The 60,948-nt window shown below is 44.1% G+C and overlaps 2 protein-coding genes across 3 annotated transcripts; one reads left to right on the top strand and one right to left on the bottom strand.

Annotated features, from left to right (window-relative positions):
• Window positions 1-2,871: 2,871 nt before the first annotated feature.
• Window positions 2,872-23,467, bottom strand: TMPRSS3 (transmembrane serine protease 3). Its single transcript, XM_066571686.1, has 13 exons — window positions 23,450-23,467; window positions 21,994-22,138; window positions 20,333-20,443; window positions 18,703-18,819; window positions 17,167-17,290; window positions 15,583-15,708; window positions 14,867-14,910; window positions 12,735-12,900; window positions 10,296-10,465; window positions 8,837-8,932; window positions 7,567-7,709; window positions 6,288-6,440; window positions 2,872-2,892 (listed from the first exon to the last, which is right to left on the bottom strand). The coding sequence occupies exons 1-13, from the start codon at window positions 23,465-23,467 to the stop codon at window positions 2,872-2,874; spliced, it is 1,434 nt and encodes a 477-aa protein (XP_066427783.1).
• Window positions 23,468-26,831: 3,364 nt separating this feature from the next.
• On the top strand, window positions 26,832-48,231 carry UBASH3A (ubiquitin associated and SH3 domain containing A). Of its 2 annotated transcripts, none has more exons than XM_066571685.1 (14): window positions 26,832-26,944; window positions 31,578-31,631; window positions 33,414-33,600; window positions 35,087-35,285; window positions 36,065-36,234; window positions 37,685-37,893; window positions 38,647-38,773; window positions 40,842-40,941; window positions 41,954-42,076; window positions 42,800-42,892; window positions 44,559-44,703; window positions 46,653-46,765; window positions 47,276-47,382; window positions 48,094-48,231. In XM_066571685.1, exons 1-14 carry the CDS (start codon window positions 26,832-26,834, stop codon window positions 48,229-48,231), a joined length of 1,878 nt encoding a protein of 625 aa, XP_066427782.1. The 2 variants fall into 2 exon arrangements, with proteins under 2 accessions (XP_066427782.1, XP_066427781.1); XM_066571684.1 differs by having other exon boundaries at window positions 38,647-38,775; window positions 40,835-40,941; window positions 46,653-46,759.
• Window positions 48,232-60,948: the final 12,717 nt, after the last annotated feature.

Genomic DNA, 60,948 nt, shown 5'->3' with positions numbered 1-60,948 from the left:
CCAAACTTAGGCTCTCATTTTTATGCTTATCTCTGACTCTTTACAGAAATTTTCTGTTCATTTGTACATCACAAGTGGAAGAGAAAATATTTTGGATTGGCCAAAGGAGAGTTCATCCATGTGATATTTCTCAGAATGTCTGGGGAAAGTTCATATTGAATAAAAATCACATGTGGTTCATCCAAACCTCCCATCTTTGTCTCAGTTTCCTGGCTAAACTGTCACAGTGACAGGAACAGATGATGAATGGCAAAGGAATTTTTCCTCATGTGCTGGACAGGTCTCACAAAGTCCAGGATGTGGAGAACATTGGATTCATCCTGACAGTCTGTGGCACATTGCTGCAAGGCTGTGCCCACAGGCAGCTATTTCTAAGGGATACTGTGGTTGTAATTTAACCCAGTGTCACACCAGGGTTCCCAAAGCAGAGGCTGTTTCATCAGCCTCTTTAATAACGTGGCAAATAGACACTCCCCTAATAGAAAGGTCTTAAACACTCCCAAGGTGTTTACCATGAAACCCCTAATCGGGATTGCTTAAACCAGAGCTGCCTCCAGCCCCACCTGCTTTGGCAGCCCTCTGTACCTGCACATGTGGTGTTGAAAATGGTTTTTGTTGAACGAAGAGAAGAAGTGCCAAGGAAAAGGAAAAGTTCGTTAACCTGCCTTAAAAACTCTTAAAAAAACTTACTCTGTGTGCACCAGTTCATTCCAGCTGTAATGCTGATAACCAGTTCATCAGTCCCACACCTCTGAATAAAACACAATGCCCATGTCCATACAAAACACCTCCCACAGCAAACGTCTTAAACCCCCAGGTATATTCCCCTGGCTTAATGTTAAGAAATATGTTAATATTGTGATTATATTTATTTTAAAGCCTCTGGCATGAATGTTAATGGCATATGGAGGGGGAGGAAAATCCAACTGTAGGGAGACACTCTTTTTTGTGGCAAGGGGGTTGGAGTTGGATGATGTAAGGTCCCTTAGAAACCAAACCATTCCATGATTCTGTGATTCTACATCCTGCCAGTGCATTATTAAGACAGCACTGCAAGGGGTCTAGCAGAAATCAGAAGGAAGAATGAGGGAAGATTTGCAGGCTCACTGGGCTGGGTCTACCCATAAGTGACTGTCATTGATCTGGGGGTCAGTGTGGCTTCTGGTTGGGAAGATTTCAGTAGCTTTCCACAGTTTACACTGGATTTCTCTTTAATACAAAAGCAGACCACAATGGATACATATCATACAGCCTTTTTATAGAAACAGAAGAGTTCAAAAGGAATTTTCAGGGGTCCTTTCAGAAATATGAAATAACAACACTGTCAGCTCCAAGAGCAGCACCCTCATCTCCAGACTGCTGATACTACTAAAATATCAGCCATGTTAGGCTGTGAAAATGTCATTATAACAAGCAATAAACATGAAAACTCTTCTGAAAATGTCTCAGCTACACAAGGGTTCAACATACTTTGTTGTAGCTCTGTCATGCTTCTGTCAGTTGAAATTAATTCCAGTTTTGGTGTCAGCTTTGCAATAATCATTCCCTTTCTTTTTAACAACATGCAGGCTTGGGAAGTGCTGTTTCCATTGCACTGCAGTTTCTTCAGTCAGGGTGAAAGGGTTTGGAGCAGTGTCCTGTGATATCAAGGTTTGTATCCACAGAACAGAGTGGAGGCTGGCAGTCCATGTGGGTTTGCTGTTTTCTCCTGGATTCGACATTGCAGCAAAAATTCAGTTCTGATTCTGCTGGCGCTTTCTTGCAGCAATGGTGATCAAATACTGATTGAGAAGCACACAGGCTGCATCCAAAACCACATCTCAAGCAGATCACCAGCACCTGATCAGATGATAAGATTAATTTTGGCTGATATTGGAAAGCTCTGACAATATTATCCATTATTCAGCCCATGCCATCCCCGGCGATCAATTCAGAAATTGACAACTTTCACCCTGGGAGTTTTACAAAGGGCAAGTGTCAAACAATCAGGCATTTTCCAGCCTAAAAATAGCTGAGACTGTTGCATTAAAATGGAAATCAGGAAACCACAGCAGCATTTCTGATATTTTGTCCTTTGTCTGGTTGGCATCAGTCCATCCACACACTGATGTCACTAAGAGGGACAGAGGGTGTGGGATCTGTATTGCCCCATTAACAGAGAAAAGGAGGGAAAGCAGGGCATAAAGAAGCTTCTCTTCCATTTAAATTCTGTAATCTCAGAACTTTCCAGTCAAGTTACAACCTGTTGCTCATTTCAGAGCTATTTACTGCAGGAAAAACCAGAAGTATTTGATTTTTATGAACTTTGTTCGCAGCGACATGATAATATATTTGAATTCAGAGATTATTTTTTTTAAGAGTTGAACATACTTGTCAAAAGTGCCAACCTTCTGCTTCCTGCTTTCTTTTGGATCCAAAGGAAGCTGCTGCTGCCTGTGCAACAGAGCACAGAACTCTTTGTGGACCTATATGAATGCTTTCAGGGAAAATGGTATTTTTGCAGTCTGGTACTTGGAAGGTAAATACTAAAACAACAGCGAGCAACCTGATCTATAGTTATTCTAGTCTTTGTCTGCAAAACTTTATTGTGACAGCATTCAGGGTTATCAATCTTAGCCTTTTCTCTCTGTGTAAAATCTGTAGCTGACAGCAAACACACATGCTGATCATCCATCTGCTTCTTGCACCCAAACCAGGCGGAATGTGCAACAGTTTGCGTCACGTGCAGTTGCCAGTCACAAAAAGAAACGATGAAAGGTGCTCTGTGAAGGTCCAGAGCTCAGAGCAGGTGACCAGAAGAATGGGCTGGGTCCTTCTGCAGGGCTGGAGTGTGGTGTGGGTTTTCAGGAGCCCAGAGCAGGGCCACTCCCCTCAGGTCTGCAGTTCTTCTCTCTGGGGGAAAGAAAAACACATTTATGCATCTCTTGCAAAGGCTGGTGTTGGCACCCATTGAGCTCTGGAAGGCTTTTCCCACTGCACTCAGGTCTCCAAGGGGACTGAGGGGCTGCTGGAGCTGGTCCTGCCAGCAGGATCATAGAAACATGGAATGGCTTGGGTGGGAAGAGACCTTAAAGATCATCTCATTCCAACCCCCCTGCCATGGGCTGGGACACCTTCCACTATCCCAGGTTGCTCCAAGCCCCAATGTCCAACCTGGCCTTGGACACTTCCAGGGATCCAGGGGCAGCCAGAGCTGCTCTGGGCACCCTGTGCCAGGGCCTGCCCACTCTCACAGGGAAGAATTTATATCCTAACATCTAATTTAAACCTACTATCTGTTGGTTTGAAGCCATTGTCCCTTGTCCTGTCACTCCAGGCCCTTGTCAAAGTCTCTCTCCATCTTTCAGGCTCCCTCAGGCACTGGAAGGCTGCAATTATGTCACCCCAAAGCTGCTCTGCTCCAGTTTGATCTGGGCTGTGCCCCAGTACAGCTCTGCCAGGTACAACCCATTTCCTTGGCCCCACTTCTAAAGGTACACTAGTTCTAATTTCTTTAGGTTTGCTTCAAAGTCCATTAAAAAGTGTCCAAGTTTCCATGCTGCACCTGAAAATCCTTTCTAAGGGGATAAACTTACATCTGAAGGATGTCCCTCTGAAAAATTCCAGGATTTTAGCACTTGGCTCAACAAAGATTTTGCTGCACTTTTTTTCTCCTTTGATTGCTTTATAACGGAGATCTGTAATTTCATGTGATATGAGCTATTAATCTGAAGTGTTTGTATATGCAAATAAATCACAGTGATATATTCGGGGGAATAAAATCAAGTAATATTACAGGTCTTGAAGACTCAGAAATATTCTGTTTTCCTCTTTCCTTTGAGTGACAGATAGGCTTGTGATAGCACAAATCATCATGTGCAATACGAGTTGTGAAAACAGCGTGTGTCATCCAGCATTCAGAGGTGGGCTGAGCTGAAATTGCACACATCACCTTATTTTGGGCATTTGCTTGTCTGTGAATGTTTGATATTGGCAGTTTGGTTTGAGGAGGGAGTCTCACATATTTCACAAGCGAGGTGGCCACAGGGGTGGTTTCAGCAGGTGCCTGCATTGCTGGGTTGCTGCTGCTGGAATGGCACCATTGCTATGCCTGCATAATCCCCATGTACTCCCCCCAGGCTGGGTGTGGGAGCAGCAGCTCTGCCTGCCAGGGCAAAGCTGCAGCAGGAAGGGATGCACACTCTGTGGCTTTGCCACAAAGACAGGAAAATCACAATGAAAAGCCTGTGCACAGAACTCTACCTGTGCAGAACCCTCCCAGGGAGCTGGAGGAGGGTTCTCCTGCCTTGCACTTGCCCTGTCTGTCACTGTCATATTTTCTGGAAAAATCCCCTTGCCCAGGATTTCTCTCCTGGGAAGCTGAGAAGCCTCAGAGAAAAAGGAAAACAATAATTATCTGATTTGCTTCTCCTGTGTTTTTCTGCTTTGGAATGTGGTTTGAGATTGTTTATCCAACATGTGAATTGTTTTTACTTATTGGCCAATTGTCACAGACACCTTTTATGAAAAATCTTTTCTTTAGGATTTTTCCTCCTGAGAAGCTGAGAGGCCTCAGGAACAAAATGTAAACAATGGTCATCTGCTGCTGTGGAATGCAACAGGTGCATCTGGGATTGGTCTCATGGGGTTGTTTCTAATTAATGGCCAATCACAGTGAGGGGACTCGGACAGAGGGTCTGAGACAGAAGCCTTTGTAATCATTCCTTCCTACTCTATTCTTAGCTAGCCTTCTGATGAAATCCTTTCTTCTATTCTTTTAGTATGGTTTTAATATAATATATATCATAAAATAATAAATCAGCCTTCTGAAACATGGAGTCAACATTCTTGTCTCTTCCCTCATCCTAAGACCCCCGTGAACACGGTCACAGCCAATCACAGCCAAGCTGTGTCAGACTCTGGAGGAGAGAGACACGAGTTTTTCATTAGTATCTTTTATCCTTCTGTCTGTATCCTTTCTGTATTCTTTAGTATAGTTTAGTATAGTATTCTTTAATATAATATAGTAACATAAAATAATAAATTAGCCTTCTAAGAGCATGGAGTCGGATTCATCATTTCCTCCTTTCATTGGGGGTCTCAGAAAATACCACACCCTGTCTAGTGTAGGGTATCTGAGCCATCCCTATGGGGATGCAACCCAGGGTGAGCTGCAGGTCCTTGCCTTCTTCAGGAGCACCTGTGAGCCTGGCAGGACAGCCTGGGATCTTTGGAATGGCTCTGGATGGCCCTGCCCGGGCAATGGAGCCCCAGCAGGAGCACAGTGCCTGTCTGTGCTCAGCTGCCTGAACCCAGCTCCTCTCTGCAGCTCTGGGGAGGTGCTGACACTGGGCCACCCTTGGGTCAGCTGAAGGTGGCTGCAGTGTCCCCTCACTTCCCTGGCTCTGCTCTCCTTCCAGCCAACACCGTGTTCCCTCTTCGGCCCACTCAGCTTCCACTCCCCAGGCTCCTCTGGAGAAGCCCCAGGGCTTCAAACCAAATTACAGAATCACAGAATGGTGAGGATTGGAAGGGACCTCTAAGATCAGCTCATCCCAACCTCCCCTACCTCGGGCAGGGACATCTCCTGCTATTTCAGGCTGCTCCAGGCCTTATCCAGCCTGGCCTGGGACACTGCCAGGGATGGGGCATCCATTACCTCAGGGCCTCCCCACCCTCACAGTAAAGAATTTCTTCCTGTCTAACCTCAATTTCCCCTCTTTCTGTTCATACCCATCACTCCTTGTCCTGTCACTGCAGTTCCTGACAAGGTGTCCTTCTCCAGCTTCCCTGCAGCCCCTTCAGACTCTGGAAGGTGCTCTGAGGTCTCCATGCAACCTCCTCTTCCTCAGGCTGAACAGTCACAGCTTTCCCAGCCTGTCTTCTTTGTGGAGGTGCTCCAGTCCTCTTATCAATGTTGTGTCCCTTCTCTGGACTTGCTCCAACATTCCCATGCCTTTCCTATTTTGAGGCCACCAGAACTGTACATGATATATTCCCCAATGATCTCTTTCCTGGTCCCCATCTCCTGACCCAGCCTTTCCACACCTCCCTGCTCCCAGTTCTGCTCCAGCCCCCCTTCCCTATGATTCCCACCCCTTGGATGTGCTGGCCTCTCCTCTCTACCCCTGTGGGGTGCCCCCAGCCCCTCACCAAACCCCAGCACCCTGCTCTGCCCCAGCCCCAGTCCCCAAACACCCCCTCCAATCTCAATGTCCATACAACACAGCTCAGCTCTGACAAATATGGGCCAAACCCCGTGTGGCACAAAGTGACAAGCAGGGGTGACAAGCAGGGCAAGCCCAGACCTCCATCTGCTCGTGGATCCAGTCCAGGAAGGAGGTGGTTCTGCTGTAGACCCCTGGCTTGTTCTTCTCTGCACAGCCCACTCCAAAGCTGGTGGTGCCCACCAGCTTCCAGACACTCATATCTTCACATGCTAAAGGACCCCCACTGTCTCCCTGAGGGAAAAAGAATTAAAACAAATGTCAGTGTCCTAGAAAAGGAGGGAATTGTGTGTTTGGGGAGGCAGGGGGAGAGACATAGTCCAGTAATTCAAAATCTCTTGTTCCTGCTTTGTTCTGGATCCTGGGAAAAGCACCTTACGGGAGGGCTTGGAGACATTTGAGACATGAATGAGATCATATTTTTCTTTCCCTGGCTCCTGGCTATTGAGCTGAGCTTAGCCCAAGGTTGCAACACCAAGCTCCCATTTGACCTCCTCCCCTGCCTGCTCCTGCTTGCTTCTCCAGCCCTTCCCAGGCACTTTGCTAGGCAGATTCAGCTCAATGAACTCACATCTAAGTACTGAAAACTTCCCATTTCTTCTTTGCTGCCCTACAATAATCAGAGCCAGCACAACAACTGGAAAAAAGGGAATTTGGAACAAGCATTCCCACTGGTGAGCAGGGCTCCTCCTGTCACGTGGAGCTGTGCGTTGAACACGCTGCCTTTGGGCAGCTCTCCTGGTTCCAAGTGCCTTTTTGGGGGGGTTATGTGCAAAAAAGAGATGAAATGCAGATTTAGGCACACACTGCCTTTGCTTTTTTTTGTCCCAAGTGTGATTGGTATGGAGCAAATCTGGAAACATGAAGTTCACAGAATCATTGACAGGTTTGGGTTGGAAGGGACATTGAAGTATGTGTAGATCCAAGCCTCCTGCTTGGAACAGGGACATCTTCCACGAGGAATTCCTGCCCAGCCCGATCTGGCTGCTTTTCACCATGGGCTTTCTGCACCTTGCAGGTCTCTGGAGCTGCTCACAGTGCAGGGAAGTGCAATTCAGTGCAGAGCAGAGGTCACAGCCAAGGCAGAGAAAGGATGGCACCGTGCTGCAGCACATGCAGCAAAATATGTCTTAAGCAAATTTGGCTTCAGAAGTATCAGATAAAGTCCAGAGAAGAAGTATAAAAAGGAAATTGTAGCGTGTGAATGCACACGGTCAGTGATTGATAATTGTGGTGAGCAGAATAAATGGCACAAACCCAAATGTTTGCCCAAGAAAAGCCTGGGAGCGCCTTCTGATAACTTATCACTCATGTTTTTCCATTTCCAATGAGCACAGTTGCAGTTTGGAAACTTCCATACCTGGCAGGTGTCCACCCCTCCCTTTAGGAAACCAGCACAAAGCATTGAAGAAGTTATGATCCCACCGTAGACATCCCTGTGATTGCAAATTGCATTGGAAATCAGAGGAACACCTGCATAATTCATGGTGTCAGATGTGTCACCTGTTAAAAAAAACAGAAAAAAACAGTAAAAACCTTCCTGCCCTTGAAAATAATCTCCATTTATAAACAGAGAATGTTTTATATACAAAGAATTGGCAAGGAAGGATGAAAGAAACGTGGTTAAATGGAAAGACAAAAGTAAGGCAACTTGGTGTCTCATCATTTACAGAACACAGCAATTATCCATTCTGCAGAGATGGGGATTATCACAGTGTATAAAATAACAATAAAATCTGGACATTGTGTGTTGCCACTTCAAACTAGACAATTAATGACACTAATAAACCAAAAAGCTTGTTGAACATTGTGTTCAATACTAGTGCCAAAACATGTTCCGAATTTATCGCCTGTTCTGTTAGTCAACAAATCATCTGCAAACATCTGATTTACTTTATAAATATTTATTTTATTTCATTCACAGCCTGAACAGATCCTTTCTACAAAGGGGAGTATTTGCACACTGCCTATTGTCAATTTAGGGCTGGTTTTTTTTTTAATGTGGCAAACCTTGCTTTCATTTTCTCCCCACCTTTGGCTGTTATCTGTGGGTCAGGTAATGTTCTGTTCCTGTTCTCTGAACAACAGGAACACGTTCAGTGACACGAATGAAGAGTGATAAAAAACAATTAATGGGTGACAATTCACCCATTTTCACGTGAAGGTGGTTCAGTTTATATTATTGATTAACATGACCCATGAGTCATGGTAAAAAAAAAATTCCCTTTTCTTTTTGATTTTGTTTTATCCAATTTCTACCCAGCCTGCTTTAAAATACACATATCCTTTCTCTAAAAAAAAAAAAAAAAGGATGGTTAATTCTTGCATTCATGCTGTGCTTCCTATGCTTGGAGTTCTAAAGGGCACAGCCCTGTTTGACTGAGGCTGGGTACAACACTTGGGACATTTTATGTGTGTCATTTTCAACTGTTTCAGAGGATGCCCATCCATTCCTCGTGATAAGAGTTTGCACAGCACTTTTGCAGTACAGTTTGTGCATAAAATTTAGTAATATGTCTTCTTTCCCCCTCCAGATATTCCAGAAAATTTAGTGCCCCAACCAAATCCTGTATTTACTGCATGTAAGATGTGTGCATGTAGTGAAATCATCAGCAGGCGATTTAAAATACCTCCTTCCACAGTTGCTCCCCATCCTGATACCCAGCACATTTTCCCTGCTGGGAAATGTTCACCAAAATTGGGCAGACAGATTGGTTCAATGTGACCTATTTATGAAAAAAAAAAAGGAAAAAAAAAAAGAGAGAGAGAGAAGATAATCAAAATTTAGCAAAAAAAAAAAGTTTATATGTCTCAGAAAAACTTGAAGATTTGGCTTGCAATGAACTTGTGATGAACACCACCCACTCCCCACATAAATAGCCTGGCAGTTTTCTGAGGTTTTTTGTCTTGTGGGCAACACTGAGGGTTTGAGACAACACCCACGGTAGCCCCAGTGAGTTTTGGGTATGAAGCAACACAAGGAGGTCTCAGCAGGTCAATAAATTGAAGAATGAGCAAAAAGAAGGGCAGATCAGAGGCCCTGGGGTGAGACAAGGAGCTGGGTGTGCACATCCCTGAGAGGGCAGAAAAATTCTTGGATTCTTTGCTTCCCACCCATCAGCTCACAGAGTTTTGGTGCCTCTGTGCTCTGGGACGTGGAATTTCATGGGGTAAAATCAGAGCTTGATGCTTGCAGGGACAAATGGGTGCTCAGGAAAGGGAGGGAAAATACAAAATACAACTGGGCAGCCCCCAGGGGTTCTGTTCTGCACAGTGCAGTGATCCCAGCTCAAGGCATCAAGCCCCCAGCATGGGATACAGTGGGATTGTGCTCAGGTGCAGAGACACTACTATTCCTTACTATTCCTTCCTACTATTCCTTAAATATCCCTTAATATTTCTTATTCCCAAGTAATGAGCAAAAGAAATCAACAGAAATATGAGACAAAACAGAACAAAACCTAGATTAATTTTCATTAAAAGTGAAATTTTAAACCATTACAAGAGAATTGATTTAGAAAACGACTGCCAAGATGTGTCAAAGAGCACCAGTTTCCCTTTACAGCCAGCTCACAGTGATTAGGAGGTATTGGCAGGTATTTCAATTCATACATTATTATTACATATTATTTCAACTCATTGTATCAACTGCAGGTAGCATCCTATCAAGAAAATAAAAGTAGTTTTCATTTAAATAATCATTATATTCAAATTGCCTTCTCTTCTCTTTGAAATTCAAGCTTGATTTTCAGCTTTGGACACTTCTGGATCCCCCGGCACTCATGGAAAGGACATGATAAAAATCTCTGTGACCTCCAAGCAGAATGAGGCAGGGTGTTTATTTTAGATAGGAAGAATATTTAGAAAGAATAAAGTTAATGTTTGCCTATTAATAAATGCCTGCAGTAAATCAATACCAGAGTGCACTGGGAACATTTTGCAGCACGTTGTTGCTGTCCATGCCTGGATATGGAGCACAGAGGAGATGCTCACACTGAGGCTGGGGGGTTTCTGCTGGTCCTGTGTGGACAGGGATGTTTTAGCTGGGGAGGTGGGAAAGTCAAGTGAAAGCTCACAGAGATAAATTACCATTGAGAGCAAGAGGTGCTGCCAGTTTCATCAGGGCTATGTCATTCCCCATGGTCTTGGGTTTATAATTCCGGTGGTAAATGATTTTTTCCACTGAGTGTGGGTGAGCCTTGGTGTCCTGCTGAGTCACAAAACCAACCTGGACACTCCATGAGCTCGGCAGGTACAGGCTGGAACAAAGAGGTAGAAGAGAGGGTCAGACCTCCAGAAAAACCCTCAGGTTTTTCTAATTGTCCCCTGAGCTTACACGTACAACAGGCAAATAACTCCAGTCTGCTGTGCTGGCTTACCTCTCTATTAATAATGGCCATGTTTCGCATCTAATTTTTAAAAATGTAAAACTAATTTTAGTAAGACACTGGGTCACTGGCACATTATCAGGGCAATTATATGGATCTTCCTAGAAATATCTGAGAGTTTTCCATCAGCCCAGCTGTGTGTGCTCCCGTGAGACCCCACAGCTGCTGCCTGGCACACCTGCACTCAGCCAGGCCTCAGCAGCTTGTGGCAAGGTGTTTTCAAGGAGAAGCTTTCCCTCTGGAAGGTGTTTCTGCCCCAGTCCACGAGCTGGCACATCCTTCAGCCTCCAGCACATGAACAGCTCCTCTCTTTTTGGCCTCACTCCCCTGGGAAAAGGCTCCAGGGATAGGGGTTGTGTTGCCAGCTCCCATCCCCATCACCCTTCAAACACTCCACAACCAACTGGGTTGGGGTGACAAAGTCAAGGACAAAGGTTCTAAAATGCTGAATTCCTAAGTAATTATTTTTATGGCAACACAGGGCTCTAAATAGGAGCTAGGAGTGGGGTTTGTCTATCCTATCTCTTCTCTCTCCTGGGTATAAAAGCATCCTACAAGAACTTACTCAGAAGAAGGCATCCATGTTGTAGGTGCTTAAAAGTGGGCAGACAAATCCCATTTTAGCTGTCTAAATGTCTTTGGTGAAAGTGGCCAGGAGTTTGTGAGAGCAAGAGGTGCCCCTGCACTATTAGCATCAAACAGGACTGCAAAACCAGACAGCTCATTATAAATATGTTTGTAATTACACAGGGTTTAAATAACTATTTAGCATCTATTTCCCACCTGAAGACCTCTTCAGCTGCATAGAAAGGAGCAGTGAGTAAGTGGCAAAGGGCACAAAACACAGCACAAAAGACTAATAATCACTGATTGATCCTGTCAACTTGAAAAGAATCCTGTAATTTATTTTGGAGCTCCACTGGATCAGAGAAGCCAAATACAAATTCTGTACATGCAATTTACAGAAATTGTAGGTTGGGATACCTAAAATCTAGCACTTAAATCTTGTTTTAAGATGTTTTCCCAGGGAGCTGGGAATGGCCAGGACATCTGGAAACTGGGGTCCTGAGTTTAGATCACTTCTTGGGGAAGTTTTTTTCAATACTCATGCAAAAAGAGAGGAACAGCTTAAATGTTATGATGCCTTTTGGGGACTACCTTAAAACAGATAGCAGAAAAAATTAAGGGAATAAAAAATAGTTATATTTATTGAAGGGGCATTAGGTACACTTAGGGCAGACAAAGTCCCTCCAGGGGCTATACCCAAAATGGATGATGGGTCATGGGTTTTCACACTTTTATATGTTTGGTCCATTTGCATATTGGGGGTGTGATAGATGAGTAATGCAATGGTTGACTCTCACAATTAAAAGGTAAATATCATGTATATATGTTCAGAGAAGTTTTATAGATTTATAGTTATGTTTTATCCCCCCTTGTGTTGTTGTCAGGGGACAGCCTGGGTTTGGGACATTTGGGGGGGGGGGCAGTTTGTTACTATGGCAGCACCTGACCTCCAATCAAGATTTAAGGAACCAAACTCCAGCACTGGACAGCAAAGAAGGAGTTGATGGACAGAACTTTGGGAGGGGCTAAAGGGTTAAAAGGAAAAACCTCCCTTGTGTGGGTGAGCACATGGTGGGAAAGATCCTCTGCTCCCTGCCCCATATTATTTTTCTCTATTCAGTCTTCTGTTGTATTTTTGATAAAGTTTTAATAAACCTTTAAAAATTTTGGAAGCGAGTGTCGTTTCTCACAGGGGTTAATCTTCCAATTACAGCTTCAGGTAATGAAGCCATTTACCCCAAGTTTGCTCTCCCCCACCTCACTTTTGTTTACATTTCTTGGTACTCAAGACAGTGAGGAGTCCTTGATTCCCAGGCCTAGAGAGGAATTCTGTTGTCTGACCAAAATGGGAAAGCAGCAGCTAACACATAATACTAAATACTTAATACTCTACTAATGGAGCTTAGAGTTACACACTGAAGAATTACAGGATTACAAACTCATGAAAACCATAAAAGCCAAAACCGCACGGCATCGGCCCCGGATGAGGCCGCGCGTCCTGCAGGTTATTTTGAAAATCAAGCCGAGTGTCCCCCAAGCAGGGGGGTTTGGGCAGGGGGGTTTGGGCACTCACTCATAGACGCAGTGGGCGGCTGTGAGGATCCAGAGGGGGGTGATGACCGAGCCCCCGCACAGGTGGTGGCCCTGGAACTGCAGGCTGACCTGCCACGGCCACTGCCGCGGTGACGACGCGTTGCCCCCCACGATGCGCGGCCCGTAGCTGGCCCGAGTGCCACACGCTGCCAGGGAGCAAAGGTTACAGTGCACAGAGGAAACACAGCCCTGGTTTGGGTCACATTCAGCCCCTCTCACAACCACAGAAGCACAGAATAATGAGGTTGGAAGAGACCTCTAAGATGAGTCCAACCCATGCCCTAACACCTCAACCAGTGCCATGTCCAGTCTTTTCTTAAACACATCCAGAGATGGTGATTCTACCACCTCCCTGGGAAGAGCATTCCAGTACTTTATTATTCTTTTGGTGAAAAATTTTTTCCTGATATCCAACCTCTACCTTCCCTGACGTTGCTGGAGGCTGTGTCCTCTGGTTCTGTCAGTGCTGCCTGGTGGAAGAGACCAACCCCACCTGTCTGCAGCCTCTCTTCAGGAAGGTGTAGAGAGCAGTAAGGTCACCTCTAAGCCTTCTCTTCTCCAGGCTAAACAACCCCAGCTCCTTCAAACGTTCCTCACAGGGCTTGTGTTCAAGCCCCTCACCAGCCTTGTTGCCTCCTCTGGATGTGCTCAAGCATCTCCACATCCTTCCTGAAGTGAGGGACCAGAACAGGGCACAGCACTCAAGGCACAGCCTCACCAGTGCCCAGTGCAGGGCAAGGATGACCTCCCTGCTCCTGCTGGCCACACAATTCCCAATGCAGGCCAGGATGCCATTGGCCTTCTTGGCCACCAAGGCTCACTGCCAGCTCATATTCAGCCGGCTGTCGACCAGCACCCCCAGGTCCCTTCTCGCCTGAACACTGTCCAGCCACACCGCCCCCAGCTTGTAACATTGTAGGGGATTTTTGTGGCCAAAATGTAGAACTCGGCACTTAGACTTATTAAACTTCATCCCAGCCTTGCTGAGGGTGGGAGGTCTCTGCAGCTGGAGCATCCCCACTCCATCCCCATGGCCACATCCCAAGGGTTTCTCCTCCTCCCTCCCATCCCTGCAGGTCACTCATGGTCTGGGGTTTGTGGGGTCCATGTCTCTCCCTTCCCTGCAGGTGCAGTGCTCAGCTATGTCACTGTCATATTTTCTGAAAAATCCCTTTGCCAGTATTACTTCTCCTGGGAAGATGAGAAACCTCAGAGAAAAAACAATATTATCTCATTTGCTACTCCTGTGTTTTGCTGCTTTGGAATGTGGTCTGGAGATTGTTTACCAACTGGTCATTGTTTGATTGGTTTCATGTGAATTGTTTTTTACTTAATGACCAATCACCATCAGCTGTGTCAGACTCTGAGGAGTCAGTCACGAGTTTTTCATAATCATTCTTGTTAAGCCTTCTGTCTGCATTCTTTCTCTACTCTTTAGCATAGTTTTAGTATAATAATATAATATAATTAATATAATATAATATAATATAATATAATATAATATAATATAATATAATATAATATAATATAATATAATATAATATAATAGCCTTCTAAGAACATGGAGTCAGATTCTCAATTCCTTCTTTGTCCTGGACACCCAGCAAACACCACACAGCTGAGCTGTAAAACCCCCCTGCTCTGCCCTCCTTCATCCTCAGGGTCCCACACAGGCAGGCTCAAGCATCTCCTCTTCCCTCATGGTGATTTTGCTGTTGTATTTTGATTTTTTGTATCCCAATTTGAGAACTAGGTGGCATGGAGAGGTGTGGGATGGGAATTCCATTAAGGCAGAATTTTCCTTTTCCTGCCAAGATGCCAAAGACTTGGAATTATGGTGTGAGTCCATGGACTCAACACACAGTCCTTAAATATACACTTCCTACTGGATTCTCACTGAAATGCTCCTGCTGTCTGATGCTCCCAATCTGCCCTCCCAGCCTATTTTCACTTTCTGAAATTCTTTCAAATTTTACATAAAAATACAATTTTTTTTTTGGTGTGATAAGCTGATAGTATAATATGCCCTGAGTACACAGCTGCTCTCAACTCTTGCCATGCAGTGGATAAAGGAGAGTTTCTGCTTTTATTTTCACTTTTTCTCATTCTTACCCAAACACTTTAAGATGATCACATTGCCAGAAGTGCATTCCTCCCTGAGATGAGAAGACAATGCAGCATTAGTCCCAATTCACAAATCCCTTGGGTTTTTCAATATTATATCATTTTCCCGTGCACACAAATTTAAGTAACTCATATATTGAAAGAGGTACAAAGGCATGAACTCATCCAATCTAATCAGGGCCTTTAACTGGAATTCTGAAGTTGGGAGCTTGGCCACCATCAGGACCACGTGCTGCCCTGCTGAGGAGGGGTTCACTCTTCCACCAGGGAAGATCTGAAGTCTCCTTGGATTCATTGCTCCCTTCTCACTGGAAGGTAACTAAAAAAACCCAGCATTTGTCAGGAGGAGTAAATGGACCATAAAGGGTGCATAAACCCACTGAGAAATGTATAAGGATCTGCAAACTGAAACAAACTGCTTCATAATGGAAAAACAGAAGTGCCTGGTGCCTATCCATTTGTGAAAATGGCATCATGGGACAAACAGTCATCTCAAACAGCTAATTTGAAAGCCTTTGTTGATTTTAAATGAGTCCTGGATCAGACTCTTAGTTTATATTCCAGCAAGATGCTGCTGAACCTCAGTCCAGCATGTGTAACACCACCAAACACTTACAAAGTACCTGAAAAAACAGCAACAATCCCAAACTATCAGTAATTCCTCTTCTATTGATTAGTGCCTTCCTGAAGCAGCTGAGGCATACCTGAGGTTGGTGGCATTGTGCAGGGATGTCACTTGATCAGCTGAGAACCAGTGGCTGAGGGACACAAAATGTCTTTGGAACTGTTTTTCAACTGCATCCACGGGCAGATCACCTGAACTCACATAACTGCAAATAAACCATAAACACAGCTTCCCCAGACAGCATTGCAGCAACCTGCTTAAATAATTCACCAGTTCTGCTAATGAAAACCACAATAATCAGATCCTGGCATTTGACAAAAGTAATTATTTCCTCCCCCTATGCTCCTTACCACGTGCATGTATTTTTGACATAATCATGTGTGGAAGCCACATGTGCTGAGATGTATTTAACTGGCAGAGAAAACAGATTTTAATTGTAATATTACAACAAAGCTTTTCATTGTGAGTGGCTGGCACATTTCCTAAGCCACTTATAAGCTCATTGTCTCCTTTTTCTAGAGTTATGTTTCGCAGCAGGGAGGATGAATAATTTTTAATTTTTCTTCTCTTCTTTGTTGAAAAATTTAGATGTATTTTATCCTAAAGGCAACAAGAATTTATTCAAAGAAACTTTATACTGCTAACTATGAAAGAAATCGTAAGAAATAACAGAGCATCATGCCAAATCACAACTTCAAATCTTTCTCAGTTTTATGAAAGTTGGTGAAAGAAATGGTGCTTTTTCAGGAATGGGATCAAGCCAGCAAGAACTGCCTTGCCATGTTCTTCTCTAATTATGAGGTGGACCTTAAAGCCTACCAGATGTCATGACATGAATTGTGTACACAATTTACCTATAAGGGAAGCAAAAGAAGTGGAAAATGCTCATATATTCTTAGTGAGACAAAGTAGAAATTCTCCAGAGTAGAAATCCATTTTGATGTAGGTGAAATGTACATCTTTGGGTTAAGTCTGTGGTTAGAAAACATGGCTATTTAGCCTGACTGCAAAAAGCCTAGGCTCAGAGAAACTGCTTCAGTGAAAGACAGAGATAAGGGGGGGGACGGGACAGAGGGTGATAAAGAGAGACAGAGACAGCTGTGAGAGCAGGTCAACCTGACCTAAGAATTCTTTCTGATAAAGAAGAACTAGCAGCGAATGTCATGTGAAATTAGTAAAAATGAATATGTATGAGCCTATTGTGAAATTGTATGCATATGGATTTGAGAAGAGGATAAAAAGAGACCTGAAGTCCCCAGAAGTACACATGTCATTTTAGGGGAATGATTCCCACATGCGTCCAGCGCTGTAATAAACATATCAGCTTTCATAAAGTTGTAGAGCTTTGTTTATCTCCACAAAACATTATTGCCTCTCTGACAGGCCACTAGAGTGACAAATAGGATTTGGGCACCTGCATCGCACAGGAAAGACTTAGCCAAGCCATTCTATTTAGCCATCCTGCAGGATTTATAGCAGTAATAAAAGGTATTTGCCATCTACAAGTACATCACCTCAAATCTCCTCAGCCGTGTGACTCACAAAGGTGGATTGTTAAGTCATTTTTAAGGCACAAACTAGCACAAGGCTTCATTAGGAAGGCTGAAAGACTCAGAGCTTGTTCAAAATGCCAGATGAAGCTGCTGGCACGTGGTGTCCCTACCTTGAGAAGCCCAGGTGCTTGCAGGTGCTGTTGCCATACTCTGCCCGCCAGTCGTCGGAGCAGACGGTGCGCCAGGAGCCCAGGGTGAACACCTGCAGCACTGCCCTCTTCCCACTCAGCCTGACTTTGGGATTCAGGACAAGAAAAGCCTCAGTGAGCTGTGGAGATGAACATCAGGCACACAACAGGCACACCACACCGCTGTGGTGTCTGTGTTTTCTGGCTCACTGAGCCACTACTTATCTTTTTCATCATTTGGATTCTTTGACAGAATTTTTCTGTGCTTTGTTTTCTTTTGGGTTTTTTGGTTTTTTTGGTTTTTTTTTGCTTTTTAAAAATAAGGTACTCTGAGCTAGGACAGCTGGGGGAAGAAAATCTTTGCTGATAGGAATGCCAGCTCAAATCCAGGAGGTGGGGCTGCCTGGCCCTGCAGTGAACTTTAAGGAAGTCTTGGTGATTGCACTGAGCTGGAGCTGCAGGTGCTTTGCCCTGAGGAAACCCATGGTCAGGGTAAGGGATGAAGGTGGTGAGCACCTCCTGTGTCAGAGAGGTGACACTTGTGCCCAGCTGTCCTGCACCTGGCAAAGGGCACATTTGTGAGGGAGAAGGGGGGCCATGCATGTGGTCACTGCTGAACAGGGCTTTCTCCCATGTGCCCATGATTCCAGTGGTATGGAATTGCAAAGGAAGACAGGAAAAGCAGAGGCTTTTCCTGGCTCCACTGATACCTCAAGCCTCCCTGGGGAAAACGCTCCAAATGCTGAACACATTGTTCAGGGTTAGCTGGGGCCAAAACCTTGTGGTTCTTGTCATTCCTACAGAGGGAAAGCTGTGCTGCCTCCTTGGCTGTAGGTACAGGAGCCAGGATTACAAGTGCACTGAGCTAAAACCCACTTATTCTGTTTATTAAAATTAGAGTCCTTTCCCTCCAGAGGGTGTGAACACCACAGTCACCTTCCATAGCAGAGGGAAGTCACTTCCATAGGACAGGGAAGTACCCTTTAAATATCCCTGTGATTCCCAAAACCACTACAGAGAGAAACTCAGAAATAAGTTATACACTTCACAGATGAAGCAACAAATTCTGCAGCACCAAATGCACAAAAGGCTGGTTTCTCCCATTCCCACATCCTTTAAGATAACACCAGGATTTTGCAGCCTTCAAAACTGACACAGCACAATGGTGTGCCAGTGAATTCAGTGTATTCTGTATTTACACACCATAAGGCAGTGGGGTTACACCTTGCAGGCAGAGGAAATGTGAGCAGTCAAAAAGCATCTGGGCTTCTGATGGAGAAAATTATCAAAAATGGCAGTAACAATACTCAGCAATCATCACGTTTATCTAAAAAGCAGTTTGGTTTTTCATAAACTGCAAATCAGTACCTCAGTACCTTCCTCTGAAGTGGTGATTTAGATATTCCATTGGTCTCTGTCTTTCTTGTCTCACCCAAACTCTTTACAACAAGCATTCCTTGATAACTTGCCAGTTCTACAGGGGGAGGTAGGAGGGAATTATAATCAAAATTAAATTACCACATCTGTACTCATCCTCCCCTTCTTTACAGTTGAAGACACCATTGCACCTGGCTGATTTCTGGATACACTTAAAGGACGAGCGACAGCGAAACTTCCCAATGCAGTTGTACTGGACTAAAAGGAATAAAGAACACAGAGCAATGAAAACACACTTGGATTTTAATTTAACACTTCTGCATTCCATTATCTGTCCAGATTTCAGTCTTGCTAAGGAAAAGCCAGCTCCTGTATCTCAGGTTCTCTAGCTGGTCACAGTGACCCCGAGATACATTAGAAAGTCTCTTTTCCCAGCCTGGCAGTCGAAGGAGTCAGAGCTCTTCAGTTCTCAGTCTCAAGGTTGTTTATTGTTCCTTATCTATAAAATTCTTTCTCCTGTCCTGCCAAGGTCCGCTCAGCAGGACAGTCACAGGCACTCTGCCTGCCCCCAGGGCAGTGTTATCTTTTTATACTAAAAACTACATTTATAATATTTACAATTGCTTTCCAATACCTATCACCTATGTTAGACAGTGAGCTTCTACTCTAAACCAATCTAAAAGTGCCAACATCACAGCAGAAGATGGAGGCCAAGAAGAAGAAGGAGAAAGGCTGGACACACCCAGATTCTTCCATCTTGCCCCCTGAACCCCCATTCTAAAAACCTCAAAAAATCTACTTTTCACTGCATGATACATTCACTATCATTCTACTTAAACTCTCTTGACTTGTAATTCTTCATACAAGGTTGGTAATTGTTTGTTCCAAGGGCTAAATCAAAGGCACAGGGGTCTTGGGCTCTGTGCCAAGGTCTCTGAGCCCCCTGGGCAGGGGCTCAGGTCCTGCAGGGCAGCCAGAGGAATTTCCTGGGTTCCGGTGCCTGTACTCCAGGAACTTTTGAAATACAGCCTGGAGGCTGCTACCTGGCGCTGCTAAAACTCATTTATTAGTAATGACTTGTAGGAGGAGTCAGCCTTGATGTGTGTGCTGCCTCCTTCCCAGCTCCCTCTGCACAGTTTAAGTTTCATTTGAGGGTGAGTTCCTGCCTGGTGCCTCAGACCCTGAGCAGGAAATTAGGGAGACCCTTGGAAAACACATCCAGTGCTCACTCGCCCAGGGGAATGCCTCAACCTCCCACAAGCTGCTCCCTGCTCCAGGTGTGGAGACACAACAAGCCCTGCACCTGGGCAGATTACACTTCCCAGCCACAACTAAACTCATTCTGCATTTTCTTTTCCTTTGTAGAAGTTGTTTTCGATAGAGGAAAGTTCTTTAATTCTTTGGAAGCAAACTTAGAGGAGTGAATTACAGAACAAAAATATGGTGTGGGCTACCCACAGGAGCCTTTTTGCCCCCAGTTTCTAAACTCAGCACATTGCCTGAGGGGAGCTGATAAAATTTTACTGGAGAAAGGTTTCCTGAAGCTGCAGGTTCCCCAGTGTTGTAAATATTACACCAATCTTCCCAGGAATGCCAGACCTATTTTACCCCTACATGTAAATAAAATTTAAAGCCATCACCTCAACAAGATTTTTTACTTCCACAAACAAGCCACAGTAGCAGTTTAATTCCATTCTCAGTAAAATGCTCATGAAAAATTAAGCATTTGAATGGCTAAGTGAGAACTTAATAAATAACTAATGGTACTCACCACCCAGGCCAATGGCAACTGCTAGGATTACTGCAAGGAATAAACCACAGATATATGGGAAGTATTTTAGGGAGACAAGAGCATGGCACATTGAAGGTGGTTCAATATCTCCTGGAAAAAAAAAACCAAAAAACAGCGAGAAAGTTTCTGAGAGGTTAAACCAGCTGAGCTGGCAATCAAAAAGGTTTATCCAACATTAAACTAGATGTCATCCCTAACTCCTGGATATGCTTCATGAGCTGACCTCACCTGAAGGGATTTAGATTTGCTCTTTCAGGGAATGAGAGGTTTCCAAGTGCTTTGGGGCTGCTGCTGCTCTCAGACATCCCTTGAGCATTTGCCTTGGGAGGGTCTGAGTTGTGCCCCTGCAGAGCACCTGGCCTGTCCTCAATGCAATCAGCAATGTGAGCTCCAAACTCTCATTTTCATGGACTACATCACACTGGGAGCTTTTCAAGCATATGAGCACCTCTGCTGAAAACTTGAGTCCTGGGGTAAAAATGAAAATCAGACCTGTTCTGTCCCTGCAATCAAACCTGTGTGTAGCTCATAAATAGAAGTTCAAGACAAGAAGGAGGAAATTCACTGGCCCTTTGGACTTGGAAGCAAGGTTAACTGAAAATTATTGAAAGCTAAAGTGATTTGTTCAAAGTTTTGCTATAAATGCAAGAAGAGAATTGAGTGATGGCTCAAGGCTGAGTCTTGAATTTTCAAGTACAAAAAGCTGCATCTAAAGTTGAAATATACATTAGTAGTTATTGCAGAATACATTTCATGAGCTGGATCTGTTTACCAACCACTGACCTCCAGAGCTGACCTCTGCTTAGGGACATTGCCAGTCTGGAAGATAACAAGAGATTCTGCTGAAAATAATGAGTGATTCACTTGTCTCAAATGTATTCTGATGTACAAAGGGCAAACTGTGGGGAAATAGCAAACACCGCTGGGTCATGAGTGCATACAGGAACTGACAGAACCTTGTCTTTAATTTTCGTTCATACAGCTCTTCACTTCCCCATTCCTCAGGCTTTATAATTGAGATTGGCAGGTACAATAAGTCAAAGATAAGGAGTGTCTCCAAGGGCTTAGAGACTCTCTAGGTAAAGCCCAGCTTCCTCAGACCCTCAGGAGCAGCTGAGTAACTGGTTTTGGCAATGGAGCTGGTGTATGCCAAAAATCTTAGACAGCTGTAGCAGCTAATGGACTAGAAAATTAAATAGCTCTATTTTCATTCTGGAAGCTCAGCCTGTCTCTGTTGGAACCCATGGTTATTTTGAAACAAATGGGAAGCAGCAAACAGACATTCTAATCCTCCAGGGCTGCTGCATTCTATATTCAGGTTTTTTAATGGACCAATTTCCAGGCTGGCAAAATTTCAAACAAACCATTCAAAAATGTGTCTGGAAAGAGAGGGGAAATTATTGCTTCTGTGTGAACAATCTGGCTGTGAAAAATGCTTGTGTGTGCAAGTGGACACAAGATGTCATCACATCACTGAGCTGGCAAACCTCACACCTGGGGGAGGGAGGTTGTGTTTCCTCCTCCTCGGTGCGATTGCTCGCTCTGGGTGGGCAAGCACAGCTTGGCACACAGTGGTCCACACTGGGATTGCAAAGGCCTGGATTGTCCCACAGTCCCAAAGGGCTCTGGATTGTCCCTACCAGATCCATCTGCACTTGGGTCCACTCTTGCTTGTGGTATGAAGAAGAATCTTTTGAAGGTAAACTGAATTTGTGGTACTGGCGGTTCATCTTCTGTAACGGAGATGATTTCAAGACTTCCAGTAGTGGGATTTGTCTCTTGAACCTGGCTCAACAGGAAAGGAAAAAAAAAGAAAGAAGAAAGAAAATAATCATTATAACATTGTCACAGAGTCACAGAATGGTTTGGGTTGTAAGGAGCTTAAAGTTCATCCATCCTCTGCCATGGACAGGGACACCTTCCATTATCTCAGGCTGCTCCAAGCCCTGTCCAACCTGCCCTTGGACACTTCCAGGGATGGGGCACCCAGAAATTCTCTGGGCACTCTGTTGCCAGGGCCTCACCACAGTCACAGTCATGAATTTCTTCTCATCTAAACCCTCTTGCAGCCCTCTTTGGGTACTGGAAGGGCACAACAAGGGCTGTCTGGAGCCTTCTGTTCTCCAGGATGAACAACACCAACTCTCTCAGCCTTTCCACATAGCAAAGGTGCTCCAGCCCTCTGAGCATCTCTCTGGCCTCCTCTGGATTCACTCCAGCAAGGTCCATGTCCTTCCTGTGTTGGGGACCTCAGAGCTGGGCACAATACATCATTATGTACTTAATTTTCATGAGAGAAACACTTACAATTAATTTACCAGCAAACAACTCAGGTTAATTTTTGTTCAGATTTGTCTAAGCACTGGAGCTACTTTTAATAACTCACACTGGGCTGTGAATCCATCTCCTGCTCTATAATTGCAACAGGAAACAAGAGAAAGCCTAAAATGCATAGGACACCAGCACAGCACCTGACAGGATGTTCATTCATGGAAATTTTACTCCAGTAAAGTTTTGATGGCTTACTATACAGGGGAAAAAATAAAGTTAGCTACACTAGAATTTGGGGCAAATAGATTTGAAATGCTAATTTCCGACTCTGATTCTGCACAATGGCAAAAAGAATCAGATTTTTGATCTCAGAGTGATTGAAATAGGTCCAGGTTTGTTAAAGACAGTGGAGCTGGTAAGCTGTAAAAGCATCATGCTTGCAGAGTCAGTCCCATAAAATGCTGACAGTAACACATTTTTGGCAAAGAATACATGTTCTATCTGTGATATATCTATAATGGAAAATATCCTGGAGTATTTTTTCACCTTTCAGCAATAAAGGTTTATTTCATTATTTCTTTCATTTAATTTCCTTTATATCTTTCATTTGGTAAAATTTCACCTACATTTAATTGAACATAAATTAAACTTTGTAGAGAATCTGCCAGCATGATTATTAAATATTAAAAGCAAAAAAGCCTTCTAGCTGGTGCATAATTTGCCCATCAGGAAACAAAACAGCACTGTGAACCAAATTACATGCAAGCCAAACACTGACATTTCGCTTATCCAGAGGCTATCACATGCTCCCAAATCTTCACTCACCTCTTCCTGAGAAGTCATAGTTAAAAGCAAAACTGTTTTCCTTCTTCATTATCAAACTCAGTGTTTGCTGAGCCTCTCTGCTCGGGGAGGGTTTCCAGCCGGCCGCTGCGTGCGGCATCAGGGCCGCAGCCGTGTAACCCAACCTGGAGAGGGGTATCGGGTGGCCCTGGATGGCATGGCTACGGAAAGGGGCAGATAAAAATTCAGCATGCTGTTTAATTAGCTGAAAAACGCCAGGCAACACTGTGGGATCTGCAAACCTTCCCATAAACCCTTAGCAAAGGAGCCCCATGAGCGCTCGCTCATCCTCTGCCAAAAGCGAGGGCGTTGAACACCAGGAGCTGGGGGTGGCAGGGAGCAGCAGCCCCAGGACTTCATCTCTTCATTGTCAGAACTCAGGACATCCCCTCTGGCTGTCCTGGACTCCCAAGACCCCTGCTAGGGGCTCAGAGACCCCGGCACAGAGCCCAAAACACCTGTGGTTTTGATTATGACCCATGGAGCAAATTACCAACTTTAGATGAAGATCTGCAAGCCACGACAGTTTAAGTAGAATGATAGTGAATTTATCACAGGGTGAAAAAGTAGATTTTTGGGGTTTTTAGAATGAGAGTTCAGGAGGCAAGATGGAGGGATCTGGGCGTGTCCAGCCTTTCTCCTTCTTCTTCTTGGCCTCCATCTTCTGCTGTGACGTTGGCACTTTTGGATTAGTTTAGAGTAGAAACTCACTGTCTAACATAGGTGATAGGTATAGGAGAGTAATTGTAAATATTATAAATGTAGTTTTTAGTATAAAAAGATAACACTGCCCCAGGGGCAGGCAGAGTGCCTGGACTGTCCTGCTGAGCGGACCTTAGCTGGGCAGGAGAAAGAATTTTATAGCTAAGGAACAATAAACAACCTTGAGACCAAGAAATGAAGAATTCTTCGAGCGCCAGGCTGGAAAAAGAGACTTTCTAACGTATCTCGAGGTCACTCTGACCAGCTAAAGCCCTGAGACTTCATCTCTTCATCTCTGATCTCACAGACTCACCTTGCTCCTCCTTCACTGGGTTTAGCCTTCGCCGTGTGCATGCAGAAGGTTTGTGAAAAAGCAGCATCTCACATTGCTGAAGGATCAACTCAGGAGTACTCTGGGATTTAGAAAATGGAAATGTACATTTGTGGTGGTGTTCACAGGGGTCCCAGGAAGAGGGAAGAGATGCAAATGTTGACTCCATGTTTCAGAAGGCTTGATTTATTATTTTATGATATATATTATATTAAAACTATACTAAAAGAATAGAAGAAAGGATTTCATCAGAAGGCTAGCAAGGAATAGAAAGGAATGGAATGATAAAATCTTGTGACTGACCAGAGAGTCTGAGCCAGCTGACTGTGATTGGCCATTAATTAAAAACAACCACATGAGACCAATTAAAGATGCACGTGTTGCATTCCACAGCAGCAGATAATTTTTGTTTACATTTTGTTCCTGAGGCCTCTCAGCTTCTCAGGAGAAAAAAATCCTAAGGAAAGGATATTTCATAAAATATCATGGCTACATAGGCTCAGCTGCAAGGAATGCTCGAGAGTAGTAATAGTTTGGCTGGGTGGTTTTCGCTTAGAAGAGAGATTCTTGATAGAGGGAAGGATGGAGGGAAGAAGGAGAAGGAAGGATAATGCAAAAAGCCACAGCAGTGTAAGTGAAACAATGAGAGGCCAGGGAGGACATGAAAATTAAGGAGGAGGACATGATAAAATCCATGTCCCTGGAATATGGCTGAGGTGAGAGAAGCTCTTCAGTCCTATTTCTGTGCATGATGGAGACTGGCACTTCCAAAGGAGAGGACCCCACCTCATGTGCGGTATTTTCGGGGTCCCCTGTGGCAGGAAGGAAATGATGAATCTGACTTCATGTTCTTAGAAGGTAAATATATTATATTATATTATATTATATTATATTATATTATATTATATTATATTATATTATATTATATTATGCTATACTAAAACTATACTAAATAATAGAGACAAGATACTTACAGAAGGTTTAACAAGGTACTGATGAAAACTCGTGACTCTCCAGAACCCCGACACAGCTGGACAGTGATTGGTCATTAAGTAAAAACAATTCACATGTTGGATAAACAATCTGCAACCACATTTTAAAGCAACAAAACATAGGAGAAGCAATGAGATAATTATTGTTTTAATTTTTCTCTGAAGCTTCTCAGCTTCCCAGGAGAAGAAATCCTGGGAAGGGTTTTTCCAGAAAATATGACAGTGACAGGGATTTTTCCAGAAAATATGACAGTGATACTCATGATCCTGTTAACTTAAGCCATGACATCAAGAATCCTTCACCATCTCTTGTGTCACTGTTTCAGCAGCGTTCCCTGGAAATGGGGACACTCTCCCCACCCGGTTTCAGACAGTTCTGATCATTCTCCAAATGGCTGGAGAACCAGCTCGAGCTGGCCAGGTGTCCCAAGGGGAACTTCAGCCAAAGTGGGGAAAACATGAGGGCTCATTTCAGGTGACCAGCAGCTCAGGTGATCTTTTCAGTCCATGGGGTGAGGTGTCCTGTCCTCCAGAGGGAACACTGATACCTGCAATGAGGACAGAAAAACTGTCACCCACCAATTCACTCACTCTGTCCATGCTGGAAGGGCTGGGGACCAGCCAGGGCAGCTCTGCAAAGGCTCCCACAGTGGGATTGGCACCACTGGAAAGGACAAATTCTTCTCCCTGCTTCCACCCTGAGCTGCTCCAAGCTCAGCCTCAGGGTGTGATGTCTGGTTAGGACATTGGGTTTAATCTTCCACAGTTTGGTTGCTCATTGCTTTTGGCTGAGAAGACCAAAGCAGAAGCCTCATATGGTATGGGCAGGAGGACTTGAAAGCTGAGCCCAAAAGGAGAGTTTTGACCTCCAGACTATCTTCCTACTCACTGCAGGACAGCCCCAGTTGTTCCCCCCTGGTGCAGTTGCAGCTCAGGTGGATTTTGTGGCATTCATGAGACAGTTTATAAGTGAAAAGCTTATATATTCCACCTCAGCTCCTTCAGCAAGCCCACTCTGACTGTGGTGGTTACCTTTGAGCTCCTCATCTTGTTCTGCCAGGGCAGATAGGAAAATAGGATAGGAAAAGCTTTTGCTTTTTCAGCCACCCTACGACAAAAATTCAGAGGCGCAGATTCTATGAAAACAGGATGTCAGCTTTTGTCAGAAAAGATCACAAGGGGTGTAAGGCTGGTTTGTTTTTTTTTTTTTTTTCATTTATCTGCCTCCTTCTCTCTCTCTCTCTCTGTTTCATTTTCTGACTCCCTCCCTCTCTCCTTCACACCCTCCTCCCACCTGCCAGTGTGCCAGAGCACACGGAGAGGGGAGGACAGGGAGGAGATGGCGGTGGCTGAGGCACAGCTGTACTCAAAGGTGTCCAACAAGCCCCGGGGCAGGGGCACCTCTGCCCTCCTGGAGCCTCTCCTGGCCAAAGGATTCCCAGCTCATCTCGCGTGAGTACTGTGCTCAGCTGCCCTGGCTCTGGCAGATTTATCCAAGATATGAGGGGTTTGCCATAAAATCCCCATTTAGGCAGCCTGGTTTTCTTGATCAGGAGATTGGGCTGCTCCTGGGGGTGATGCTCCCATGCAGGGATCTGACCTGTCTTGCTCTGAATTTCATAAGGAAATTCTCATATAGAGTATGATACATGATATATATTCTCATTTATATATTCTCATATATAGCGTGTATTGCCCACCCAGCAAAACCAATCTGCTCAATATGCAATAATTTAAAATACTGTGTAAATCTATAGTATGATATATATTCTCATATATATATATATATATATATATATATTCTCATATATAGGGTGTATTGCCCACCCAGCAAAACCAATCTGCTCAATATCCAATATCTTAAAATACTGTGTAAATCTAAATCTATAGTATGATATATATTCTCTCATATATATATATTCTCATATATAGTGTGTATTGCCCAAACAGCAAAACCAATCTGCTCAATATCCAATATTTTAAAGCACTGTGTAAATCTAAAGTATTGTGTAAATCTAAATCTATAGTAGGATATCTATTCTCCTGTATTCTCATATATAATGTGTACTGTTCACACAGCAAAACCCATCTGCTCAATATCTAATATTTTAAAATACTATGTAAATCTAAAATACTGTGTAAATCTAAATCTATAGTAGGATATATATTCTCATATATATATATATTCTCATATATAATGTGTATTCCCCACGCAGCAAAACCAGTCTGCTCAACATCCAATATTTTAAAATACTGTGTAAACCTAAGTCACAAACCTTTCCACATCCTGAGTTTTGAGAGGCTTCTCAATGAGTTGAGAAGTTGACCATAGTTTGTTCTTGGGATACATCCTCTTTCATTTTTTTTCTGCTTATTACTCTTATTATAAGGGAATTAAACATGGGTGTAATTTCTAGCCAAAGTTTTTTTCAGGCCTGGCAAAAATCTCCTGCTGAACGGTGTCACTGGAAACTGTTTTTTCTCCTTAAGATGCCCCCTAAGTCTGTCAATTTTTCTTCCTGTCTTGAATCAGGATCTTGTTCCAAAAATCATGTCCTGCCTAGAAAATGCCATAGTAAAGAATGAGGCTCTATTCTTGGCAACTCCAATGGATGGGAGAGTGACTGGTGGCAGGTAGACGAGTTAATGCAAAAGAAAAGTGCAGGTCATTCCTCCCCCAAACATCACTCATGTTGGACAGGAATGTTTTGGGGAGGATTTTCCAATTTCTGGATGGCAAGTAGGGACATTTTTGTTCAAACTGTTCAAAAAATAAATCTCATTATTTAAATATCAAAGAACCAATCATAGAAATATTTTAGAAAGAAGAGCAGTACCTCTCTACCTTTTGAATGAAAATTAAGTGAGTGGAAGAGGTTCCATTTGTAAGTGCTGTGTTGTTTTTTGGGAACAGCTGTGGTAGCAAACAGTATCAGACACGATGGGCACAGCTCTCAAGGGAACTGTGAGTCCCTTGTTCCCAGTGATGCACATTGGAATTTTAGCTGAAAATATGGCTCATAATTTCTTTATTAGTACTGTAACTTTGGTCAGGTCAAAGTAATGGCTACTTTTTGAATTTTTTTCTGTTTTATGTGATGCTTTTCCAATCCCCTTCAAAACACTTTCTGCTGTTACTGAGATGACTTTGTGCTTCCCAGTTCAAAATCAAGAAGCAGCAGCAGAAATACAGTGCAATTTGATGTAAGATAACAAAATCTCAAAAAGACATTTTAAAAAATTTTATTTCCTATTATTGATCTTAAGACATTCAAAATTTTGGTTGTATTTTTAAAAAACCTTTTAGCTGTCTCTGTTGTCCCTCAATTAAACCATGAATGAAAGTACTGAAAAGTTTCTTTTGAGATGTCCTGGCCTGAGAAATATGAGGTGAGGTGGAAGGATTACAAAATTTTCCATGTAGAACCAACAGGCCAAAGCAGCATTTCCCCAATAAACAAAACTCAAATATGTGAAGGTCAAGTCTAGCCTAAGATCAAAAAATTTCCACAAGAAACTGTGCCAGCAGTTTCTGTTTTAGGGAAGAGCCAGCTCATTCTCACTGTAGATGTATTTTTAATCTACTTTCATTACAGATTCTCAATGGTTTGTTCTTCTCTCTATCTGAGAGAAATTGGTACGTGCAGAACTTCTTCTTTGCGTTATTTTTCAGTTTTGACTTCTCATCTTGGAAGTGTAGGATTAGTCACACCCCTGGTGCTAAGGGCTCTATAAACCTTGCTGGAAATCATCCTTACTGGAATTTCCTGCTGGAAATCACGTCCTCATATGTGATGAGACAAAAGGTGGGATGGGTACGGAGAGGAACACGAGAGAACGGTGAGATGGGACTGAGCAGGATGGCAGTTCATGGCCTCAGGTCTCACTTGTCTTATTACATTTAATTTTGAAGGCCTCGTTGAAAAGAAAATCTGAAGCCAAGCTCGGTTTTAGCTTCAGAGCTGTTTGCACAGAGCTTGTGCCCAGGTGGGAGAGCAGCATGGCATGAAGTGGTGAAACACTCCCTTGGAGGTGCAGGGAGTGGTTCTGAACCCTGCCATCGCTGCCACTGACACTTCCACCAGGCACAGGCTGGGAAATGGATTGGTAGAGAATTCTGACAGAAGGCTCACACAGTGTGCATCTGCACGCAAACCTTGAGACAAGAAATGCTAACTTAGAAATGCCATGGAATAAGACAGATAATGTTGAGAGAGAAATGGAGCTAGAAACAAGTTTCAAAGGGTGGCCTTGCAAATAAGACGGGATATTTTAGAGAAATAGAGCTATGAAAGATGCATTGGAGTAGGACCCACTGTCACAGACACAATTTATGAAAAATCCTTTTGCTAGGATTTTTTCTACTGAGAAGCCTCAGAGGAAAAGAAAAACAATGATTATCTGCCACTGTGGAATGCAACAGGTGCATCTTTGATTGGTCTCATGTGGTTGTTTTTAATTAATGGCCAATGACAGTCCAGCTGTCTCGGACTGTCTGGTCAGTCACAAGATTTTATTATCATTCCATTCCTTTCCTTGCTAGCCTTCTGATTAAATCCTTTCTTCTATTCTTTAGTATAGTTTTAATATATCATTTTCTTTCAATATAATATAAAATAATAAATCAGCCTTCTGAAACATGGAGTCAAGATTCTCATCTCTTCCCTCATCCTGAAACCCCTGTGAACACCACCACAACCCACGAGGGGTAATTTTAGATGATTGGCTTTAAGGCATTTACGGCATGGTGTGGCAAAAGCTGATAGGCCAAGAAACACTTGTGATGTATTGTAAGTAGGAAATAGTTGGCTTCTGATTGTGATGGTGTGAATTATAACATCTGTATTGTCTCACCCTTCACATGAGACTGAAAATGGAATAGGAGTTTTTAAATCACCTCTCAGTTGCCCCATCTCTGGGTGAGAAAAAGGCTTAATCCAACAGCAGAGCAGAAAAGACTGTGTGAGGAGAGGGACAGAAGGAGGGCTCAGAGGAGAGGTAGAAGGTAAAGTTTGAGTGGAAAGGCTCATGTTTGTCCTCATCCCAGTTCACCCCCACTGAAGAGCCAGCAGTGGCTGCATATAAATGTTATTAACAAGCCCAAGTGTGGTTTTTACACTGAAGAGAGGGCAGAAGACTGGGAGAGAACATAAGCCTGAGTCCTGCAGCTCAGAGCACTCACTGCTGATGTGTGATGGTGTCATGGGGATGGATGAAGAACAAAAATGGGAGGAGACAACAAACTCAATGCCCTCAGGAGCCAGTGGCCAGAAAAGATGGCCTCAAAAGAGAAGGAAGAACATCAGCAGATCCCAAGAAATTCAGTTGTTTTCTTTCAGTGTCCTCTGTCTCTACTTCCCCTTCATGCTGCTTCTGAGAAGTTTGTAGGGGCATTTCAGGGGTGGAAATGGGGTTCATGAATGCAGCTGCTGCTTGAACACTGGAATCCTCCACCCATTACCCAGTATTTAGGCACAAAGATTTGCTCATGTGAAACCTGAGGCTGGCTTTTTGAAAGCTCTAGTTAGAAAAGGAAACCAAATCCTACCCCAGAGAACGGAAGTTGCATTAACAGAGAGAAATGAGAGATTTTGTCCCTCATCTCTGAGTTGCTGGCTTAGATCTGGCTCTCTGCTGGCTCTGGGGGGTCCTCAATCCAGATGTCAAACCCCAATGTAATTTTGCTTAGTTTTAATGTATGGGCTTGGGCCCGGCATCTTGAATCAGCCCCTTTTTGCTATGAACCAAGAGAACCCTGTTCTTACAGTGCTTGGGTGGATGGTTCATCTAACCCCAAGGAAATTCATACAGTCAGTAAGGCTGCTAAGGAAACACCTCCAGAACACAAAGGAAGGCATCTCAAGGGGAGCACAGGGTACCAATCTTCAAGGAATTAAAGACCTGCAGTGAGGAAAAAGCTGTTTGGAAGGCTTCAAGAACAATAACATTTGCTAGGAGAAACCTTCTTGCTAAAGGTCCTGCCTGTGCTGGAAAATAGACTTGATGATCAAAGACACTGAATGCCTTTACTTCATAAAAGTTTTCTTACAGGAATTCTGAGGAACCAATTTTGTGCTTTTTCTAGGCAAAAAGCTTTGGTTGCTACTGGACAAAAGACAGTAGAAGATGCAGTAAAATGGTAAGTACCTGTGATTTCTAAGGTGTGCCTTCACCTTTAAAGCTGCCTAAAAATCCTTGTTGACGTGCTCATCCTGTTGCTGAATTTGAAGTTAGATGCAATAAAAAACAAACCTGAATTTGAGATTTTTTTTTATTTCACTCAGAGAGAGAGAAATATTTATATTTGTACTTATTCTGGGACACAAGGTAACTTGCAGAAGGTCCAGGTAAATTAAAAACAAGCAGCTACTGTTATCAATGGGTCAGTTCACAGGACCAGCTGGTCTGGTCAGAAAATCCTCCTCAGCTTTAAGCCTCCTGAGAGAAAGGAGCAAGGAAAGAGGGAAAATTTTTGTAAACCCCTGACTGCACTTAGAAACACGTGCAGAAACAACAGCTGAAGGGGAATAGAAAGGCCCATCACAAATTAAGGTGAAAAGCCGATGGTCAGAGGGAGGTATTATTACAATTTAAATAACTTCTCCGTTTTGAATGCCACTATGTTTTCTCCTCTCTACCAAGACTCTCACAGAGTGAGAGTGTCATTCATGTGCTGATAACTGATTTTTTTTGTTGCTGTTTTAATTCACCTTCACATTAAATACAGTCTTTCCTTGCACTTTCTTTTGTCTTTTTTCCCCTCTATTTTCCTTGGTTCGGTTGTTTTTTCTTTTTTCTTCTATTTTATTTTCTTTTGTAAAAAGCCAGAGGAGGCATTTGAGAATGGATATTCTTTCCAAATAATTTTTTTCAGGGATGCTGCCACACTTCCCAACAGCCATTCCCAATCCAACAGCTACAAAGACAAACATCATGTGAAAGACATGGCGAACAACATCATCACATGGCATATAAATTTCTGACCTTTCCTTGTGTGTTTCTGATTTGTCTTGCTAGCTTTTCTTAGGGCTGAATAAAAAAGGTCATTCTGAGTGGTTTTTTAATCTTCAGCTGGTTTTAATTTTGTCATTCTTCAACATATTCCACCTATTGCCTTTTTCCTCCTCCAGCTCTCTGTTTCCAGTCATGAAAAAGGGGGGAAAAAACCCCAAACCCTAAAAAAGTTATTTTTAGTTTTCCTTATTTTCCTGAGATTCCCACAGACTTGTACCAAAGCTGTCTGCATCCTAGCATAACACTGTCCCTGCTGCACAGCTGGCTGACACTGACAGGAGTAAAGGCACATGAAAAAATGTAAAGTAGTCAAAAAATAAGCAGGAAAAAATTGAGCTTTAACTTCAGCTTTTCATTTGAAAGAAAATAAAACCGTATTTCCTTTTTGTGATCTCTGTTATAGAGTGTGGTAATGTTCCTCACTTGGGGTCACCAAACATTGTGGTGTTCACAGGGGTTTCAGGATGAGGGAAGAGATGAGAATCTTGACTCCATGTTTCAGAAGGCTGATTTATTATTTTATGATATATATTATATTAAAAGAAAATGATATATTAAAACTATACTAAAAGAATAAAGAAAGGATTCATCAGAAGGCTAGCTAAGAATAGAAAGGAATGATAATAAAATTCTGTGACTGAGCAGAGAGTCCGAGACAGCTGGACTGTGATTGGCCATTAATTAAAAACAACCACATGAGACCAATCAAAGATGCACCTGTTGCCTTCCACAGCAGCAGATAATCATTGTTTACATTTAATTTCTGAGGCCTCTCAGATTCTCAGGAGAAAAAGATCCCATCAAAAGGATCTTTCATAAAATGTGTCCTGTGACAATAGAGGCCTTCAGCCCCAGGAAACCAGAGCGATGCACACACTCACTCTCAGCATTGTACTCTTGATTTCAGGCTGCATTCCCACTGCAATGACCCCTCCCTGGATGACCCAATCCCCCAGGAATATGCCCTTTACTTGTGCCCCCGGGGCCGCCTGCACAGCCGCCTGCAGGACTTCTGGAGGGAGAGCAAGCGCCAGTGCGGCAAGAACAGGGCCCACGAGGTCTTCCCACACATCACCCTCTGCGACTTCTTCACGGTGAGGCAAGGACAGTGCAGGGGTCGGGTTTCAGCTGGGTGATGTTTGGTGTAACTGGGCCACCTGCTGTTGTCTGACACCACAACTTGCTGGTGATCAAATGACGTGAGCCAGGTCCAGGCACGTTGCTTAATGTCTGAGTGATGCTGAATGTCTGAGTGAGGATTAATGTCTGAGTGATGATTAATGTCTGCGTGATGATTAATGCCTGAGTGATGCTGAATGTTTGGGTCACAGTTAATGCTTGAGTTGGATGTTTTGGGGTAGCTGGCAGCTGGTACTGGAATCAGATTTATTTCATTTCCTGACCCTTTAATTTGCTTGGTGGCAGTCATCTTGCCTTTTCCATCTTTAAGAAAATCTCTACCTGCTCAGTGCAGAGTTTCAAAGAACATGGTTGTTTCCAGTGCCATTTTGGTAGATCCATCTAGAGCAGCCCTGTGCAGTCCAGCAGCTGTCAGACTTCCATGTGTCCATTGCTGCATGGATTTAGGATGATAAACTTTCCCATCCAGGGCAGCAGGGACTGCCATCAGCCAGCTGTGCAGCAGGGACAGTGTTATCCTAGGATGCAGACAGCTTTGGTACAAGCCTTTGGGAACCTCAGGAAAAGATCTGCCTTCCCTAGAGAGCCCCATCACTGCTATGGTGGTGTGTCCCAAACTTTACTCTTTTTATTGAAGCTGAAGATTTTGTGAAATCTTTTGTGATGTCCAGCATTGGACTGGTCTGGAAAAACTCTGGAGCCTCCTGGGAGCCAGTTTTAGCATGTTGATGGTGCAACACATGAACATCAGCTGTGTCTGGGATGTGCTGAAACAGGCTTGGGCTAGAGCAGCTGGACAAAAATTACTTTGTTCATCATGCTTTTATGTTAAACCATTAAGTGCTTCCTTCCCACCAAGGGTGGGTCATCACAACCATGCCAAAAAGTAGAGACAGTGAAAATAAGACTGTTGCAAAATTCTGAGTGGTGCTCTTTGACCATTAAACACAATTCTACAGAACAAAAATCGTTCATAAATAATGAATGCCATGCACTTGGGAGGCATTAAGTTTAAAGGCCTGTCTGGAAGAGATGACTGCATTGCAACCCTCACCTTGCACATCTCAGTAAAGGACTGTAGGGTAACAATAACACAAATTCCTACTTAGAACTGAAGAAGCAAATCATGATCCCTGGCTCATTTCAGACTGGTTCCTGCACACCTGACAGAGGGTAAAATATTTTGGCTTTTTCCTACCCAAGTGAGATAAACCTTGGGTTGAAGGCTCCATCTCCTGTTATAGAACCAGGACATTGTGCTGATCCAGCTGCCAAATACTGCTGGGTTTAATGCCAGGGATTTCAGGCAAATTCCTAGGTATTTTGTGTTTCTCAGGAAGTTTATAGCCCCACAGTTTTCTGGCAGTGCTGTATGACAGAGGCTACAACACTGGCTGTGAGCTGGTGGATGAAGCCTGCTCCTCCTCTGTTTTCTTTCAGTGTGAAGACCAGAAAGTGGAATTGTTGTACGACGTCTTAAAGAAAGTGGGTGACAGCTTTTCCCAGATCTTTCCACCATCCATTTTCCTAACACTACATGCATCTCCCAGCTACCTTGGCTTCTTCATTGATGACAGCCAAGCAAATGTCCTCAAAGACTTTGCTGTGGCATTCTCAACAGAGGCTTCAGCCCTGGCAGGTAGGACCAACACCAGGGGGAAAATGGGAGGGTTGTAGCACAAATGTGTAGCCACAATACTGAAAACATTCCCTGTGTCTCCAGGGGAGCTTAGATGATGTTTTCCTGCCAGCTAACAGCTTCTGCTGCTACAGATTTGCAAGCAGAGTAGCCAGAGGAGGATGTTTTAATCTTTGAAGACACAGCACTTTTGCCTAGAAGCCGAAATAATTTTGTGTGCAACTTGGCAGGTGATTGATCAGGATATCTGAGATGGGCAGGGACATAACACATGCCAGATCTCCACCCTCATGGTACTGTGGCCCAGCTTGAACTCAGAAGGGGAAAGTTATTGGAGAAGACTTCAGCAAAATATTTTATGTATTTTAGAATATACAAATGTTGTAAAGTTTGTAAATGGCCTGGCTGCATCCTTAGGAACAGGGCCCAATTCCTTTTCCAAGGGAAACTGCATCACCAGTGGAGACTGAAGGGGCACAGCCCCACCACAGCTTTGCCTGGGAGAAATGAGTTCAGTACACCTCAGGCTGGGAGAGAAATTCAAGCATGATCATTTCTTTTCCTCACAGATGAAGCCAGGAAGCAAATCCAGTCCACATTTGTGAATGATTTTGGCATGATTAAAACCATGACGCCCTTCAAAACCATTATTCAGTAGATCTGCTCTACCACTAGTTGCTGTGATATTTCCTACATCATGCAGATTGTGTGGGATAAAACAAGAGGAATTTTCAATGACCTTTCCTTCCTATGTTGTGCTGTGATTGTTTCATCCCTAGACTGCCACGTGAAGCCCTCCTTGAAGCAGTTCCACCTCACCTTGGCTCACAGGTTTTATCCTCACCACCTGAAGACTTTGGAACAACTGGCCAAATGCATTAACCCAGGGGAGCCCTGCCAGTGGGTGGCTGCTCTCTATTCACGGGACATGCGTTTTGTGCATTACCAGGTACTGGAGCCAGATTTATTTCATCTCCTGAGCCTTTCATTTTCTTATCTACAGTCTTCTTGCCTTTTTCATCCTTAAGAAAATCTCTGCTTGCTCAGCACAGTGTTTCAAAGAGCATGGTTGTTTCCAGTGCCATTTTGGGCTGTAGAACTGCACTCCTGAATCAGTAGATAACACCTTTATTTTGGCAGATTGCTTGACCTGTATGTCTCAAAATATAATTCCAAACGCCAGGGAAAAAAACCTAATCTTACCATGACATGAGAAAATAAGAGACAAGAAATTGTGATTCTTTAATATTTTCTAGGATTTGTCAGTTTACAGTTTTGCAGCAAAATTCCCTTCAGCAAAATTAGTTTTCTTGATTGTTCAAGCCATGCTGAAAACTGCAGCTGTGAGCAGGGGTCAGTTCTCATTGATGATTTTCTGCTTAGCAGACTCAGTTGAAACCAGTCAACATTCTTTCAGTTCTCATTTCCAAATTTAAATTACAGAATGTTCAAGAGCTTTTTGTCAGATCAGTAAATCGCTTTGTCACAAGTCTCATGTTGGATTTTAGTCACACTCAGGAGACATGCAAGCAATCACAAAAATAGGTCAGATCTATGTTTGCTTGCAAATGTCTGTACCAGTTAGAGGGGGAAAAAAGTATTTTTGTGAAAACCAAGTGCCTGTATTTAAACATATTGTAAGTGTGGTAGTTCTTCCTTTTCTGTTGGAATCTGAAATGCAGGGAATTCTCTGAACTTTGGGCTTGGAAGCCAAAGTTTAGAATTAAGCATAGGATTTTATCTGAGACCTTGGAAAAGGTTTACAAACTTAGGTGCTAAGAACCTGGCTAAGAATGTGGCTTTATGGTTTAAAGCAGAGACATGTTAAGTAGAGGAAAGTTTAGTGGTTTAGAGTATAAGATATAGAAAAATAAAAGTAGTTACAGAGGAAAACAAGAAGTTTAGAATGCAGCACTGTAGGTTAGTGTGTCATAACATGGTTGGCTAAGAAATCTTACACTGTAGCATGGGTCCATAAGATGAAATATTTAAGGATTGGGTCAAAACCATAAATATCCTTGTTGGCAGTGTTTTATTGGTCAAAAAATCCTTAAAAGGTCTTCTAACTAGGGGTCCTGTGACCTTCTGAACCATGCAGTAAAGATGTGAGCCGAACTCACCCTTCCTGCCTATGTAGAAGAAAAATAAATCACATCATCTAAAAATCTCAGAGGTCCCATCTCGGATTCTTTCCAAAACCCCTACACTTTCCCTCTGCCAAAGTGCCACAGCAGAGCAGGCTGCAGAGTGGGAAACAGAGCTGGTTCCAAAGTGCCACAGCAGAGCAGGCTGCAGAGTGGGAAACAGAGCTGGTTCTATGTCCAGGAGAGGCGAACAGCCATCCCCTGAGCAGCTGCAGCCCGGGGCACACCCCCTGACCCTGCTGTGCGTCCCTGCAGAGGCTCAGGGCCCTCTTCCAGTACAAGCCCCAGAACATTGATGAGCTGATGATCAACGCTGGGGACTTGATCTACGTGGATCCCAGGCAGCAGAGCGAGGCTGGCGAGGGCTGGGTGATCGGCACCTCGCACCGCACCGGCTGCAGGGGCTTCCTGCCCGAGAACTACACCGAGAGAGCCCTCGAGTCAGACACCTGGGTCAAGCACAGGTAATTTGGGCTGGGCTTTTCCTTGGCAGCTCCTCCTTGCTGGGAATCCTGAGGGTCTGGGTGGGATGCTGGGACGTCCTCTGAGAGAAAAGAGACAGGACACAAAGCTGCAGGTTTGAGCACAGAGTTCGTAAGTGCAGCTGCTCCAGGGATGACCCCTGATCGCTCTTGAAGAACCTGAACACCCTAATGAATTTTGAAAGAGCACATTCTGCCAGGGTAGGCTCAGCCTTCAGCCTGGCTCTCTGATCTCTTCTTTTTTTTCTCCTCATTTCAAGGGCTTGTAAAGTTAGCTTGAAATGAAACCACACAAAGGTTGCTCCACCACCTTGGCACCACCCTTATCTTGTTGATGTGCCCTGCATCAGAAGGCACCTGTCTGGCTTCCTGCACCTCATTCTGCAGCACAGCTGATGCTGCTTGCAGATTAGAGCTGATTTTTCTAAGCTGGGAAGTTTTGGTGTGCTTCTTGATGTCTCAGAGAAAGGGAGGAGGCCACCAGGTAGTTATTTCCTGCTTGAAGGTCCCACTTTGGCAGGGTTACACCCAATACACACCATCAGTTCCTCATATTTTAACCTAATTTTTATGAGGCATATTCTAAATGAACAGCAAACTGATGAGCTGGATTGCAAGTGTGCAAAAAATATTGAATGGAACATGAATCCTGGCTTGCTGGTCCTGTAAACAACATCATGACTCAAAAGTCTCTTCTATTTGTGTGTGTGTGTGTTGCTTCTGCTTTTTCTACAGGGAATATGTTTTTGACACAGCTTCAAGATCCTTCACCAAAACAGAAAAGCAACCCAATGTAAAGCCAAATGGGGAAGCCCATAATCTCAGTATGTCAAGAAGTGTAACCAATGTTGTTTCTCTTCAGGTAATTGTTTTTTCCATTTCTCATCTTTGCCACATGCTTAGGCAAATATGCTACTAATTAATGGCATTTAGTTAATTCAGTAGTATCTTCCTTTTCTTCCCTCGTATTTTCATGTTTTGTTGTACATTTATACACACTTTTATTTATTATATTGTATATTTATATATACATACAAACTCATACTGTATTGTATCATATCTCATAGGGGTTTTTTTAATGTATATGATGTATATCACACCTGTCTTTCATAAACTTTCCCTGTTCCTGTCAGAGTAGCACAACACATGAATTCTCTGCTCAGGTTTCTCTGAGCACAGCCTCAGTGGGTATGGAGGCAAGTCTGACAGGTGAGACACAGGCACAACCTCCCCTGACTTCCACATGGCTTCAGGCAGAGTCAATAAATCAGAATTAGGCTCACTGTTCACAGCTGCTCTTACATCTGGATTCTGTGGATGTCAGCTTGGAGGTTTCCATGGCCCCAGATAATATTGAAAAGTTCATTTTTCTTCTTTATTTTTAGATATGTAGCTAGTGCAGATAACTGCACAGAACAGATAGCTGGAGTGGTTCACAGCACTGGTAGGATCACATTTTTCACCCAGGTCCAAAATCTACAGGATCAATTTTTCCCATGTCCACTGATCTTCTGGGAGGAAGAGCAAAACGAATAAGGATTCTGATTTTTTCCTACAGCACATTTGCACCTGAGTTGCCTTTTTGGCTCTGTCAGAGATGCCAAAATGCATTTTCAGCACAGACATGCCTCAGAAACCCCTTTAGCTTGCTGTGCTGGGCAATAACCCTGGGCTGGTTTGCGCTAACATCAGAGGAACTGGGGGCACCTTGAGGGAGTTTCCATCCTGGGGCCTCTAGGACAACATCTATATGACTGTAAGAACTTTCTGAACGTCACACGTCCTTCCTCTGGCTCTTGGCCTCTCTTATCCAGGTCAGATCTGGGGCAGAGCCAAGGCTTGGCCTGAGAAATGTGTTTTGCAGAAGGGCACCTCTCCAGTCTAGAGCTTCCATGGCCTCTGGGTTCCTCTCAAGGAGAAGGGGAAGACCACAAAACCTTGGGTTTATACTCAGATCTTGTGGCAGTTGATGGGTGTTTCATGGCAGAATTGCAAGTATTTAACAGAATGCATGAACATCAACCTCAAACAACTTCTTAAGAGTTCCCTTCTCTGTTGCTGAAGATGCAGAGCACTTAATTCAGTCCTGCAGCAGTAACACTGTTTTAAAGTTTTAAAACCTTTGACCTGTTTCTCCTTATCTTCTTCTCATTTGTATTTAATGTGCATTGTATACTAACCCCAAACTACTTCAAGTTTATTTGTAATTCCATGCAGACTGAGTAAAAAAGTGGCCTTGTAGGAGATCTGGGTTCACTGTTGATTTGGTCACACAAATGAAAATGTAGAAATAGTATTTTCACTAGGAAAAGAAGGAGAAGCTTGGTGTTAGTCCTGGTGTAGAAAAGGGCATTGCCAGTCAGACCTTAGCTAATTTTCTGCTTTTTGTTTATATCACCCATATGATATAAATTAAAATTATTATTCCTTCCCACACTGAGGTTGAAAGATCTGTAACCAGCACTGCTTTTCACTTGTGCTAACACAGAATTAAAACCTGCAGCCCATGAGGGTCAGGGATGTGACCTTTGACAGGACAAGAGCAAGAGACCTTAAGAACACCAGGGGAGGTTCAGGCTGGGTATCAGGAAGAATTTTTCCACTGAAAGGATGGTCAAGCACTGAACAGACTTCCCAGGGAGGTATCGAGTCACCAAACTTGGAAGTGTACAAGAAACATCTGGATGTGGCACTCAGTGCTGTGCTTGATTTGACAACGTGCTGGTCAGTCAAAGGCTGGACTCAAAAATCCCGAAGGTCTTTTCCAACCTTAATGATTTTATGATTCTCTTTCATTTGCCTTCAGTGGAGAACCAGTCAGGCTTATCACTGTCCTAAGGACAGGCATCTATTCTGCTGTCTCTTCTCCAGGAATCCAGGCTTTTCCTGCAGGTTGTAGATAACATCCTTATGAAATTCCCTCTTCCCAGAACGCTGCCCTGAGGAGAGGGGTGCTGGTGATGAGCCACGGGGAAAGAGTGGATCAGGTCTTTGGCAAGTCTTGGCTTCAGCAGTGCTTGACTGCAGATGGTGAGTAAGGGAACAGGAGGATCTTCAAAAGCCAGGACCAAACCCAATTAACCCCAGGAATGGGTAGAGGAGATTCAATCTTTGTGTAAATGATAACAGTGCAGGTCAGGCACAGTGCTGCTTCAACCTGCACATAAGCAGGTCACAGTGTCCTAAAGTCCATCGTGTTTATGCTCCCTACATTCTGCAGATAAACAAAGCTCTCGTGCTGCTGATGGAAGTGTGTCTCACTGTGCATGAACAAATCACAGGAGCACCCTCATCACCTCTCATTAGGTGGTTCTTGTCAGACCCCTCCACCTTTCTGGGCCTGGGTCAGAACTGTGGGCTCTTGATCAGAGTCACACTATATCACTAGTCTAACCTGGGCAATCTGTGGTGGAAATGAAATGCCAGCACTAACCTAAATAAAAATCTGAATTTCCTCTCTCTCAAAAAATAAAAATAAAAAGGTATGTCTTCAGGTGAAGAAAATTGACCCAAAACAGGGAGATGTGTGTCAGGAGGAAGGAGGGGAGCAAGAAGGTGGGTGTTCAAAAGTGAGAGGTTTGTGCTGAAAGTCTGCCTTGCTATGCTGGAGACTTCCCATCTTTAAGGCATGGAATTCACACCAGATAAGGAGAGTGGTGTATATATATACCATATAGCTGTGTAATCAATAATCAATTGTTTTCATTTTGATTCAGTGGAAATGGGGTTTTTTTCAGTGATTTTGGCAACTATAAAAAAATACAGATAAAGAGTCAATTTTTGTTTGTCTTGAGTCCCACAAAGCCAAATTCTCCTGATTTCTTGTTCTTCCTCTCCTCCTCCCCATTTGCTCCTTCTCAGCTTGAAGAAGAGAGGGGCTGTTCTCTTAGGACAGATGATTTCCCAAGCCAGTGTTTTGATCTTAAAATAAGGTAATAGCACTGGCTGTTATTCATCAGTGAGACACTGACTGTCTGTAAAACAAACACACCACAGCTGCTGCCTCCATTGTGCCACAGCAAAACGTCCTGCCTTGTTTCAGGGAAATACTACAGAGCAGATCTGAACTTTCCCCCCTCCCTGCCGAGGCAGAAAGACAGCATGAAGCAGTTTGAATGTGATCCTCCTTTATCTTGCTGTGGTATTTTCCAGTCAAGGCTTATAGGTAAGCTGGATATTATCCTCCTGCAAATGTAAGGGTTTGGGAAGCAGGCTGTCATCATCTGCCAAAGCTCATGCTGGCCTTGCAGCAGAAAAATCTCCTGCCAGCATTCAATTGTGGCCACAATTCTCTGTGGGCAACCACTGCAATATCTTCTTAAATAGTAAAACAGAGAACACAGCTGATTACTTCTCTTTGAGATCCCCTCTGCCAGTTCCTAGAAGAAATCAGAACACGGCCTGTGCCCTGCTGCTTGTCTGCAAGGGATGAATGGGAGTGAAGGGGCTGGCCAGAGGGAGCAGCTCCATGGTCAGCAGAGTGTGGTCACCTTGCTGCAGGAGGATGGGTGGTGTGGGTTAGGCTGACTCAATTCACTCACCAGATTGTGCTCCCTGGGCAAGAGGCATGACTGTGACAGTGCTGGTCTCCTGCAATTGCTTGCCCCTGATGGTTCAGATTTATGGACACAGCCACATGCCTAACTGCTGTTTGCAGAGTTGGGGTGAATCTTCTGTAATTATCTTTCCAGCACTCATTTTAGAATTGATGTTTCCACCAGAATGAGCTTTCTAATGAGCTCAATCAGCAGATAGTGAGAAAAAAGTGAATGGAAAGGGACTGTCAATATACGCCATGTGGATGAAATTGCAAAACTCTGAGGGTTTTTTTTGCAGAAAGTGTTTTGTAGTAATCTCTCATCTGTCACACTTTGCTGTTGCCATCCAGGGGAAGCTCTGCTGGACCAGGAGGTGACAGTCAGCTACGTGTACTCGTCCCCTGCCCTGCGCTGCGTGCAGACAGCTCAGCATGTACTGCAGGGTAAGGCAGCAAAACCTGCCAGGTGCTTCTGCCACACTGCAAACATCTTCACCAAACCTCTCTGAAGCCTCTGACATCAGCAATTAAGGGAGATGCTCAACTTTGTGGTTGTTTGTGGTTTTCTTTAAGCAGGCAACACGAGGTGGTTTTGACTGCTGGTAAGGCAGGCAGCAACAAACCTGCTGGTGTGAGTGTGTGTGCATTCTGTGGGATATATCAGAGTAACTCTGGGCTTTCCTGGTTAGAATGGACCTGCTGGTGTGTGTGTGTGTGCATTCTGTGGGATTTACCAGAGTAACTCTGGGCTTTCCTGGTTAGAATGGACCTGCTGGTGTGTGTGTGTGTGTGCATTCTCAGGGATATATCAGAGTAACTCTGGGCTTTCCTGGTTAGAATGGACCTGCTGGTGTGTGTGTGCATTCTGTGGGATTTATCAGAGTAACTCTGGGCTTTCCTGGTTAGAATGGACCTGCTGGTGTGTGTGTGTGTGCATTCTGTGGGATATATCAGAGTAACTCTGGGCTTTCCTGGTTAGAATGGACCTGCTGGTGTGTGTGTGTGTGCATTCTCAGGGATATATCAGGGTAATTCTGGGCTTTCCTGGTTAGAATGGACCTGCTGGTGTGAGTGTGTGTGCATTCTGTGGGATATATCAGAGTAACTCTGGGCTTTCCTGGTTAGAATGGACCTGCTGGTGTGTGTGTGTGTGCATTCTCAGGGATATATCAGGGTAATTCTGGGCTTTCCTGGTTAGAATGGACCTGCTGGTGTGTGTGTGTGTGTGTGCATTCTCAGGGATATATCAGAGTAACTCTGGGCTTTCCTGGTTAGAATGGACCTGCTGGTGTGTGTGTGCATTCTGTGAGATGTATCCCAGTAACTCTGGGCTTTCCTAGTTAGACTGCAATCTAATGTTATATAAAAGAGGTGTTTCATATCTGCTGGAATTCAACATTAGTAGCTGCTCATCAAATCACCACTGCCATGTCTTCCAGAAGATGTTTTGACCCAAATATCAGATGTTTCCAGAGCTCTGAAGGAACTGATTGTGAATCAGGGAAGACTGCTTCCATGCTTCATTTTGCAAGCCAAACTATTTTAATCCTTCATATTGCAGAACATATTCCCCTTCCTTTCCTCTCCCTCTCTTCTTTTTTCATCTCCTGTTCCTTTCAGCAAGTTCACACTTCATTGCCATGTTTACATCAGAATGCATTCACTGCCATGGAGTAACCTGTCTTGAGAATACTCAAAATATTTCTTTTGACAAGAGAATTCCATTTCTAATACTGGACAATTTGGACAGTTTACTGCCCCACTGATGGCAAATTTACTGAGGAACATTGGGCAAAATGCCATATAAAAATGGTAAAAATATTTCCTGTCTGAAGTTTTTTCAGATTGCAACATTGCAAAACTGAGTTTTTCCCCTCTAGCAGAGCATCACAAGAGAGCTTCAAAAATTATGATTATGATGATAATAATGTGCAGTCCCTTTATGTTAGTCATACAAGAATATAATGGTGGCTTCCTTTAATCATTTGGTTACTAATAAGTAATTAATTTTCATTAATGAAAGTATAACAGCAAACAAAGCAGAATGTATAGCCTGAATGTAGCACTTCGAGTGTACCTTTCTCCTAAGATCTATTTCTTGTTCTTGCAGGGCTTAAATTAAATCAAAAAGTCAGAATCAGGGTGGAACCAGGACTGTTTGAATGGACCAAGTGGGAAGCAAGCAGAGCAATCCCTAAATTCATGACTGTGGCAGAACTGGTGGAGGCATCTTACGACATAGACACCAGTTACAGGTAATTGTGTCTGGCTGATAAAGCTGTGGGGTTTTCCCTGAGATGTCTTGTCCCTTTATGTGTCACAAATCATTGCAAACACTGCAAAGATGGGGTGATTCTGATCAAATTCAGATCAAAATAGGATATAGAAATAAGATATGCTGTCACCAGCACATGGTTGCACTAGCACAAATGTCTTGTGCATGGGACCAGCCCTCCTCTGGTGCTGCCTTGACATTATGGGCATTAATGTCAGGTCCCAGGAGCTTTGCTTTTGTCTTTGGTTCATGTGAAAAACACTTTGGAAATGTGAAGAATAACCTGATTTTCAGTGACAAAGAAATGTGACGTTATATAAGGTCAGTCAGCCCTTGGCTGAGGGTCTGCAGGGCAGCAGCAAGAGGTCTTGGGGACAGGCAAGATAAGAGCATTTCACTTTAATTGATGTTTCTGGCATCATTTTAAGTTGCTCAAAGATTAATACTGTGCTCAGCAAGGACTTTTTGGAGCCCTCATAACTTGGCAGGGTGAGGGTCGATGCCGTTTCGGAGCTCTTGCAAACCACAGCCTGGCAGGAAATGATAAACCTCCAATTCAGTCTAACTCCTCATCTTCACAAACCAGGCTGCTCAGTGTTTGCAGTGCACAGCCAGATCCAGGAAATTACTCAGCTGTCTCTGGGATTTCCCACATATTCAAGGAACAGGGAAAGGAAGCATCTAATTTCTTAACACATTCCTTACAGCCAAGGATGTATCTTTGTTTCAGACTGCATAAAGTCTCCAAAGTCCTTATTTTTTGGAGCACAGGTCTTTCTGGTGTGTTCTTCACTAACAGGCTGTATTCTCTAGGGGTTTTTTTTGGTCCAAAATCACTTGCCTCAAAAGAAACTGTGCAAATGCACAGCAGTGGGAGGTTCAGAGGGGAATCTCTAAGGCAATGTTACCTACAGTGTTGAGGCCCCTCACAGCTCACTCAGGTCCAGGCAAAAACAGGGGGGGATGAACTATAAACTTCCACATAGAATGCCAATTTCTTCCCATCACATGCAGGGCTAAAAAATCCTTGGGTGCCAGCTGTTACCAATGAGTGAGATCACTTAAAGGATCATCAGCAAAGGGTATCAGTAAAAAACAGATATAATATTAAGCGTCAGCACAACAAAATTCATTGGCAAGGTTCACCCTACTACTGAGCTCATGGGACAGCAGGGTCTGGTTTTACCAATTCAAGCCCTGCAAAAGCTGTCCATCACCCAAGCCCCACCAGACATCTGAGGCTGCCCTGATTCACAGCAGTGTCAAGGTCTGGCTCTTAGTTTTTTTGGGTGCCTGAAAAGCCTTGGTATATAAATGAAAGAATGCCTGGTCTCAGCAGAAGTGCTCAGATATTTTGGAGTGAGGCATTGTGATTTCTGTCCCTGGAAACACCTTTTTTTTAAACTCTAGCAGTGAAAGCCTTTACTATCCATTTGGCCAGCATTGCAGATAAGCCTTGTTCATTGTAGATTTTTATTTACTTGGTTTATTGAAGAGATTAATGCTGAGGTACCAAATCTTGCAAGCATTCGCATCATTGTTGTCTCTCCTGCTTGAACTCAGTCAGGATTAGAAGACCCAGGCAGCTCTGCAGCTCATGTCTGGGCAGTGGTTCTTGCTGGCAGAATTGCTCAAAGCTTTTCTTAGGCGCAAATCCTGCTTTAAATAATCTCCACTGTAAACTACAAGTTTTATTGAAGCCTGGTTTTCCCTGCATCTGGTGCTTTATGAGCTATGAGACTTAGACATGAAATGGAATGGAAATTACTCAGAGAGAAGCTAATGCTTCAGACAAGCGGAGGTAACAGTGTGTCAGCCAAGGCAGTAGATAAATCTTTTCACTAAGTGCCTTTTTCTCTGGTCTAGTCATTCAATGCTGCTAAGAGTGCATTCATCTTGATTAACATATATTTGTGATTTTATTGTCAGGGGTAACTTCCCACTCTCCTCTCTGGTGCCATCAGAAAGTTATGAAGACTATGTCAGCAGGAGCTCTGCGGTTATCAAACACATCATCAGTGCCTGCCCCTGCAAAGGTAGGGGTCTCAGGTCTTTGAATATTCTGTCAGACCCTTGCAGTAAGAGGAACTGGCAGAGATTTGCCATCAGAAACACATTTAATGTGAGCTGTTGGCACTGCACAGAGCTTAAGGTAGACTCAGTGCTTGCCCTGGGCTACACTGAAGTAACATAAATGCAATTTATAGAATAGAAATGAAAAAAGTGAAATAAAACTGAGACAAAGTACTAAATTGTAAAAGTATATGCTTTTCTTTGTCTTTCTACACCAGGAGGTAGCTCAGCAAAAGATAACATGCTTTTCTGGAAAGCTTTTTTCTCTTTCCCTCACAAATGCCTTCTCTCAGTAGCTGGCATGCTTAACACACCAGATATTTTCTGCCCATCACAACACACTCTGCCACATTATCAAAGAGGTCTGCAAAGATGAACAGCCCCAAAGCCACCTCATCCCCAATTGCTGGTGGAGAACATGGCAGTGCTGCAGCTCCCTCACTCCCTCACATGGCTCTTTGCTTTTCCTGCTGTGCCAGGTGTCATCCTCATCGTGGGCCACGGCTCCTCCTTGGCATCTCTCACCCGGGCACTCACAGGGCTCCCCAGCAGAGACAGCAGAGACTTTGCCCAGATGGTGCAGAAGGTGAGAGGATTTTATTCCATCAGGAAGCCTTTGGGTTGCTTCATTTTGTTTTCATTATGTTTTTAATAAGGAGAGTGCTCATGCATGTGTAACAGCATGTGTAACAGCATGCCAGCAGCAGTGACATCAGCTCTCTCCTTCCAAAGGGAGTCGCACACAGTTTTAGCAAAGCACCGGAGGTAAGGAGAAGGATTTTATTCTGGGGGCTTTGTATGTGACTGGCAGCTAAGTCTTTGGAGAAGATTTTCATCTGGAAAGTCAATGCCATGTAACACCTACAGACAAGAGGCACATTTGGAAACCTCTCCATTTGGAGCTGGTCTCCTTCCTTTCAAAGTGGGAAAAGGAGGCTTTGGGGTGACCTAATTGCAGCCTTCCAGTACCTGAAGGGAGCCTACAAGAAAGATGGAGAGAAACTTCTCAAGAGCCTGGAGTTACAGGACAAGGGGCAATGGCTTCAAACTGACAGAGAGTAGGTTTAGATGGGATACTAGGAAGAAATTCTTTACTGTGGGGGGAGGGTGAGGCACAGGAACAGCTTGCCTAGGTATGAATGTGGAGTGGTGACACAAGTTCAGCTTTCACCCCCGAGGCTTCCAGCATGGTTTTAGTTCATTTCAGAAGTGACAGAATATCAGGGGCTGCACTTTTCTGTGGCAAAGCCCCTCCTTCATGTCAAAGCAATGACCCTGCTGGTAACTTCCTTCTCAGATCCCTGCCCTGGGCATGTGTTTCTGTGAAGAACAGAAAGAGGAGAACAAATGGCAGATGGTCAACCCACCAGTGAAGACATTAACTCATGGAGCAAATGCAGCATTTAACTGGAGAAATACTATCATGGAAGATTAAAAGGCCATCTCTGCCTTTGCAGTTGTCAAAAAGGAGCCAAAGGCAGATTATGGTTCATCACAGTCCAGTGATTCATCCAGAAGACACACAGAGGGTGGGAAATGCCCTCTCTGAGCTGTCAAAGCACAGAAAAACACTTCTGAGTTTGGTGCTCGGATTTTGTTTTTATTTTGGTGACTGAGAAGAATGAACTCGAGAGGTGGGGCTCAACTGAGAAATAAGACTTTTGATGGTGGTGAGAAAAGCACCTTTTAACCTTTCCTGAGCATAAAAATGTTTAATAAATATGGATATATAACTACCTGATTATCAACTCCACTCCATGAGGCACTGAAGTAAACAATGTTCTGTGTTTAAGACTGAACTACATCCAGCAATAATTCCCTTTTTTTTTCCTTCTTTAGTCACTTGGATATTATCAGACAACAGAAAAACTGGGACTGAAAAAAGTCAACTCCTACCCAAAGAAGAGACCAGCTCTAGCCAAAGCCACTGTGTTTCCTGTTCACTCCATCAGTTCTGTGAGAGCAAATACCACACTGACTCTGAATTTACCTCTTCTGTGAAGGGAGTCCATTTTCTATCACATCAGCTCCTCATCCAGCAATTCTCAAGTGATGCTTATTGCTAAAGGGTCTAAAATATTTCTTTTTGAAGGGAAATGAACCCATTGCTTTACTGTTTCTGGGACAAGGAAAGATGCCCTGTGTTACTGTGCTGGTGACAAAACTGTGACATGAGCAGCTTTAACTCTGAACCCTTCCCAAGGTGGCACTTGCAGCACAAGAGCTTTGCTTTGTGCTGGTTTGTGCTGAATTTATTAATGGTGACCCACCTTCCCAGTGGGTCATCTGGAAGGTTTCTGCAGCTCTTCTCTAGGTGATGTGTTTAATTAACAGAAAGTAGCCCTGAAATTTTATGCACAAACAGAAACATGCCTTTCCACTGTCCATTTTTCTCTTGCTTTTCCTCTCTGCTTATCAGATAACTGCCTCCAGGAAAGTACAATGTTTCTTTCAATGAAAGGAAAAAATGAAAATGTTTCTCTCAGAGCACGGCTAAAAATGTTTTCACTTTCACTCCTCACTACCTGCTCCTATGTGACATCTCCCTGCCATTAGCCATGGGGGGCATGCAGAGGAGCCCATCCAACATTGCAGCTTTGGGGCTGAGAAGTGTCTGACAGGAACATTTATCTGTGGGTGTAGAGATTTTGTTATCTCAGCTGTGCAGCTGCAATGATTCATTCTGACTTTCCAGCTCTGGTGGAGTTGCTTGAGCTCTCAGTTTTCTGACAATGCTGCAATTTTACAGAGAAAGTCAAATGTCCCAGGGCCAAGACAGGAGCTCTTTAATGAGCAAGGGCACAGGACTCAAGCTCAGGAGATGGGTGGCTACAGCTGCAGTCCTAGAAAAAGATAAAAACACCAAATGTCACCACAACCTTTTCTTGATCAGGGGAAGCAGGATGCCACTGCAGTACTGAGAGAATTGTGGCTTGGCTACTTCTCCACATCTCAGCTCAGCATACACTTGCTGTCAGCCAAGAGAGGCAGGTGTGGTGAGGGATGAGTTTGCTCTCAGCTCTGAAGGTGGTGGCCAGGCTCCTCTGTGGCCAGCAGAGAGGGCAGGGACTCACAGGTCTGGCTGAGAAAGGGATGTATTGTACAAGAAAATCAGCAAAGCCACTTAAAAGACTGGTCATTTTTAATGTATTAATTATATTAAATTTCATTACAAATTTTCTTCTACCTTTCTAGAGATAACAAGGGTTTTTTTTTCCATAATGTTGTTATACATTAATCCTAGATTGGGCTGCAAACACCAGCTTGATTTAAGAATCTGTGTCTTCCTTTAAAATACCCAAATAAAATACCATATGAGATCTCTCCCTTCACCCAATGGAATCACATGTATTGTCAGGGTGGGTCTGTTGTGAAAAATAACCTGTAAGAACATTATCATCCCATTTCTTTAACAGCATCATCTCCTTTCTTTAGGAGCTTTTTCTACATTGCTGCCACTGTGTATAACATAACAGTGAAACTTCTTTTTGCTTTTCAGTCCTTCTGCAGAAATAATGTTGCTGAAAGCCAGTTAATGGCACTCTGATCCTGTTATTATCCATCCAGCTCCTATCCTTAATGAGTGTGTGCAGCTCCCTAGAGGCAGGTGACGGGAGGGGAGAAGGAGGTGGCTGGGGGAACTGTCTGTCTGTCGTCTCTTACAGGGGATGGATTTCACTGCTCTACCCAATTTTGGCATCTAATCAGATGCCCACAGTGCATGGACAACACTATTGACAAGCTAAATATACTTAACAGGCAGATTCCTAAAGCACTCAAACCAGAATCCCACTGTGCTTTTCTTTTATTCTCTGTACAGATGCACTCCAATGAATTTTACTTCAGAAAGCAATGAATTAAACTTCAGAGCATATTTAAAAGAGGGTTTGGGAGCTTAAGTTTTCTTTTGTGATGAGGACAAATGCTTGGTCACAAAATACTGTACTAAAGTTATAGAGACTTCTCCATGCCTGCTGTTTGAGTCAATTGAACAGAGAGAATAGGCAACACCCTCAGGAACCCATTGAAACCATCTCAGTTTTAATCATGGAAGGGCAAGGACAAGCTCTTCTATTCACAAGGACCCTGCTTTTGGCTTTCCTGGGACCCCATGAACACAGATTCAACCCTAAACACTTTTTAAAATCAGAGACGAAATGATGTCATTAACATACAAGGTTTCTTGGTTGTACAATCTGGTGCTTGGGAGAGAAAGAGAATTCCTAATGTGGTGTGTACACAGCATGAGACTAATCACAAAACACAGGTGAAATGAAGAAAATGTCCTTGGAATCTTCCAAGTTATTTTTGTGGTAAGCAAAATAAATGGGAAATTATTTTCCAGTTTCTTGGGGGGTTTTTTTTGTGATTTTTTTTGTTTGTTTGGGGTTTTTTGGTTTTGTTTATTTGTTTGGTTTGGTTTTTTAATGCAACTTCTAAAATTAGTTGTTGCTTTACTCCGTTGCAGTTTTCTTTCACTGATCCATTTTATTACAAAGTTATGTGCTTCAATAGATGCTTTTAGTACTGCCTTGAGAATCTGAATGTTTTCTTTGTATCCTAAAATGTGAGAACATAAATTCTTTTGATGAAGACCTGCAGTGAGGCTAATCTTTGGTGACCCCTTGTGGGACAACAACCTCAGATTTATATGGCTAAATAAAGTCTGGTGTGATTGAGGGAGGAGGAGGAAGAGCAGCAATTTTTATTAACAATAATGCTTCTTCCATACCCTTTGAAAGGATATTAACATCAAAAATTGTATTGTTTGGAATTACTTTTAGGCAGAGGAGCTTGGAAAGACACTTGAGACAAATTCTTCAGAAAAGTGAGATAAAACATGCTGTGAATGTTCTGATCCTGATTTTTCCAAAGCTTTTTCCCTTGTGCCAGCATTAATATTGGTGCAAGGAATATGCACAGTTCTGCTGAGTCAGAGAAGCAGATATTTCTATTCTTTGCACAATTTTAAATCCCAGGTCAGGAATAAAACAGTTGAGTGGATTTTTTTACTTCTTTTTTATTTACTGGGGATCTCCAAAAGGAACAAGTCCTGTTCTCAGGAGTAACCTGTAACACACTAGAGATTTGCAGATGTTCTCAGCTTTCCCTGATTGTATTCCAAACAGGAGGCTTTTTAATTTTTTCAGAAATACCACTGGAGGTCACTCATGTACTAACAAACAGTGCTGCAGGGGAAAAAAGTAATTTAAACCATCCAAGAATGAACTCGAAGATGACTTTAAAATGGAAGCGAGTTTGGAATTATGTTGGGCAGGTATTCCTCACATTTACAGTAGACTATGACAAAAGTAGCAAGTAAACTAATTATCCTGATTTTCTTATAAAAAGACTAAACCCCTCTCCACAACATTAGCAGGCCAAGTTAGCTTTGATCTAGCTACATTAATAATGGAAATGCAGCACAACTCTTCATCAAAAAAGCAAAAAATAGGAAAAGAGAGTTTATCTAAAAATGCTCACTGGGGTGAGGATTGGGGGACATTAATGTGACAAGAAATTGCAAAAAAATGTAAGATAGGAGAAGAAAGATTGCATGGGGATTTTATCACTATGGTATTTCTGATAGCAGAAAAAATGCAAGGAAGAAGTAATAACCTCTATTTCATGTGACTGGTTTCCCTATATCCACTTTCTCTTAATCCGTTTTTGTCACTAACTTTCAAACTTCCAGATACATTTTTGTTGGAATTCTGAGTTGTAGAGAAATGGAAATTGTTAAAATGTTCTTCTTCTTTCTGCTAAAAATTTAATATTGATTTCTTGCTCTGAAGTGAAGAAGTAGGAAATGTAAGTCCTGTTTCAGCAATATCAGTACAATATCTCATCCCAAATGGGCCCAACCTCGTTGTTTCACTTCAGAAGCAGAAAAAAACTGCTACTGGCTGGTAACTCTCTACCTCAGGCTCCAGGCCTATTAATATCCATACCAAAATTGCCACAGTATGAGAAAGACAGTTAAAACCAGACAGGTATATGTGATAATTAAGGTATTGCTTACAAATTATTAAGGAAAAAAGTTTCAGAGCAGCTTTATTCACCTGCACAAAGAGAGAAAATCATCTGTCAGTGGAATTTAGCGCTTGTACAACACTTTGCACACCTCTGCCTTGTTCTGTACTTTTAATTTACTATTTATGTCTTTCCATTTGTTTCTGGAAGCTTCTAGGAGGACTCTGCAGCTGCTGTGTCCTGCCAGCCACTTTCTGATTGACAGGTTTTTGATTTCAAAAAGCTGCATTAAAAAAAAAAAGCTTTTTTGATTTTTGATTTCAAAAAGCTGCATTAGCTGCATGTTAAGTAATTACCTGCCTGCTGATAGGGACCACTGGGCTTTGGCTGCTCTGTAAGGATGCCTCTCCCACTGGGAGATGGGAGCAGAGCAAGCAGAGCTCTTGGTAATTTGTGTGGGTGCTGGGGAATGGCAGAAACTCTCCTCCAAGCAGTGCCAACTGTGCAACACCAAGGCTGATGAACCACTGGGCCTGATCTCCAGAGCCCTGGAGCAATTTCCCTTGGCACCATGCTGGTGACAGCCTAGATGTGGCCACATCTCTCTTCACAGAGAGCAGCAGGCACAATTCCCAAGGACTTATCCTAGGAAACACAGCGAGAAACCTCAGGGAAGAAGAGAAAACAATTCTTATCTCTACTTGCTGCTCCTGTTGTTTTGCACATGTGGAATGTGTTATGGAAATTGTTTACCTGAAGGGATTTGGTAATTGGATTCTGGTGATGGTTGTTTATATTAATTAACCAATCACTTGAAGCTGTGCCTGACTGTCTGGAGACAGGCACAGGTTTTTCTTTAATATAATATCTTTCAGTATCTCTTTAGCATAGGTATAGTATTAATGGAATATAGTATAGTTTTAATAAAGCAATTGTTCAGCATTCTGAAGCAATGCCAATCATTCCCTGCATCAGGGGCTCCCTGCATTTGATACCCAGACAGGATTTGGGCAGGGGGACGTTGTGTCTGAGCCTCTCCCAGGGCTCTGGGCTCCTTCCCTGGGGGAGCTGTGTGGTGGTCCTGGTGCCAGGTCCAAGGAATTGCAGGAAGAGGTGTGCAGACCGCTCTCTTTGCAGAAGGGAAAATGGGATATCAGCTGGAATTCTACAGAGGTGAGAGCCTGAACCTGGGGTGGAGGGATGGCAGGAGCTGTGCTGGGTGGAGCAGTGGAGGAGGATACCCTTGAGGGAAGCTGCTGAAGTTCACGATTTCTGACAGCAGCAGCAGCAATGCTCCTTGTCCCTGCTCAGACCTAAGTGCACAGTATGTCAGTGTCAGGGCTGTGTGTAAGCCTGCAGGACACTGCTGGGAGCTTTGGATGTACTGGAGGTGTGGGAATGTCCAGAGCTGCTGTTGGTGATGGCACCAGAGAGCCCCTGGGGAAGGACTGAAGGGCAAACAAATGAAGCAGAATCACAGGCTTCACAAGCAGAATTTTAATTAAATCCCTAGCAGTCAGCAATTCAGTTTGCACATCTGACAGCTTTACTGTCTGGAGAATTGCATCAAATTGCAGATATTTACATGGCAATTGCTCCGGTCAGGAGTTCAGGTTTTTGGGTTGTTTCAAAAAATCAGTGACCTTGTACAGAAACCAGGAAATAAATGTAAAGGTGCTCCTGCCCTGGAAGATTCAACTGTTCCATGTAATCATATCCAGTAGATGGATGTTGTGTTCATATCAGCAGTTAACTTAAGAGCATCCTCAACAGAGTTAGAAGAGGTTCTAAAATCATCTATTCCAGGAGTGGGTGGGAGGATGGAAGGAAGAGAAAGGAGAAAGGGAGGAAGTTGTGGTGTGCTCTGTAGTGCTGCCTCCCAGGATCACAGCAATAAGGGCAGCCACAGGACCATGTGGCTGACATAGCTGAGCTGGGTCCACGTTTGGTTGTGAGAAAGAAAGCCCACATGGTTTCTCAGTTGGGATTTTTATCTGTTGTAAATCTGACATCCTGAGCTTTCAGACTAATGGATGTTCTAGAGATGATGAAGAGAAATAAAGTATATAACATCTCTCATATGCCAATTCAGCATGGAATATTGCATCAAAATCACTTTATCCAAAAGTGACATTTCTTTACCAGAAGTGACCATACTTCTGGGACATCTGTTAAAGAATATTCTGCATTACCATTGTGGGAGGCTTCTCTTGGCCATCCAACCAGGACAATGACCCCAACAAATGATTCTTCAAGGAACCAAGGGACGCCTCCAAACCAGCTGCCCTTGTCCCTGTGGGGGAACTCAGCTTGCCAGGTGCTCACTGGGAACACCACACAGCTGGGACAAGCAGCCCCAGGAGGTTCCCCAGACACCTGGATGACAACTCCTCGGTGCAGGGACTCGGGAGCAGCTGGCAGAGGTGCCCTCTGGGATTGGGTGCTCGTTCCCAGAGGGGCTCTCGTGGCTGCTGTGGGATTGTCTGGGCCACAGCGACCGCGCAGCCGCCGAGTTTCAGATCTCTGCTGCTCTGCCTGCGCCCGTCTGGCTCCGAGATGGGCCAGGCACAGCTGAGCCTGGCTGGAAAAGCAGCATCTTTTATCCATGTGGCCATGGCAAAGCTGCTGTCCCAAAAGGGATCCTTTCACCCCGTGTGCAAGAAGCCAATCCCCACACAGAGTTCAGCTATTTCCTTTATTTACAGTTCTGCACAGGAGGTGCTGGGTGGCAAATCCACAAAGGCAGCACAGTGACTATCAGAACTTTTTAGTATTTATACATTTTAGTGAACAAAGGCATTAATGTCAATTGGCTACCAGTTATATGGCTCTCCTATTAAGTTGATATATTATTTTTTGTTAAAATTATTTTCATTTTTTTCTAGCATCATATATAAATATTTAGATGTTGCATTTTATTATATGGAACTCTAATGTTCTAGATCACTTATTACATTTTTGACATCTTACAATATTCAAAATATATTATTTCTCACTATTTATTATATATAGACATAACTATTAAATATTATACAATATTTATATTTGTATTTTGTAATGGTATTTTGTTTCTGTATGTATTAAATACTGATGTAATCTTTTATCTTATTATTGAATAATATTCATTTACAATAGCTCAATAATTAATATTAGTACCTTGGCATTAATATCTCAGTATTGATACTTTTCTTCTACTGGTTTAAAGATTCCCTTGCTTTTTATGCTAACTAGTCTTTCTCTGTGCTCAGTCTGTCTCTTCTTTTTTCTTGCTGTGTTTCTGGGGTCACAGGGCCAGGAGTTGGTGGTCGCTGTCTCCCTGTGCCAGAAGTATCTTTTCCCCAGCTGGAGCTGATTTCAGCACAGTTGCTGAGTTGGCTTTATGAGTTTTGTCCTTATCTGGGAGGTTGTGCCAAATGTCCTTGTGGCTGTCACTCTGCATCCTTGGTGTCCCCTCTGAGCAGGAGCTCCTTCTCCCCAGGCTTTGTGCACCTGCCCTTGGCTATGACATGGCGGGTGCCTCTCAAGCCCTAAGCCTCAGCCAGGCCATTCTCCCGACAAGGAGCTGATGTCCCTGAGCCCTGGACATCACAGGCAGCCCGTGTGACACCGGGCAGGCTCTGGGCCTGCGGGGCCGGGCCTGGCGCTGGCAGCGGGCACTGATTGTCCGGCTGTGCCCTCAGGCAGGGCCAGCGGAGCAGCGCCCGCAGCGCCCGCCTGAAGCGGGACGGGCGTTTCTTGGGGGGAGCCGGCTGCTCCCTGAGGGCCTGGGCTCCCGCCTGGGGAGCTGAGGGGTCTGGGGGGCTGCTGGGGCTGTGCAGGGCAGGGCCCTGGCTCTGTGCCCCTGCTGCCTTCACCTGCTCAGCCAAGGCAGGAGAAGCTGCTGCCTTGGCCGAGTCCTGGGGAGCAGCGTCGGGGTCCTGCAGGAACTGTGCGTACTTGGGGTTGATCCAAATAGTGTGGATGGTGATCTCTTCTGCATCCTTCTGCAACTCCTCAGTGTTTCTCCCATGTCCCCTTTGGGACTGCTCTGGGTCTTGTCTGACTTCCTTTTTGTACAGCTCTTGGTCAGTGGAGCCTTCCCATTGGGAAGACTCATGGTATTTCTCATATTCCCACTGGTAAAGATTTTGGGCACGTTCATTTTGCCATTGAGAAGGCTTCTTGTGTCCCTCATACTCCCATGGGAACAGTTTGTGGACTCTCACATCTTCCCACTGGGAATGCTTCTTGTATCTATCATATTCCCATCCATGGAGCTTTTGGACATTCTCATTTCTCCATTGGGAAGGCTCCTGGTATCTTTCATATTTTGACTGGTCCAGCACTTGGACATTCTCATTTCCCCATCGAGAAGGCTCCTGGTATCTCTCATATTCCAACTGGTCCAGCTCTTGGACACTCTCGTTTCCCCATCGAGAAGGCTCCTTGTGTCCCTCATATTCCCAAGGGAACTGTTTGTGGACTCTCATGTCTTCCCAGTGGGAAGGTTCCTGGTATCTCTGATATTCCACCTGGTCCAGCTCTTGGACACTCTCCTTTCCCCATCGGGAAGGCTCCTTGTGTCCCTCATATTCCCAAGGGAACAGTCCTTGGACCCTCACATCACCCCACTGGGGCAGGCCCTGGTATCTCTCATATTCCCACCTCTCTAGCTCCTGGCCCCTCTCCTTTCCCCACTGGGCCAGTTCCCGGCCCACATAGGGTTTCCTCTCTCTCTCCTTCCTGGCCAAATCCCAATCCACAGTCTGTGGCCCTGGCAGCTCTGAACCCCCTACTGCCCCCTGCCCCTGCTCCCTGAGGGCTTCCAGCCACCCATGGCGGTGGCTGGAGGGCCACCAGGTCCTGTGTGGGGCACGGCCCTGCCTCTCTGCCCGGGCTGTGGGGGAAGGAGGCGACCGCCTTGCCACAGCCGCTGGCCCGGCCCTGGCCCTCAGGCCTCTGCCTGTGGCCCCATGCCAGATCTCTCTGTCCCCTCTCCCTCCATGGCTGGCCTTCACCTGGGGTTTCATGCGCCGGCCCCGCTGTTCCGTGGCAGGGGAGGAGTTGGGGTTCACCTCCTTTGTGAGCGGCTCCATCGTGCTCTGCCACAGAGGCTCTTAGGGGAGCTGCTTCCTCCTGGCAGAGCGGCTCTGCTGGGACTGGGCACCCCAGGGCTCTGCACCCCTCACACACCCCTCAGACTCCCCTCTGGCAGGGCGGGGTCTGCCGTGTCACAAGGGCCTCAGGGTGCCACCGTGTCCTGCATCGCCACAGGCCCTGGCACCACACAGCTGTGTCACAAAGGGCCACACCCCACATCCCTTCCACAGCTGATCCCTCTGGAAGCAGCACGGAGAAGCCCCGGACTTGGCACTTGTAGCCCCTGATGTGCCCAGGCCCCTTTGAGGGGGACTTTCCTTAGGGACACTGGGCCAGGAGAGGCATTCAGCTGCCTGCCAAAGACACCAGTGTCAAACTCAGAGTTTTGGTCAGTTTTCATACAACAAAAGGTTTCCTCTTTCTTTTTTTCTGCCTAAAAAAAGAAAGATCACAATCTTTGTGTCCAGGAGGCCGAGGCCTGCTCACCTGGCTTGCGGCAGAATTGCAAAGCCCAGTGAATAAAATTGCAGTGCTGCCCCTCAATACTCAACAACTGCAGGAAGGCACCCCTTAAAGTGACCTTTGGGATTCTGGTTCTTCACATCCCTGTGGGGTGAAGCTACAGAGATCACCAGACCTTTCCTCCCCCTGCCCCGTGTCTTATTGAAGGGTGAATGAATGCAAGAGGCCCTTTTCTTCCTGCTGCCTCCTCTGCTGAGAATGTCAAAGTAACTGGAAGGAGGAGAAAGCCCATTCCATGTTTCATTGTGTCCACAGCCTGCAACATCAATTCAGAACTAAGGACTTTCTGAAAACGGTGCTGCATGATTGTTGTTATCAGGAGGAGGTTTGTGATAAAGGGAGAAATTGCACAGTTATCCAAAGTTTCAGATTTCTTTATTTCTGTCTCATTCTTTTTCAGGAAGTTCCACTTTGGATTTCAGAGTGCCACCATCTCAGCTTAGTGCTATTCGTGTCTTTTCTCTCCTTTCTTTCTTTGCCAGCTATGCTTCTTTCATAGTGTCTGTCTTTACCTGTGGCAATCCACATGCTAAAACAACCCTTGATTAAGTTATAAAACCTTGTCACATGCAATGTCATTGTAAGATCTTGCTCCTCTTGGCTTTCAGCCCCTTCAGAGCTTTTCCTTAAAGGGCAGGAACATCTTTTCCTTGCTGGAAACTGGAATTCCAGGCCATTGCAGTGTGTGCCATGGACCACAGAGGGGAATTCCCGAGGCCCTCGGGGTGCTGGTTCTGCCCTGCTGCTCGAGGGAGCTGTGCAGGTGCAGGTGACAAGGTCCCAACGCCACCTGGGCTCCCAGAGCAGACAGCAAAGGCTTCTTGGCTGGACATTCTCAAGCACATTCCCAGCTCAAAGCAGAGGCAAGAAGAAGAGGGAAGCGAGGAGCTGACAGAATCCTGGAATGCTGGCGGCTGGAAGGGACCCTGAGCAGGTGTTATGAGCTCATGAGGGAGAGAGGCCTCTGCCCAAATGCAGGTGCAAAGGAGGCCATATGTGGGCAATACTGAACATGGAGTTTATTTACCAAGAAAGGGGAGGTAGACAGGTAGAAAGAAATAGCAAAAGGGTCTCACAGAGAAAGAGACAGTGAGAGACAGAGAGAAGACTATCAGCTGGAACCAGATGATCTTTAAGGCCCTCCCCTTCATTCTGTGATTCAAGAAGATGTAGATTTTGATATTATTATTTGCTACTACAATTTCAACTTCTTCATCTTATTATTCTTATTCACTATTACTAGTATTTCTTTTTCTTCATCTTAGTAATTCTTGTTCTTCTCATTGTTTTTCTTATTCTAATTGTTATTAATTAGTACTACTATTATTTCTTATCTTATTATTCTTAATCTTGTTCTTCTTATAACACTTATTCAACTTATCCTTATTTTTTTTGTTGTTCTTCCTATTTTTTACTATTTCTTCCTCTTTATCATCTTCTTTACTACTACAATGATTTCTTCTTCTTTATTGTTTTATTCTTATTCTTCTTATTCAACTTTTCTTCTTTTTCTTTTTCTTCTTATAATTATTATAATTTGCTACTAATATTTCTTAATCATCTTATTCCTCTTAATCTTACTCTTATTCGTACTCCTATTCTTATTTTCTTGGGTTTTTTTGTGGGGGGAGAGGAGTTTTGTGGGGTTTTGTTTTGTTTATGGGGGGATTTTTAGTGGGTTTTGGGTGGTTTTCTTGTTTTGCTTGGTTTTTTTGGTTTTGTTTTTGGGGTTTTTTTTGTGGGTTTTCTTTTCTTACTACTACTATTTCTCAAATGAAACTTTCATTGTTTTTGCTCTCTGTCCCTGCCTCTGGCACCTGCTACTTGAAGGAGGGAGAAGCCCTGTGCTCAACCCAGGCCTCTGAGGGACAGGCACTGGGAGCCCGTCTGCTGCAAAAACTCCCAGCCTTTGCTCCCTGTCTTCTTCTTCACTCAGCTCAAAGAAGTTCGTTTGTGCCATGTCTTTCTCCCACAGCAAGGGCTTGACCCCATTGCTGTGGATGCTCACACGTTCCCAGTTGTCCTGAGCAAGCTCTTTGTCACCATCATTGTCCCAGCTGGACTGCACAGAGGGTCTGCTACCATTGCCTTGGGACAACTCCTGGCCAGTGGAGTCTTCCTCTTTGGAAAGCTCTTGACCAACAGTCCTCCCAGTCAGACGGTTCTGAGGAGCTTCCAGCTGCTCCTTGGGACAGCCCCTGCTCCTTGCATTCTTCCCCATGGAAAATTCTTGGTAGCTAAGGGCTTCTCCCTGCTCTGCTCCTGCTCTCCTCATCCCAGCTGGAGAGTTCTCCACAGAACATCTCCTTGGGAGAGCTCTCGCTCAAGAGACTCTTCCCAGTCAGAGATCTCTTGGCAGCTCCTAACATCTCCCCATTGGGAAAGCTCATGATCCACCTCAGATTCCCGCTCTTCCTCCACGCTGACAAAGGCTCCCTCCTCCTCAGCCCCTGACAGGGGCAGGACTGAGCCACCCACTGCCCTCACCAAGTGCCTGCTCAGGGCCTGGTGTTCGGCCAGCTGGGCAAGGGGCTGGGGGGCTGGGAGCTGGGGTTTGCTTTGTCCTCTTCCATCTCTG

Source organism: Molothrus aeneus, chromosome 2 (genome assembly GCF_037042795.1).
Source record: "Molothrus aeneus isolate 106 chromosome 2, BPBGC_Maene_1.0, whole genome shotgun sequence".
NCBI classification, from domain to species: domain Eukaryota; kingdom Metazoa; phylum Chordata; class Aves; order Passeriformes; family Icteridae; genus Molothrus; species Molothrus aeneus.
The sequence above is the reverse complement of the archived record's forward strand: the minus strand, read 5'-3'. Positions and strand labels throughout refer to the sequence as shown.

What these genes read in the sequence shown, in the direction of transcription:
- TMPRSS3 (XM_066571686.1), bottom strand. An exon ending in GGGAGCAACTGTGGAAGGAG is followed by an intron (nt 7,710 to 8,836) that starts GTATTTTAAATC and finishes TTTTTTTAACAG; the next exon opens with GTGACACATCTGACACCATG. An exon ending in GGATCCACGAGCAGATGGAG is followed by an intron (nt 2,893 to 6,287) that starts GTCTGGGCTTGC and finishes TCTTTCCCCCAG; the next exon opens with AGAGAAGAACTGCAGACCTG.
- UBASH3A (XM_066571684.1), top strand. Translation starts at nt 26,832, where the DNA reads ATGGCGGTGGCTGAGGCACAGCTGTACTCAAAGGTGTCCAACAAGCCC. An exon ending in GACACCTGGGTCAAGCACAG is followed by an intron (nt 37,894 to 38,646) that starts GTAATTTGGGCT and finishes CTTTTTCTACAG; the next exon opens with GGAATATGTTTTTGACACAG. An exon ending in AATGTTGTTTCTCTTCAGGT is followed by an intron (nt 38,776 to 40,834) that starts AATTGTTTTTTC and finishes TGAAATTCCCTC; the next exon opens with TTCCCAGAACGCTGCCCTGA.